Source organism: Eleutherodactylus coqui, chromosome 5 (genome assembly GCF_035609145.1).
Source record: "Eleutherodactylus coqui strain aEleCoq1 chromosome 5, aEleCoq1.hap1, whole genome shotgun sequence".
NCBI lineage: Eukaryota > Metazoa > Chordata > Amphibia > Anura > Eleutherodactylidae > Eleutherodactylus > Eleutherodactylus coqui.
This window is the reverse complement of record NC_089841.1, coordinates 242,475,109-242,547,197: the sequence shown is the minus strand read 5'-3', so window position 1 is coordinate 242,547,197 and position 72,089 is coordinate 242,475,109. Positions and strand designations below refer to the sequence as shown.

At 44.1% G+C, this 72,089-nt stretch overlaps 2 protein-coding genes across 2 annotated transcripts; one reads left to right on the top strand and one right to left on the bottom strand.

Annotated features, from left to right (window-relative positions):
- The first annotated feature begins 14,953 nt into the window (after positions 1-14,953).
- On the top strand, positions 14,954-21,437 carry ALDH1B1 (aldehyde dehydrogenase 1 family member B1). Its single transcript, XM_066602019.1, has 2 exons — positions 14,954-15,013; positions 19,853-21,437. The coding sequence occupies exon 2, from the start codon at positions 19,860-19,862 to the stop codon at positions 21,405-21,407; it is 1,548 nt and encodes a 515-aa protein (XP_066458116.1). The 5' UTR covers positions 14,954-15,013; positions 19,853-19,859; the 3' UTR covers positions 21,408-21,437.
- Positions 21,438-25,495: 4,058 nt separating this feature from the next.
- IGFBPL1 (insulin like growth factor binding protein like 1) lies at positions 25,496-71,510 on the bottom strand. The gene is made up of 5 exons (XM_066602018.1): positions 70,952-71,510; positions 30,616-30,725; positions 29,244-29,360; positions 28,952-29,120; positions 25,496-25,551 (listed from the first exon to the last, which is right to left on the bottom strand). The coding sequence occupies exons 1-4, from the start codon at positions 71,388-71,390 to the stop codon at positions 28,965-28,967; spliced, it is 822 nt and encodes a 273-aa protein (XP_066458115.1). The 5' UTR covers positions 71,391-71,510; the 3' UTR covers positions 25,496-25,551; positions 28,952-28,964.
- Between the last annotated feature and the right edge of the window lie 579 nt (positions 71,511-72,089).

Below are 72,089 nucleotides of genomic sequence, written 5' to 3'. Positions count from 1 at the left end.
GCTCTTGTGGCTGGAGAATACACCCAAAAGCGCTGGTGTTACCAGAAGGCACTACGAGCTGACCAGGGAACACCGGGAGAAGTGGTATATTTACAATGGCGGTGGTGGTTACGTGAGTTGTTTACCGGAGTGACTGCTACAGCCAATGGGAGGCAGAGACCTCATCAGTGACGTCCCATAAACCTGCTTAGAGTCTTCTACATAAGAAGCCCTGTCAGATGCAGTGGTGACTGACCACCGAAACAGTGGTCCAGCGTGCCATAGTGAGTATATTACTTTTATATAGTTTACACAGGGAGCCCAAAATTATATAACAGTAATAACTCTGATGTTTTCTAATTATAAGTTGTAGTTAACACATTTTTACCTCTCCTACCCTCAAGGCTATCTTATTCTTCCAGACATGCACATCTTGAATAGTGTTGTCCCAATTTTCGCAAAATCAAATCAGTTTACTCCTTCCTGATTTTTGGTGAAAATTGCATGAAAATAGAATTTTTCCATAATGCCTGTTGCAGAGGTCAGCATGCAGTGAATCAGCAGCCAGGGCACCTTGCTGATGTCACCAAATGTGTCCCAAATCGTGCATATGAGCAGCAGTTTCATTCGATGCCTGCATCACATGACCTAGCCATATATTACATAGGTACAGTGTAACCATTGGCCATTTTACAGCTGAGCACATGATAGAGAAGCTGCATCATATTTATATGCCCATATAACACGTGGTCTGTTGTTAGGGACAGATATTCCACAGAGGATATATTGCTGCTGGTGTGAACTTAAATGGGATTCTAATACAGGGAGCAGAGAAAGAAGATGCGTCACATTTATATGCCTATATGACACATGGTCTGTACATTGAGAGAGTTTTCCAGGGCCAAAGCGGAACAGAGGTGTGGTAAGGGGGCGGGGCTTATCATGACATGATTTTCCCTCCATCTTTATAAAAAGGACAGGGCCATTTCAAAAAAGACATTCTGTAGAAGCTCAGCAGCGGCACGTCTGCCTCAATACCCACACCATTTAGAGCGTGTTTTATCACGTTTTTTGTGTGGTATTCACCCCCTTATTGAGAAGAGGTGGATTCCGCAGTTGAAAAGGTGTAAAATTGACATGCTGCGGAAATAAAATCCGCACTGCATGTCAATTTCTGCACGGCTATTGTGCAGATTTTTTCCGCAGTGTGTGGGTAAGATTTTCAAAATCTTTGCAGCTACAGCTACTGGAAAATTCTGCTGTAAATCCGGCCCATGTAGTAATAGCATCCCCAATATTGACCCCGGCAGTAGTGTCCCCCATATTGGTCTTCAAAGCGCTGCTGTTTCTCTGCTCGGCGCTGCTATGGGAGTAAGCATGTGCACCCAGACTCCTCCTCCCTTCTCCTCTCCTACTGTAGAACCAAAAAAGGAGAGGTCAGGGGAGGAGGATCCCGGGTGCATACACTACTGTCAGTGTGTGCATCCTGCAACAGAGTGATTACCAGCTGGGGAGTCGCGGCACCCCGGGTGGTAATTACCGTCATGGTGACCAGATGTCCCCAGAGTGGGACAAAAGCGGGACAGACGTCCTGAAAGCCGGACAAAGGCTGCTACACTTAGGGACACTGGGGAAAGCAGGACACGGTCCAAATGCAGGACTGTCCCGCCTAAATCCGGACATCTAGTCACCTTGAAAGCAGACTGACAAAATACACTTTGGCATGGGGAACACTAACATATGTTTGGACAGCATTTTGGCGTTTACCACGTCCACTGCTGTATAAAGGTCAAATTTTGTCAATCTGGATATCTATGCTGATATGTAAGGTGGTATGAATAGGTGGAGGAGGAGGGATGTGAGGTAGACATAGACAAGGATAAATGTCCCACAACTCTTGAGGACCACTATTTTTGGCTTCATGCCCCACCTGCAAGACATTCACCCAGTGTGCTGTTAGAGATATGTAATGCCCCTGACCATACTTGCTGGATCACATATCTATGGTCAGGAGTACCCTTGTCACTGACAGCATTCTTCAATGCCAGGGACACATTATCACTGACATGGCCTCACAGGGCAAATAAATGGCGGCTGCGTTAGCACGGAGCATTACATTGTGCAGATGTCTGTGTCCACTAACTCGAAGGGCAGCATTTCAGTTGCAAGCAGCTGTGTAATGCTTGTGTTTAGATGCTGTTCTCATGGATGGTTGGGGTGGTATTCTTTTTTTACATTCCCATAGCTGGGGGATGGAGGGCTAACTGCTGATCTGGGACACTCTGGAATATGGGGTAGATGTCAATGTCGGTGAAGGTGGTGGTGATGGTGGTGGCTCAACTTCTCTCTATTTTACACTCCTGTCTCTGAAGCCTGCACCCGATCATCAATTGTGGAGGAGAGGCCTACTTCTTTCTCTGTTCTCTCCAGTATATCCCCGGTATACAAGCTTTCACACCAGTAACATATCCTCTGTAGAATATCTGTCCCTAACAACAGACCACGTGTTACATCAGCATATAAACATGATTCAGCTTACAATGTGCCTATGTCATATATGACTGGGTAATGTGATTCAGGCGTCCAATGAAACTGCTGCCCATATGCACAAAGGGAGACACATTTGGCTTTCTAGCTGTTGATTGGCTGCATGCTGACCTCTGCAGCAGGTATTATGGGAAATTTGATTTTCAGGAAATTTTCATCAAAAATCAATCTGGACTAATCCGATTCAATTTTGCAAAAATCGAGACAACTTTATTGTCCAGTTGATCAAGCTGGTCGAGCAACACCAGTAATAAGGAAACAGATTCTTTTGTTTGATATCAATGTTTTCCTAATTTGTCCTGGAGGGCTTCTGGCGGCTTCACTTAAGCTTAGAATGAATACCGGCTTTCTCTGCCATTATCTTGGCAGTGCCTTTCACTCTCGGCCCTCTGAATGTGTAATTAGGATTCCCAGGCATGTCAAATTAAGAAAACACTACAGTCACTGTTTTATCTCTGGCACTTGGAATGGATGTAGCTGGAGAGTTGAACTTGTCACAAACTTTGCGCAGTCTTTCCTTTCTTCTTACTAATATTTGCTGGCTTTTGTCACCATTAGATATCTTCAGAATGAATGTCCTGCACAGACGTTGCTATTTTTAATGTGTGATATTGATTATCTATTAATTGTAGCACTTGTCTTGGCCTACCGAGGAGGCAATGTTAAGGCTTGCCTTTAAAGATTTGATTATTTTGCAAGAATTTCTAATCATGCAAAATCACATTTATTTTAACATGCATTGCACAGACCCCACAACCATGGGCGTAACTATAGAGGATGCATTGGATGCGGGTGCACCCGGGCCCAGAAGCCTTAGGGGGCCCATAAGGCCTAGCTTCTCCATATAGTAAGCCTAGTAGTATGAATAAAGCTTTATAGTTGGGGGCCCTGTTATAGCTTTTGCATTGGGGCCCAGAAGCTTCAAGTTACGCCTCTGCCCCCAACCATCCCTAAAACGAGTAAGTCATAAATAAATTGTGAAGATGCCCGTTTTGCATTATTGAAAGAGTTTATGTTTTTATAAATAACTGTGTTTTTAAAAATGAAAACCAGATAGAGAAGCATTTTCCATTTTTGTAATCTCTTTTTGTTTTCTGATTGTAGAATTTTTCTATTCTGCTGTCTACAAATGACTATGGGGGCGGCCATCTTTCCTAAGCTACATTTACCAACAATTAGACCATTCAAAAGATATGCTCATGAGCCATGTAAAAAAATCAAGGAGCTAGAAGGAGTTGCTGCTTTTCTGAAAAACTCAGCATGCCGCTATATTTCTAGCAGATATGCAAATGTTGAAGTTGTGGCATGATTAGATGAATGGTCTTGACACCTAAGGCCCTAAAAGTGATTCCACCTTTGTCTTACAAAAGGTTTCTCAGAGGCTCCTTGTATGTAGTGGACCACCTTTTCCACATTTGTTGACCACTAGATGCCTCTATGATGCAATCAAAGAGAATTTAGCCTGTTAGAGTTTGAGAGGGGGCACACTATTGGAATGCAAGAAGCTGGATAGTCATATTGACTTATTGCCTGCCACCTGGGCCATTCTTACCTAACTGTTAGAAGATGTTAAGACTAGTGGATGCGGACTTTCAGTTATGAATGTCTTTCCCCCCTTTACACTTAACCCACAACTTCTCAAGAAGATCAAGATGTGAGATCCAGATTGGCCCCACCATGGCCCCACCACACATGGTACGTGGATCTTCTTAACCTGCTCGTCAACTCTCTGTGGCACATTCCTCTGAGAAGATCTTCTCTTACAAGGATCCTTCTTCCATCTGAGTCCACGCTTTGTTTAATGGCAAGGTGGTTAAAGATACAGGCTTGAGATTCTGTGGATTTGAAGAACCTATGAATCAAACCATAATAATGACTAGAAAACCCTCCTCTTCTCGGGTTTATCATCGCGTTTTTGAAAATTTCCTTTCTGCGGTACAAACAGTGCAACCTTGGTGGTGTCGGCATTCCATCTCAATGAGGATATTATCTTGCCTTCATTTTGCTCCTCCGGAATCTAGGGCGAGCCTTGCGCACCTTTCTCTCTCAGACAGCTTCTCTCAGGCGCTCTGACTATCTTTTCATGAACACTGATGGCCCAAGGTGGTCCCCTCTCTCTGGATCCGATCAGTTGTGGAAAAGGCCTACTGTGCAAAGGCAGAGTGCCTCCCTTCTGTGTTGCAGTGCATTCTATTCAGATAATGGGTGCCTTGTGGTTGGTAAGCAATGGTGTTTCTGCTATTGACGTGTGTAAACCGGATACATGGACCTCTTTGCACACCTTTTCAAAGTTTTACTGAGTCCAAACTTTTGCATCCGCGGATGTCCTCCTTTAGTCAAAACATTTTACAGACGACCATAGACTGACCACATTCATCCTTCTATTCTTTCCCCACCCCCAAGAGACTGTTCTGGAGCATCCCATGGTCTTTAGCTGTGTCCCCCAATGGTAAGGACAAGAAAACAGGATAAAATCTCTTTCTCGGCTCATTCATTGTGGGACACAGCACCCTCCCAGTCTGATCTTAGAACGCTCACATATCTTCCTCCTTGTTGGGGTGTCCTCTTTAGAGTGCTACGTGGCGTTACAGCTTTTATAGTTTTCAGGTTTTTATATTGACAGTTTTTTTCATACCCTTCTCTTGCATACAAACTTGTTAGCTTTGTGCCTCCAAGAGTGGTATAGCTAGTAGAAGGAGCTAACACTTTTTCTGCTTAGTGTCCACCTCCTAGTAGTAGTAGCTATATCATCAGCTGTGTCCCCCCAATGAAGGAGGCGTCAAAGAGATTTTACGATAAGTACAAAAATCTTGTTATTAGAGTCCTGTAATTTAGGGTAAATGGCATCCACCTAATGGAGATTTTTGCAAGTATGTACGGTAACACTGTGGCCTCTGATAGGCTGCAGCAGACACCTGAATTCTGCCGGGTCATCTATCTGGAAGTCACCGGCGTTCCCAGTGGCTGCTCTCAACTGCATCCCGGGGCTCCAGAATGGTAAGTATGCCCTCTTTTTGTTTTACGTTGGGCCCAACGGGTAGTCGGGGTTTTGTTGTAAGGACAAACCCCCTTTAACTCTGCAGGATTATAGATTGGACTAGATAGACCTGTGACTGCTTTCAGCCTTATAAATTACTAGCTGATATACCCGCTTCGCCCGAGTTAACTTGGTACAGGTGTTTACTAGAGATGAGCGAGCACCAAAATGCTCGAGTACTCGTTACTCGAGTCGAACTTCCCGCGATGCTCGAGGGTTCGTTTCGAGTAACGAACCCCATTAAAGTCAATGGGCGACTCGAGCATTTTTGTATATCGCCGATGCTCGCTAAGGTTTTCATTTGTGAAAATCTGGGAAATTCACGAAAGTGATGGGAACGACACAGAAACAGATAGGGCAGGCGAGGGGCTACATGTTGGGCTGCATCTCAAGTTCCCAGGTCCCACTATTAAGCCACAATAGCGGCAAGAGTGCCCCCCCCACCGCACTGTCAGCATAAAGATCGTTCTCCTCTGCCACAGCTGTAACAGCTGTGGCAGAGAAGAACGATGTTAGCCCATTGAATTCAATGGAGCCGGCAATACAGCCGGCTCCATTGAAAGCAATGGGCTGCCGGTGAGCGCGGGATGAATTTTCGGGAAGGGCTTAAAAATATAAGCCCTTACCTGAAAATCATCCTAAAATGTGTAAAAAAAAATAATGTATACTCACCTTTCCGCTGAAGCCAGAGTTCAGCCGCGTCTGGCTGGCAGTTCTCCTGAACTGCTCTCTGTAGTATTGGTAGGATTGGTCACAGCCTCACCAATCAGAGACAGCTCTCACTCACACCCATTCATGAATTCATGAATGGGTGTGAGTGAGAGCTGCCCTTGATTGGTCCCTGCGCTGAGCCAATCAGAGGCAGCACTCACCCATTCATGAATTCATGAATGGGTGTGAGTGAGAGCTGCCTCTGATTGGTGAGGCTGTGACCAATCAGAGGCAGCTCATTCAGCAGGCGGGGATTTTAAATCCCCAGCTGCTGATAGATCAGCAGTTCAGCACCACAGTGCAGGGGACAGCAGGAGAAGAAGCGGCTGTGCCCCGGCAGCTGAAGGGAGGAGTGTATCTATTTTTTTTACTATTTTAAAAGGCTTTTCAGGGAAGGGCTTATGAAGCCCTTCCCTGCAAAGCCACTAACAGCTGCCGGGGCTCAGCGGGGATTTCTGCCGCTGTCCCGGCTCTGTAGCACTGCTGAGCTATCAGCAGCTGGGGATTTAAAATCCCCTTCTGCTGGTAGCTCTGATTGTGATTGGCTGAAGCAATTCAGCCAACCACAATCTTGCTACCAGCAGGTGGGGATTTTAAATCCCCAGCTGCTGATAGCTCAGAACTACAGAGCCTGGGACAGCGCTAGAAGTCGCGGCTGAGCCCCGGCAGCTGAAGGGAGGTGAGAATTTTTTTTTTTGCACTATTTTAAATGGTTTTTCAGGGAAGGGCTTGTGAAGCCCTTCCCTGAAAAGCCATTGACAGGATGCCGGCAGCAGGATTCTCTACCGCAGGTGTCATGTGAATTGAAGAATTCCTTTTGCTGCATCTGCCATAGATGTGTTTGATGTAGCAGCAGGGAATTCTTTTAACTAGCGGGGGTGAGGGATACATCTGCCGCATGCGGCAGATGTGTTCTTCATGCCCGCGGGGGTCACAGAAGCGGCGGAGAGGTAAGTTTTTTTAAATTCTTTTTTTGTTTTGCACTAAAATGTTTCTTTTTCAGGGAAGGGCTTATATGTAAAGCCCTTCCCTGGAAAAGAATGCAGGGGACCGGCAGAGCATTGTTTTCAATGGAGCCGCCGGCAGCAGCCGTGGCTCCATTGACAACAAGCACGCAGTGCGAGGGGGGGGGGTCTCACTCCCGCGCTCTCCGGCAGCCCATTGCTTTCAATGGGGCTGGCTGTATTGCCGGCTCAATTGAATTCAATGGGCTAACATCGTTCCTCTCTGCCACAGCTGTTACAGCTATGGCAGAGGAGAGTGATCTTTATACTGACATATTTTAATTTTTTTATTTTTACACATTTTAGGATGATTTTCAGGTAAGGGCTTATATTTTTAAGCCCTTCCCGAAAATTCATCCTGAGATCGCCGGCAACCCATTGCTTTCAATGGAGCCGGCTGTATTGCCGGCTCCATTGAATTCAATGGTCAGTGCTCGTTTAATCGAGACGAGTACCGCGTGGTGCTCGTCTCGATTAATGAGCATCTCGAGCACCCTAATACTCGAACGAGCATCAAGCTCGGACGAGTATGCTCGCTCATCTCTAGTGTTTACGTGTTGTTTTCTTGGAAACTTTTTATGAAGTTGTGGCTACTTCAGAGGAACCGAGGAATAAACGATGATCACAATTTTGCATAGTTCTTCGCGTTACCCAGGAAACACCACGTGGAGGTGACCATGCGAGGGCATGATACAGATTTTTATACACTTCAATGTACAAAGGGAATATTTCTCCTGCGGCCACCAACTCACAAGCACAACCATATGTCGTAGGTTTTAACATTTCCTCTCTGTAACTTTGTTCTGTTAACTAATTCTCACCTCTCCCATCATCAGTCCAGACTCTTAATCTCTGCCAACAGCTCGGTACCTGGCTGACAATCATACAGCGGATGGAGTGGCTTCTAGTTACGAACTTTGCAAGACATGAACAATCTGTCCTGCACAGTATGATGTAGTCAGAACCACTGGCTCGCGGATCCTCCATGCCCTCACCGCCGGCCCTGACACGCAAGCGGCTGCCGTGCAGCACAGGGGAGCCCCAGTCCTGGTTACCTCCCCTGGCCAGGGCGCTCCTCCTCGCTGCCGGGTTGTTAGAAACACTACTGGCGCCGGGCAGCGCTGTGTTCTGGATGCCATGGCAACCAGGCTCACATCCTGAGCCCTGGCTGTTCCCCAGCTCCGCCTGTGTGATATTCTGTTGCTGTGAGACTCCCGCCCCAATCAGCTGCTGGGGCAGGAGCACTGACAGCATTTAAACCTGTCTGTGTGTGCTGATCCTTGCCAGTGTTAGTTTGGTCTTCCAGCTGCACCTGCAATTTATTTGCTAAACTTCTGTTTGACTCCTGGTTTTGACTCTCTGTTTTCTGGACCCGACTTTGCCTACAGCCTGACCCTTTTGTACTGCGTATCCTCCTGTTGCCGACCCGGATCGTCTGACTTGCTTTAGTGTTTGTTTGTCCCTGTGTTTGTTGTCGTCTGTCCCCGCTTCCCTAGTAAGTGCAGGGACTGTCACCCATTTGTCGGCCTAGGGGTTAGCCCAGGGGGGCAAGTAGGTAGGGACAGGGGTTGTGGCCAGTTTTAGGGATTTCCAGTATCCCAGACCCCAGTCCTGACAGTAACGCTGGCCAAAAGGAAGTCAGATCCCTGCATCTGACCAGCAACCTTGATCCCCTCAATGGAGGACGTGGCAGCCTTAGCCAACCAGGTCCAAGTTTTGACGAACCTGGTTCAGGACTTGACATTCCGCCTGCAGCATCAGGAGCAGTGGGTGGCTACTGATTCAGTGCAGCCCCCTCCCGTTCCTGGTGCAGTATCTGAACCATGGGCTACTCTTCCCGATTTCTTTTCCGGGGGAAGAAGCCATTTTTTTGTGTTCAAGGAAGGCTGCAAGCTCTATTTTGAACTCCGACCGCACACCTCCGGCACGGAATACCAGAAAGTAAGTATCATGATTACTCGTCTGAGGGGAGAACCCCAAAATTGGGCCTTCTCCTTACTAGCTGACTCTCCTACCTGACAGTCTCTTGACACTTTTTTTTTACGGCCTTGGGCCAACTATATGATGAACCAGACCATGCTGCTTTCGCGGTTTCAAAACTCCTAGCCTTCCGCCAGGGGCTGAGGTTGGCTGAGGACTATTGTTCTCAATTTCGCCAACACTGCATGGAGTCCGAATGGAATGACACCACCCTGAAGGATTTATTTTTGGCCGGCCTGTCGGAGGGTCTCAAGGACCTCTTGGTGGTGCACCCTGAACCTAAGACCTTGGAGCATGCCATGTTACTGGCTATCCGGGCCGACTGACGCTTGAGGGCCAGATGCTCCATTTGGACCAGTCCTGTCCGTACATCCACATCCTCGGTAGTTCTGACCTATTCACCTCCCTCCCTAGAACCAATGGAGTTGGGAACCATGACCCCCAAGCAACGACGGGAATATCACCTAAGGCGGAACCTCTGCCTCTACTGTGGGGAGCCGGGCCATCGCATCGTGACCTGCAGGAAGAAGCTGCTGCAGGAAAACTTCTGCTCCTAGGCAGTTGTCGGGAGGACTGTCTAGGAGCGAAGGTAGTCCCTGTAAGGTCAAAAATGTTGTTACCTCGCACTTTAGAATTCCGGTCTTTCTACCGTGCAGGGCGAGTATTTGTTGATTTTTGCTCTGCTGCTAATTTTGTTAACTTTGACTTTGTGGCTCAACTGTCTGGGTTATTTCTCTATTTAGACCCTGCAATTCAGGTCTCAGGTGTTGACTCCACTCCCTTGCAGACTGGCCTAGTAAGTCTTGTTACCCCGGAGTTACGGTTTACGGTAGGAGCCTTACATACTGAGTCCTGTGTCTTTCTGGTTATGAAAGACTTGTCTGTGGACACTCATGTTGGGGCTACCCTAGTTAAGGGAACACAATCCCATAGTTAACTAGGACACATTGGAACTGGTCAAGTGGGGTTTACGCTGTGCCAATCACGTATGCCCGGTGGAGGTGGATATCTCCCCCTGTGAGGGGGTTGAGCTACCTGACTACCTCTCTGAGTTTTCGGACATCTTTTCTAAACAGTTATCGGAAGCCTTGCCTCCCCATAGAGAATGGGATTGCAAGATTGAGTTAGTTCCTGGGGCCAAACTTCCAAAAGGGCGCATCTACAATGTTACGGTTCCAGAGAGGGAATCCATGAAGGAGTATATCCAGGATAGTTTGGCCAGGGGGCTCATCTGACCCTCTGAGTCTCCAGTAGGTGCTGACTTTTTCTTTGTGGAGAAGAAGGATGGAGGCCTCAGACCCTGTATAGACTACAGGGAGCTAAACAAGATCACAGTAAGAAACCAATACGCCCTTCTGCTTATCCGTGACCTCCTCAACCAGGTTACTGGTGCCCGGTGGTTCTCTAAGCTCGACCTAAGGGGAGCTTACAATCTCATTCGCATTCGGGAGGGGGATGAGTGGAAGGCGGCATTTAATACGCCTCTCGGCCACTTCAAGTACCTTGTCATGCCCTTTGGCCTGTGTAATGCTCCTGCCGTTTTTCAAGGATACATGAATTCCATCTTTCAAGATATCATGGGTGTGTTTGTCGTAGTGTACCTAGACAATATTCAGATTTTTTCCCCCGACTGGGAGACACACCAGGCACATGTTCAAACAGTCGTGACTCGACTCCAGGTGAACAGGTTGTTTGCTAAGATAGAGAATTGTGTTTTTGGGGTGCAGAAAATCTCATTTTTAGGGTATGTCATTACTCCATGGGATATGCAGATGGATCTGGGGAAGATGAAAGCCATCACAGAGTGGGCCCAACCAGTAACTCTGAAGGCCCTGCAACACTTCCTGGGGTTCACGAATTACTATCGCAAGTTCATTAAGAACTTCTCTGTGGTGGCTAAACCTTTAACGGATCTCACCAGGAAAGGGACAGATGTGAGTACTTAGTCCCCTGCTACACTGGCAGCCTTCGCTACTCTGAAGGCTGCCTTCTCACCCGCCCATCCTCATCCAACCTGACCTGTCCTGCCCGCTTGTGGTGGAGGTGGACGTCTCTGAGTTTGTAATAGGGGCAGTGCTTTCTCAGGGGCCTTCTACACACACTAATCTTGGACCGTGTGCTTATTTTTCTAGAAAGTTTTCCTCTACAGAACGGAACTATGATATAGGCTATCTGGAGTTACTTGCTATTAAATGGGCTTTTAAAGAGTGGAGGCATTTTTTGGAAGGGGCACGTCATCAGATCTTGGTAATCACAAACCATAAGAACCTGATTTATTTAGATTCAGCTAAGAGGTTGAATGCTCGACAAGCCCGGTGGGCTCTATTCTTTTCAGGCTTTAACTTTCTGGTTACCTACAGGCCCGGTTCGAAGAACATTAAAGGGGTTGTCTCGCGGCAAACCTCAAAATTTTACCTTACCCCATTCCCCCTGTCACCCCCCTGGCATAAAATAGCAAAGTAAAGCGGTTTTTAAGCCGCTTGCTACTTACCGATCCGACGAAATAAGGACTTTAAAAAATCTTCTCCCAAGATGGCCGCCAGTCCTTTCCCAGGGATGCACTGCGGTTTTCTCCCATGGTGCACCGCGGGTTTTCTCCCATGGTGCACTATGGGCTCTGTGCGTTCCATTGCTGATTCCAGCCTCCTGATTGGCTGGAATCGGCACACGTGATGGGGCGGAGCTACGTGATGACGCGTAGAAGGGGGCAGAGCCAGAACGCAGCTCGTGCCTGGACCAAGCAGAAGGGGAGAATAGTACACAGAGCAAGCGCGTCTAAAAAAGCAAGAAGACATCAGAATTAGACGGATCCATGGCGACGGGGACGCTAGCAACGGAGCAGGTAAGTGAATAACTCCTGTATGGCTCATATTTAATGCACGATGTACATTACAAAGTGCATTAATATGGCCATACAGAAGTGTATAACCCCACTTGCTGCCGCGAGACAACGCCTTTAAGGCTTATGCCTTGTCTAGGAGTTTTTGTTCTCCTGAACCTTCTGAGCCTGGCCTGAGACTATCCTCTCCCTTGGGGTGGTTCTAACAGGGCTTTTCCCCTCAAACCCGCTCTGGGTTGTGGGGGTCCAGTGTCCCCCCATAGAAAGGGGGGTACTGTCAGGACCTGCGGCTCGCGGGTCCTCCGTGCCCTCACCGTCGGTACTGTCACGCAAGCGGCTGCTGTGCGGCACAGGGGACCCCCGGTCCTGGTGTTCTTCCCCTGGTCCCCATGCTCCTCCTCGCCGCTGGGTTGTTAGGGATGCTAGTTAGTTTGGTCTTCCAGCTGCACGCATGTTTTCTTTGCTTGACTCCCATTTGACTCCTGGTTTTAACTCTCTGCTTTCTGGACCTGACTTTGCCTACAGCCTGACCCTATTGTTACGCGTACCCTCCCGTTGCCAACCTGGATCGTCTGACTTGCTTTAGTGTTTGTTTATCCCTGTGTTTGTTGTCGTATGTCCCTGTGTCCCGCTTTCCTAGTGAGTGCAGGGACCGTCACCCAGTTGTCGCCCTGGGAGTTAGCCCAGGGGGGGCAGGTAGTTAGGGACAGAGGTTGTGGGCAGTTTTAGGGACTTCCAGTATCCCGGACCCCAGTCCTGACAGATGTAATGCTATGGCATTACATAACTCTGTGCAGGGACCGGACAGGCTTCTATTAAGCCTATCCGATCAGATCGCGGGACACTGTGCGGTTGCTAGGCAGCCGGAGGCCTTCTAAAAAGCCCTAGGGCTGCCTATGCAGAACGCCTATCAAGCCATGCACTTGACAGGCACTCTGCATAGGCAGCCCTGGGGCCTTTCAGAAGGCCCCCGGCTGCCCAACAACTGCACAGCGTCCCGCGATCTTATCTCAGGACACTGTAGAGGATCCCCAAAAGTCAGGTGCCGGCTGTTTCTTACAGCGGACATTTGGCAGCAGCAGTTCCGGCAAGCCACGCAGCTCGTCGGAACTGTTAACCCTTTAAATACCGCTCATCAGAATTGGTGCCGCTGGGTGCCGGCTGTAATAACAGCCGGCACCTGACCTTGTATGGAGTGGGATCCACCCGCGATCCCCTCCATACAACTGTTCCTATTTAGGACCTAAAGAATGCTCCTACCAAATTTCATGCTTGTGCAACATCGTGAAGTTAGAGAATTAGATTTGGTGCATTACACAGGGGTGCTAATACTTTTGCATTTAGCACTGAATTTTTGAATTGTGACCACTTTACTTTTCTGATTTAGGACCTAAAGAATGCTCCTGCCAAATTTCATGTTTGTGTGACACCAGGAATATTGAGAATACAATTTGGTACATTACACAGGGGTGCTAATACTTTTGCACATAGCAGTGAATTTTCGAGTTATGTCCCCTTTACTTTTCTTATTTAGGACCAAAAGGATTGTTGTGCCAAATTTCATAATTGTACGACACTGGGAAGTTACATTACATAGGGGTGCCAATACTTTTGCACTTAACATTAAATAATCAAATTGTGACCCATTTACTTTTCTTATTTAGGACCTTAAGGATGGTTGTGCCAAATTTCATAATTGTACGACATCAGAAAGTTACATTTCATAGGGGTGCCAATACTTTTGCACTTAGCATTGAATAATCAAACTGTGACCCCTTTACTTTTCCTATTTAGGACCTAAAGAATGCTCCTAGCAAATTTTATTTTTGTACGACGTCAAGACGTTAGAGAACTAGATTTGGTACATTACGTAGGGGTGCTAATACTTTTGCACTTAGCAGTGAATGCTCAATTTGTGACCTCTTTACTTTTCCTCTTTAGGACCTAAAGAATGCTCCTGCCAAATTTCATGTTTGTGCAACACCAGGAAGTTAGAAAATTAGATTTGGTACATTACACATGGGTGCCAATACTTTTGCACTTAACATTGAATTTTCGAGTTGTGACCGCTTTACTTTTCCTATTTATGACCTAAAGAATGCTCCTGCCAAATCTAATGTTTGTTTGTCATCGGGAAGTTAGAAAATTTGATTTGGTACATTACACCGGGGCGCCAATACTTTTGCACTTAGCATTGGATAATCGAGTTGTGACCCCTTCACTTTTTCTATTTAGGACCAAAAGATTGCTCTTGCCAAATCTCCTGTTTGCACGACATTGGGAAGTTAGAGAATTAGATTTGGTGCATTACACAGGGGTGCTAATACTTTTGCACTTAGCGTTAAATTTTCGATTTGTGACCCCCTCACTTTTCCTATTTAGGACCTAAAGAATGCCCCTGCCAAATTTTATGTTTGTATGACATCGGGAAGTTAGATAATTAGTGGCGAGTCAGTCAATCAGTCAGTCAGTCAGTCAGTCAGTGAGTGAGTCAGTCAGTTAGTCAGTGAGGGCTTTCGTCTTTATATATATATATATATATATATATATATAGTAGATGTAACTATTCCATAGGGATATGATAAAAGTGTTCTTCAGTGGGAGATACAGAAGCCAGAGATCCGTATACAAACAAATACCATCTGCCCGTGTAGGAAGGCATTGTATGCACACATTCCACATCCCATTCTTCATCATTGAATTTCAGGCTGTTTTTTCTCTTTCTGTGCTGCAAACTGAGATCAGTGTTAAAGGATAAACTCCAGTCCCTTTTGTTTCCTACTGGCTTACAGACATAAAGAGGAGGAGGAGAATGAATGGGATCTCCTCCCTTGTATAATATTTACTAGAAGGACCGGTGACATGAGACGAGCGCTAGAAGGGCTGATTGAAAGCGTTCATCTGTGACGGGGCTTGGTGAGTATTCGCTTGTATTACTGCAGGATCTTTCTATCCGCCGTCTTCATATTTCAGAGTCATAGAAGCGATGTAGCAGCACATTTCCCGAGTCGTAGCAAGCAGCATTCTTCATTCTCCTTGCAGTGATGCACGCCGCGATTATGTACGCAGTGTGATGAAGCAGGGAGTTATATCGTGTTCAGTGTGACAAGTCACCATTTGTATCCCAGCTGCAGTCAGAGCATCATGGGCGGCACAATATTATTTAGGAATCACACAAGGCAAGATAGATTCCTCTCCGAGCGTGACAGAGAAAACTGCAATGAATTACCACCTTCTGAATCTACAGTATAATGGTTTATAGAGATACTATGTAGGTCACCAGGCGTCTCCGATGGGCAGATAGGTTACAATGTATCAGTTCTGGTGAGATGTTTACCAGGATGTGGTTGACTTTCCTCCTTCCACGTACAAACGTCTGGTGAACCATACACAAGGTCATATACGTTTTTTTTCTTACTAAGAAAACTTTCCTGTTTCTATACTTTTAGGGTGGCTTCAACGTATTTAACGCTCTGAAGAAGTCTTTTTCTGCACATGTATTGGCATGGTCTACTGTATTTTTGGTGTCCGTTTCTCTTTTTAATCCGCTCTCCTATTTAAAGGGGTTGTCTCGCGAAAGCAAGTGGGGTTCAGCACTTCTGTATGGCCATATTAATGCACTTTGTAATATACATCGTGCATTAAATATTGGCCATACAGAAGTTATTCACTTACCTTCCCTGCGCTGGCATCCACGTCTCCATGGCTCCGTCTAACTTCAGCGGCTAATCGCCCGATTAGACGCGCTTGCGCAGAAGGGTCTTCTGCCTTCGGCTCGGTCTGGCACGAGCGGCGTTCTGGCTCCGCCCCCTTCTACGCGTCATCTCGTAGCTCCGCCCCATCACGTGTGCCGATTCCAGCCTCCTGATTGGCTGGAATCGGCACACGTGACGGGGCGGAGCTACGGAGCTTGTTGACCACTAGACACCTCTACGACGCAGAGAAGAGATTTTACCCCGTTACCAGAGTCTTAGAGGGGCGCATTATTGGAATATGAGGTGGTTGTATCAAGGAATTTCCCAGCACCATTTTGACAAGACTGTTAGGATGTGTTGGGACCATTGGATGGGCCACACAAGGTGACCGGGCTCAGGATGCCCTCTACAGACCACTAGTAGAGAGGAGCGTCTGACCAGACTGTTAGGAGGTGTTGAGACCAGTGGATGTGTGAAGTCACACAAGGTGACCAGGCTCAGGACGCCCCCTACAGACCACCAGTAGAGGGAGCATCTGACCAGACTGTTAGGAGGTGTTGAGACCAGTGGATGTGTGAAGTCACACAAGGTGACCAGGCTCAGGAACCCCCCCTACAGACCACCAGTAGAGAGGATCGTATGATCATCCTACAAACACGAGCAGCTCCAACTGATTCATTGTCCACCATCCACAGACAGGTGGCACCATCATTACAGGTGTTTCAGATGCTTGTCTGAAGGACATTTGGTCTCATTTGGCACCCAATACGTGTATTACCTTTGACATCCATCCCCCATTGCTGATTTGCAGTGGTGTCATGAGCAATGAAACTGCGCTGCTTTGGAGTGGAACTAGGTTGTCTTCAGTGATGAATCCAGGTTTAGTTTGGGCGAAGGCTATGCTCGTATCTGGAAACCTAGAGGTGAGTGCCTCAATCCTGCCTTTACTGTGAGATGCATACTGCCCCCCCTGCTGTTGTGATGGTCAGCAGGGCCATCGCACACAAGAGTCGTTCCCCCCTAGTAGTGGTACGAGGGGCAATAATAGCTCAGCAATATGTTCAGGACATCCTGCTTCAAGGGCAGGGCTTCCGAAAACCATTTTCCAGGAGTAAAATGATCAGCTGTGCGCTGCTAGGGTGTCACAGGAATGTCGCTGCAACATTACCACACTTACGTGCCCTGCCCTGGTTGCCAGATTTATTGCCAATAGAACATGTATGGGGCTATCTGAGATGCCAACTTTAACTTCCTATGAGTTTGCATGATCTAGAGTCTCAGTTACAACAAATGTGGACCGATATAGCAGGAGGATACCATACTGAACCTGTAAACAGGGCACTAGAGTCTCGATGCTCCCTGTATCACATCTTGTATCCAAGCTAGAGGCGGTACAACAGGGTACTAGAACCTCCATGCCCCCCATATCACATCTTGTATCCAAGCTAGAGGTGGTACAACAGGGTACTAAAGCCTCCATGCCCCCCATATCACATCTTGTATCCAAGCTAGAGGCGGTACAACAGGGCACTAGAGCCTCCATGCTCGCCTGTATCACATCTTGTATTCAAGCTAGAGGCGGTACAACAGGGTACTAGAGCCTCCATGCCCCCGTATCACATCTTGTATCCAAGCCAGAGGCAGTACACCAGGGTAATAAAGCCTCCATGCCCCCCGTATCACATCTTGTATCCAAGCTAGAGGCAGTACAACAGGGTACTAGAGCCACCATGCCCCTGTATCACATCTTGTATCCAAGCCAAAGGCAGTACAACAGGGTAATAAAGCCTTCATGCCCCCCCCCCCGTATCACATCTTGTATCCAAGCTAGAGGCAGTACAACAGGGTTATAGAGCCTCCATGCCCACCCGTATCACATCTTGTATCCAAGCCAGAGGCAGTACACCAGGGTAATAAAGCCTCTATGCACACCCGTATCACATCTTATATCCAACTTACAACAGGTACTCGAGCCTCCCTACAAGGTCAGTTCTCCACAATACATGATCCTTTTGCTCTGATACTGTAATCACTTATATCAATGTTACAACCACATATAGAGAGTTTCATTCTCTTCCGACAACTCCTTCCAGGGGGAGGGATTTTTTTTGACAATGAGCGTACATTACTCACCATCTTTAGCACTTAGGTTTTTTTTTTGGTTTGTCTGTAAATTTTGGTTGTTCTTGCACTAAACTGTCCAGAAAAATTAAGGATCGGTAACGCTGAACACAATCCAATTTGCATCATTTGCACTAAGATAAATCTTCACCTACATAAGGCTAGAGAGATTAAATGCATTGTATTATTGATATTGCTGAATGTAAAATACTATAAATTACCATTTAGAGGGATGTAGAGTCTGTGCCATAGGGAGAGGGCTTGTTGGCACACTCTTCAATCTTAGCTTCTTGTTCTCTGGAATGAAGAAGTTACGAATAAACAGTAACTGCAGTGATATGAAATAATGTGACTGATTCTGCAGTCATATTCCATAGTTTGACCTTAGTGCACCACCTAGTGGCAGCAAAGATCTAAATATTGTACTTCTCATATAACAAGAGATGTTGTTCCCCTAGTAGTACCTACGTCTGACCATTGAAGAATAGCTCATGAAAGCAAAGCTTTTCCTTAAAAGTGGTTGTCCGGCGGGATATTACAAAGAACAGACACAGAGGATGCTTCATAGAAAATAATGAAGCAAGGTATACTCACCTATTGCATGCCCCGCTGCTCCAGTCCCCCAGTTCTCTGCTCACTGCTGGATGGAGTGTTCACATGCCCATCTAAATGTATGACCGCTCCAGCCAATCACTGGCCTCAGTGGTCCCACACATTTTTTATGGCATATGGGCAATTAATATTGATACCTAATAAATCACGACCAGCTCCAACTTTGCATCACAAATAACCACAAATGTCCAATATATGAGGTAAGTAAATATGTAAATACTTTAAACCTGCCTAAACATGTAAAGTAGAAAATCAGAAACCTCTCACTAGTCTAAAGATGAATTCCAAGATCTCACGGTAGATCTTGACGATCCCAATCCTGAAGCCTTATTTGTATCAATCAGTATTCTAACAGCACATGAACATTTTTTGAGGACCTGTCATCCAGCAGGGACATTATTTGGATCTCTGTAATAGGGACTCTTTACAGGGTCTCTCTTGTCAGGGCAGCTACCCCGTCATTGTATGGCATAATAGTCTATAGGGAACAATAGGGTTAGATTTTGTACCCCCATTTTGTTCCTTTCACTGTACTGATGGAATACAGCTTGATTCAAATCAGGGCTCCAGAATTGGGATCCTCAAGTGCCACCATTTGATCTTGGGATTCATATATAGTCTGTTAGGCCAAAAATATATATATGTCCATCCGGTTTAGCATATTTCCCTCCCTTACCGTAAAATAAATTCCTTCTTGACTGCATCTTCGAAATGATGGGATTGTTCTGATTTTATACTTTACACATGTCTAGGGAGGTGGGGGGAAGTATTGACATTTGTACTTACCTTATACATTGGACACGTGGTTATTTGTGAGGTGGGGTATAATAATACTTTATTTATCATCCATGGTAATATATACCCAATAAATGTTAGGTGGTAATGTCATAGGCGGTTCACCAATTTTGGTAAGTAATCTATTGCTGGTGATTAATTGGACACTGTTATTTAAGGTCCCATTCTTTTTGGGCAAAACCACCCATGGCACCTGGGTAGAGCAGCATTGTGTCTAGTAAACAGCTGAAGGGACCATGACATGCTTTGTGCTAGCAATTGGATTGGGGGGCTCCATTAGTTCTAATGATATTATATCATTTGTATTGTTTAGAAAACCCATATGTTATTATCGAACATGTATATTGGGTAAAAAGGATCCATGCTTATTCCAAAAAGGAAGGGTGGCCTCTGCAACGAGTACTAGGCACGAAAAGTAGCTCATATTGCAGTAGACAGAATTTTCTGACGATGTTCACATTCACCTTTGTCATTAACAACTAATCTTTTCGACTAATAATAAGCTGTAATCAATGATGTATTTCTTTTCTAGTAAAGCCATGCTCCGTTTCCAGGCTCGCTGCCATGTTCCAACTTTCCGCAATTTCGTAGCTCATTATTCTGTAACACAAGTAGAGAAGCCTTTGGATAAAGTGCATTACACAAAACTGTTCATAAACAATGAATGGCATAACGCAGTCAGTGGGAAGACGTTTCCAACGGTGGACCCATCTACTGGAGCAATCATTACTCAGGTTGCAGAAGCGGACAAGGCTGATGTGGATCTCGCAGTTGAGGCTGCAAAGCAAGCCTTTAAGCTGGGGTCCCCCTGGCGCTGCATGGATGCGTCACAGAGAGGTCAGCTTTTGAATCGTCTTGCAGATCTTATAGAAAGAGATCGGGTGTACTTGGCCTCCTTGGAAACCCTAGACAATGGTAAACCCGTCTTGATGTCTTATAATATGGATGTTGGTGAAACAATCAAGATTTATAGGTATTTTGCAGGATTTGCAGACAAATGGCATGGAAAGACTATCCCAATGGATGGAAATTACTTTTGCTATACCAGGCATGAACCGGTTGGCGTTTGTGGTCAAATCATTCCATGGAACTTTCCATTGGTAATGCAGAGCTGGAAACTTGCACCGGCACTAGCCACTGGGAACACAGTTGTCATGAAAGTTGCTGAGCAGACACCACTTTCTGCTCTATACATAGCATCCTTAATAAAGGAAGCAGGATTCCCTCCTGGTGTGGTGAACATCTTAACCGGCTATGGGCCTACCGCAGGAGCAGCAATAGCAAGACACATGGATGTTGATAAAATTGCTTTTACAGGTTCCACCAAAGTTGGCTGCTTAATTCAACAAGCCGCTGGGGAATCCAACCTAAAAAGAGTAACACTGGAACTTGGTGGGAAAAGCCCATGTATAGTCCTGGCAGATGCAGACTTGGACCAAGCAGTGAATCACTGTCACGAAGCTCTGTTTTTTAATATGGGTCAGTGCTGCTCCGCGGGCTCCAGAACCTATGTTGAAGAATGTATTTATGATGAATTTTTAGAACGAACCATTGAAAAGGCAAAAGCAAGAAAAATCGGAGATCCCTTTCAATTAGAAACAGAACATGGGCCGCAAATAGATAGGAAACAATTTGACAAAATTTTTGACTATATTGAAAGTGGAAAAAAAGAAGGAGCTAAACTAATGTGTGGTGGGGAGCGCCACGGCAATGAAGGCTTTTATATAAAGCCAACAGTCTTTGCTGATGTCCAGGATGACATGAGGATTGCAAAGGAAGAAATATTTGGCCCGGTACAACCAGTACTTAAATTTCGAAAGATGGGAGAAGCTATTGAAAGAGCAAATAACTCCAGATATGGATTGGCAGCCGGTATATTCACTAAAGACTTAGACAAGGCAATGCACTTCATTCAAGCATTACAAGCCGGTACAGTGTGGGTCAATACGTATAATATGGTGGGCTGTCAAACACCATTTGGTGGCTATAAAATGTCAGGAAATGGAAGAGAACTTGGAGAAGATGGACTTAAAGCTTATACAGAAGTGAAATGCGTGACAATAAAAGTCCCGCAAAAGAATTCTTAGCTATTTCAAAGTCTAGAAAGAGTATAAAGAAAGGTGAAAAAATGTGTGTAAAAACCTAAAAGTCATAAAAATAATTGAGACTAAATGAAAGATGTAAAAACTATAATTGTATGGGCTTCTATACTTTACCTCAGTGTGCTTCTGGGTTTATACACAGGCAGGCAATGGATTTTCTTCTTATGGATTTATAAAGAATTTGTAGAATAAATAGTGATACATTCCAACATGTATCATATTGTAGAGTTAAAAGGAATAAAGCTTAGGGCACCTTTTCGCATTGTGTCTTTCCTCTGTAAGGGTGGTTTCACATCTGCACTCGGCATTCTGATTTCTTTCTCCGAAATGGGAATCCCAATGGCCGAACGGACAAAACCGAACAGTGCCGGGTGGCCCCCTTGACTATAATGGGGTCAGACCGCTTTTCGCCCATCTGTCCAGCTTTTGAACAGAAGAAAAAGTGCTGTATCGGAGGTTCTGACGCAGATGTGAAGCCGCCCTAAACTATTTTGCATGCTTATAATAAAAGATCCTTTATATACAGTACATGTAGACTTTTATAAATCCTACATATGTACAATCACTGTAACATTCAGATTGTTGTAAGGAAATAAAATCATTTGGAAAAGATTAAGGGACCTTCCACACAGGAAGGAATTACGCCGCAGGACACAGCCAAAGCTGCTGTTGTGGAATTCCACATGAAATTCCGCAAGTCGAACTGTGGATTTTGATACAGAATTGCAGGCAGGTTTTAAGCCCTTTTCAATTACGCATCAAAATCCGGAGGTAGCCTGCAGATTTTGGTGAGAAATTTACTGCCGCAAATTATGAGTTGTGGTGATTAGATGGACGGTCTTGTCACCGGAGGCCCTAAAAGTGGTTCCCCCCTTGGCCTATAAAAGGCTCTCGGAGGCTCCTTGTGTGTAGTGACCTCCTCTTCTACTTGTGTAGAGCTTGTTGACCACTAGATGCCTCTCCGACACAGAGAAGAGATTTCACCCCGTTACCAGAGTCTGAGAGGGGCGCATTATTGGGATGTGAGGAACTGTATGGTCGTATCAACGAATTGTCCCCCACCGGGCGTTCTGACCAGACTGTTAGAAGGTGTTGGGGCCAGTGGATGTGTGAGGGCACACAAGGTGACCGGGTTCAGGACGCCCCCGACAGACCACCAGTAGACAGGAGCGTCTGACCCAGACTGTTATGGGGTGTTGGGACCAGTGGATGTGTGAGGGCACACAAGGTGACCAGGCTCTGGACCCCCAACAGACCACCAGAAGAGAGGAGCGTCTGACCAGACTGTTATGGGGTGTTGGGACCAGTGGATGTGTGAGAGCATACAAGGTGACCGGGCTCAGGATGCCCCCTACAGACCACCAGAAGAGAGGAGCGTCTGACCAGACTGTTATGGGGTGTTGGGACCAGTGGATGTGTGAGAGCATACAAGGTGACCGGGCTCAGGATGCCCCCTACAGACCACCAGAAGAGAGGAGCGTCTGACCAGACTGTTATGGGGTGTTGGGACCAGTGGATGTGTGAGAGCATACAAGGTGACCGGGCTCAGGATGCCCCCTACAGACCACCAGAAGAGAGGAGCGTCTGACCAGACTGTTATGGGGTGTTGGGACCAGTGGATGTGTGAGGGCACACAAGGTGACTGGGCTCAGGATGCCCCCAACAGACCACCAGTAGACAGGAGCGTCTGACCAGACTGTTAGGAGGTGATGGGACTAGTGGATGTACAAGGGCACACAAGGTGACCAGGCTCAGGACGCCCCCTACAGACCACCAGTAGAGAGGAGTGCCTGACCAGACTGTTAGGAGGTGTTAGGATCAGTGGATGGGGGCACACAAGGTGACCGGGCTCAGGACCCCCCCTACAGACCACCAGTAGAGAGGACCATCTGATAAGCACAAGCAAGTCCAACTATTTTGTTGTCCACTATCCAGATGGCACCATTCTGACAACTCCTTCTAGGTGCTTGATTTTGTGACAATGAGTGTAGAAACAATTTAAGGGAATCTAATTACATCACATTGCTCTTCTGTACATTCTGCCTACTATTTCTGAACACATAAGAAATGTATATTCTAAACCTTTTTCTTATCATAGCAATATTCAAATATTTTACCAATAGGTCACACTGGCATGATGTAAAACAACTACTGACAATTGCTGGTTACTAATAGGTGTGTTCAAATGATAAACACATGATGAATGTCTTTTCATATATATTGTAGATGCATTGTAGTCAAAGATGGTTTATGTACAGATGTTTTAGAATGTTTCCTTAAATACTGGGTGCCCCCCCCCCCTTTCAAATAAACAAAACACTCCTAATTCCATTACACCACCATAGGCTATAAGGGGCTTTTCAGTTGGGTCACTTCGATAGCACATATAAGATGTTCTGATGTATGTATGGCGGCTACCCACTGATTATGTTTGTAAGAACAAAGATGTATGTAATAAGAGGAGAGGTAGGATGATTCGAGAGGGGCTACTCCAAAATGATATGTAATCAAAGCAGAAGGGACTCATAGTTGTGCTCCGAAACCACAACCAGACTACCCAACAGATCTCAGAATTACTTAATGTCATACTTTCGAACTCATATTCCTGGCAGATACAATTAGTACAGACAGAAGGCAGAATGCTTTAGGGGTTATTGCACATATTAAATGAAAGACTGTTACAATTAATTTAGCAGAAGTGGAGATTTAAAGGGAACCTGTCACCAGCTTAAAGCATCATAGACTAACTGATTGAGTTTCTCTGACCAGTATCACACTCACCTGCGTATATACGGCCTAACACACACACAGAGGATCTGGATAAATCATGGGCTTGGGCAGAAAAGTGGCAAATGAGGGGTAACACTGATAAATGTAAGTTTATGCACATGGGCAGCGGAAATACCGTGTTTCCCCGAAATTGAATCCTGTCTTATATTAATTTTTGCCCCATAGCATAGGGTCATATTTTTTTGGAACATCTCTTATTAATACTTACCTAGCAGGCGCTGTCTGGGTCCCTCCTGCTGGTCTGCGAAGTTCCGTAGCTCTCCCGGGCTTCCAGCACTCCTCAGCCACCAACAGAACATCACTTTCTAGTTGGGGCGCTCATAAATCCCAGCCGTCATGTTGGTTCAGCGAGCGCTGCATTGATTGGCTGAGAGTAGCGCTTGCTGGCCAATCAGAGCCGTAATTTCCCGGAGGCCGGATTTATGAAGGCAGCCGATGAGTGCAGGAAGCCCGGCAGAGCTACGGAACTTCGCAGACCAGTGGGAGGGATCCGGATCGTGCATTCTAGGTAATGTATTAAAAAAATTTTTCAATGTAATGTAGCCAGAGCTTATTTTCGGGTAGGGCTTACATTTCAAGCCTCCCTAAAAGTAGCCACAAATCAGGGTAGGTCTTATTTTTGGGGAAACCGCTGGGGACCATGGAAAAGGACTTAGCGGTTTTAGTTAACTGTAAACTTAACTGGAGCAATCTATTGAAAGGGGTGAGTTCTCCCTTAATGGAAGTGTTCAAACAAAGCCTGGACAAATATCTGCCTGGGATGACTTAGTGATCCTGCACTGAGCAGGGGGTCGGACCCGATGACCCTGGAGGTCCCTTCCAACTATACCATTCTATAATTCTATGAATTTTTTTTTTTGTGTGTGTGTGGGGGAGAACTAATACCTTATGGGTGCACAAAGGTGGCAATATTACCTTAAGGGGCACTACTACCTCCTAGGGCACAAAGAAGGCATAATTATCTTGTGGCGGCACTATCACCTTATGTTGGTCAGCACTATAACCACAGGGCACTATGGGAACATTCTAACCTGGGGGGGGGGGGGTACAATGGAGTATTACTACCGCATAAAGAAAGGAAATACAACTGTTGACCACTAAGCAGACATTATCACTAGGTGTGACTTCACCTTGAGGTTGGTCCTTGTTAGATGCAATTAACCCAATATTGTGTCTCATTAAGACCAATGTTTTTTAGTTATGAAACTTTATTAAACTAGTTTTTGATCTATTTGAAAGATTGTACAAAAACATCATAAGAATGATAGAAAACTATTTCTACAAGTGATACATAATTAAACAATCAAAAAACGCAGTAAAAACCCGGAGCTTTTCAATCCTGTAGAAAAAGAAGAGAAGAAGAAATTAATGATGGGCAGAAAATATTGGCTGGGTCACAATACTGAAGCACATTTCTAACAGTTTCTATACAGATGAGGGAACCAAGTGCAGCCATCAATTGTCTTTAACATTGTCAACTGGTCTTAGAGCATAACGGTGGGGTGTCTTGTGCTATGCTGTATCATGGCTTCTGCAATATGAGCTCGCGCATATAGACCTATCAATCAGCATAATGTGGGCGGGGAAAGCGGGACTCACGGGCTTCCTATATGAGTCCCGACAGCATTTAAACTGCATTTTACAAACTACTGAATCAAACAATAGAAAACTAAATTTCCTCTTCTTCCCTAATATTTGCTACCCTCAGATAGCATAGTATAGGAGACCTGCCAGATCTGCTTTAAAGGGTTACTGGACAACATCCCTTCAATGCCGCTCACTGCAGTGAAATAACAAACTGATCAGGACTTACTGCTCCTCCGCTATGGGATCCACCTCCGCAGCCCCGCCGTGGTCCCAGAGTCTGTTGTGACTGCTGATGTCACCGGAAGTTGGGTGACCACTGCAACCAGAAGCTGCAGCATCACCATCCGGCTCTCCTGGCATCATGGCGCTGATGCCAGGTGAATAAGTGAGGACTCTGGAGCCTCTAATGGGCTGCCTCGGTCATCTTCCAGTGACGTGAGCTGTCATAACGGACCATGGTGGGACTGCAGTGCTGTATGCCAGCTGTGGAGGAGGGGTTGTTTTACTACAGTGAGCGCTATTGAAGGGATGTTGTCCGGTAACAAGACAACCCCTTTTAAAGTATGCAAAAATAACAGCATAGGTGTCACTGTAAATAGGGAACAAGTTGAGGCACAGATGTTGTAATCGTGGAGATGCTAGATAATATGTATCAAATAGGGATCTCCTAACTCGCCACATGAGTTTAATAAGTTAATTCCAACAGCAGCATACAATCAATCGTAAGTGAGGTTAGCCCTCCTGCTGCATTGAGTGTGGAGCTCTTTATTTGATATATAGATTAAATTTGGACTAAGGTACCCTCCGATGGTCGCTATACAGACATTTCTGTAATGTGGCTTTCAATGTAAAATAGATTTTGCCTCTTTTATCCAAAAGGAGAAAATGTTTTTCAAATGAGGATATAAAAGTTAGCGGTAGCAGCTCTGATAACTTCATGTACACTACTCTTCAGTATGTAATCCCTGCAAACAGCACCATAGATTTCATTGTCCTGGATCCCTGTAGCTGTAGTGTGGAGGAAAGTTAGATATTGGTGTTACAATGTGACAGTCGTCACGCCTGAATTTTCAGGGTTTGAGTAGACTTGTCTTCATTCATCGTGTGTAGGTCCTACTGAAACTTGCATTTGCATTTCTGAAGAGTGGTTGCCTCCATATCTGTCCTGTACCTTATTTCCCCGTCTTTCCAAGGTCTTTTAATTAGAGCATGTAGCTTGGATTCTGCTCTTCCCTGACTGTATTGGAGGTATAGGCCCTAAGAGTCTGTCTAAATTAGGCCCCATCTGAATGGAGGTCCCCAGGACATGGCAGATTAACCCTCATGTTTTGATCAAAATATGCGCTAAGAACCTTGAACTTTTATACACTTAGTCCATATAATCGGTGCGTCCCTTAACTATATTCATATTCAGCAAGAATAATGTTGTACTATGTTAGCTGGAAAAAATGGATATGATGTTTGATACTTTAATATGTACTCAAGGTCAGGCTCACAGGATTCTGTGCATATGGCACTAATCTGAATTGCGTATGGCCACCTAGGCTTGCAGGCAGTCATGCGCAATACAGGGTTGTTTTGTTGGTATTTACCGCGCCATCGCTTAGCGATGATGCGGGTACCTCTAGTCCATACACAATGTTGATTGCATATGGGCTGCGGGTCAGACGCCTACATTGACTTCAATAGAGGTTGTCTGCGGCAAAATGGAGCATGCTTCGATTTTTCCTCTGCTCGCAGAATATGCAATTTGTATCCACAAGTGTGATGGAAAAATCGAAACTGCATGCCTTTCAATGCCTGTGTTTTACCGTAGGTCCATGGGAACGGCGTTTGTGGATTCCGCAATTAAAATCCTGTCATGTGAGACATCCCCCCTTAGTCAGTATTGGATAGGGCACCTTGGACTGACAAAACAAATTAATCCAAAGGGCCCACCCTACAGTTTAGCTGTAATGTGTTGTTGCTTCTAGGTCTACAAGATCTTCTGGTTGGCCAGTCAGCCCATTTTATTGGCTAACCAAAAATAAATCATAATATCAAGCTTTTAGAGCATATAGAACCCTTCATCAGCCAGGTTTATTAATAGGTGATATCAACACATCATAAACCAAAAGGATGTGCTGAGATGGAACACACTTGGAACCACACACAAAGTGTGAGCCTCGAACGTGTGAGCTACTAGATGGTTACCACTGTTCAGCCAGCGGTGGGTAGAATGAAGAACCTTTCATCATTTGAAGAACACATTCTTACAGTAAGTAACACCCCACAGCATATTGATGTAAGTATACAAGCTACATGCATTGCAGTAAGCAGCCTCTTGGAACATTAAGAAGGTTCTAACAGAAGGGACCCCATAGTGGATACAATTAGTCACAATATAAACAACTTAAAATAAAATGCTAGCATACTCTAACTCAAGACATCAGTATATATCAGTATTAAATATACTCCTTCATATAAGCAACCAGCGGCAAACATTAAACCATATGAGCAACCAGTTGACCATTGGGGAATGCTAGTTTTCAAAACTGAAGATGTGGGACTTCCAGAAATATCATCACATACAACATTATAACAATGACCATCATATTGTATGTGTTGTACATGATATTACGCACACAATGCTCTAATAGAGGGACCTCAACAGCTGCCACAAGCTAGGATGAATCTATTATACAGAGATACAGTAATAACGAATTAGGATATGACCAATAGGGGGTGGGGAGGACCTGGAGATGCAAGGACCACAAGAGACATGCATTTTCCATCCTTTGCCCCTGCTCATCCTGTTTTGTTTAAAGACTGAAGAGTAGCCCAAATGACTTCTTCCCATCTAAGTCAGATCTTGCTATGTATATAATTTAAGCTGTCGTGCTAATAATACCCCTTTATTGGCTCAAAAGTACCTCCTCCCCCAACAACCGCCAGTGGCATAAAGTTGAATCACATATTTCAACCTAAAGTTGGTTATCCAGTAAGTACAATATGGCAACCTTAGATAACACACAACCCCCCTCTGATAGACTCCTGAAGGTTAGATTTGGTGGTAACCGTTTGTACTCGTCTAGCAAATGTTATTTTCCTAGCTGTTTATAGACATAACTCCTTATAAGTACTATTTTTTGCATAAAATAGTTTGCTATTACCTGTATTGTGCTATTAAACAACAACCTCAGAACTGGAATGATGGTTCTTCTTCATCCTGCGCATGCCATGTTCTGAAACCTTGATTGACCCTTCAGCATAGGCGTCACCCACCATATTAGTTGCATGACATTGGTAAGTTCCTTCATCTTCTTTAGTCAATGGCTTTATCTAAAGAAAACACCAGATTACGTCTTTGGAAATAACATATTGCCACAATATATTAATCACATGATTATATTACTCTGGGCTCTAGCAGCTCTGTCTGTATATATTATATTGCTCTGAACTCACCATAACCCAGCTAGAGCTCTCATGACGGGAGGGGCCGCCACGAACTTGCACAGCCACGTTGACTCTGTCTCCAGGAAGTTCTTCGAACAGTCTTACTCCCTGAGTAGACTCCGTAACCTTCAAAAAGAAGAAATTTGAACCAACATCTGCACTCATGAAATCAAAAAGTTGAAAAGTGGTACAAACTATAGATTCATAGATTATATCACAGGTTAATAAAGGAAAATTTGGGGAAGACAAAAGTCTTCACATTTTTGTTGGAGAATTCCTTTGATTTCAGGGTGTAGCATCGGCAACCTCATATCTGAGCCTGGTAAACGCTTATCCCTATCCCTATTGAAATAACCAGGCATGTTTGGCCAATCCAAGCTTGCATGTGTATGAAGGTGTATGGCAGAATTGTCAAATGCCAAGCAGGCAACCAACGGGTATCATGACTTTAACCACTTTAAGGCATGTTCAGATGTGGTGGGTAAAGCTCTGTTCACATCACATCTGAGCCTTCCATCAGGTGTATACACTAGCAGTGTTGCCCAATCTCAATGTAAAAATGCGGTATGTGTCTCCTTACATGATGTCCCTGCATAGAGCAGCATAGCCTTATGTGGAAAGAAAAGGTATACTAAAGTATACCAGCCTGATGAAGACCAAAATGACACTGTTTTGGTCTCCATCAGTTGAAATGGAACTACGAACTCGTTTAACTTTTATGACTAGAGCTGACAAGAAACTATTGGCTAGAATGGCTTTCATTTGGTCTCCGTCATGGTTTCATAATTTTACCAGAAAAAAATGTTGCAGCATGTCACACAATTTTTTACAGCATTTATGACAGAATGACTGGACCGAAGCCCCAAACATAAATCTGATAAGAGCCTAACATGTTATTTAGTGATCTGCCCTATTCACATCTGCACAAGGACTAGAACCAAAGGGATGAAACTGAAAGGGAGGAGACACAGATCAGATATTAGACAGTGAGGGTGATCAGTGAGTGGAACAGGTTACCACAGGAGGTGGTGAGTTCTCCTTCAATGGAAGTCTTCAAACAAAGGCTGGACAAATATCTGTCTGGGATGATTTAGTGATCCTGCATTAAGTAGGCAGCTGAACCCGATAACCCTGGAGGTCCCTTCCAACTCTACCATTCTATGATCTAACCTGCACAGTGAGCACCATAAAAAAGAAAGCCAAAAATAACAAAATTTCTATTTTTCATCCCATTTCCCAAAAAACAGAATAGAAACTGATAAAAAAAAAACTGCTGTACCCTAACATGGTGCTAATAGGAACTTCAGCTCATCCAACAAAAACACAAGTCGTCACACAGATCCGTCAGCAAAAGGAAAAGCGCGGTCCAGGATCTTCTTACCTTCCTCCAGGAGATGCTGGGAGTTGGAACGGCCTTTACTTCACAAGATAAGTAAACCTGAGCTCCAGTTACATTGTGAATCTTTTTTGGTGCCACAGTAATCACAGGAGCTAGAGGGAAAGAGAAAATGATGGAGGCGACATTTTGACAGATTTACAGCGTTCTAATCTAATTCACAGAATTACACATCCGCAGACTGGAGACGTTTTTATAGTGTCACATGACGCCTTCAGGACAGGACTTCAGAAATGTTGGCAAAAAACACACAAAAAAGTCTCATTAAGGGCTTCTACCCACTAGGGTTTTTTTAATGCTGCGATATCGCTGCATTTGTTAATGGGACTTAACAAAGTTTGCGCTCTTGCGATTTTTGTGCGATGCGATTTTAACATTAGAAAGTCCCATTGACATTTGCATTAAAAAAAACACAGCGATATCGCAGCGTTAAAAAAAAACGCTAGTGGGTAGAAGCCCTTAATGACACCCCTAGCCTGGCTGCACACGGGGCGGATTTGCTGCAGTTTGCCGTTGCATATCCGCACTGCAGCAAAATCGCTGTGTTTGCAGTGCAATGCAGTGCAAATGTGTTTGGGCAAAAAGCTGTTTTCACAGGACGGATTTTTTCCGCACTGCCGCAGTGCAGAAATGCAGCGGCAGTGCGGTTTTTCAAGACGCAGCATGTCAATTCTTTTAACTTTTCCACAGCGTTTATTGTCCATAGACCTCTATGGACGCAGCAAAATCCGCCCAAAAACAGGTTGCAAAGGTAAAATCCACCCAAAAACAGGTTGCAAAGGTTAAAAACGCTTGCGGAAAATACGCAAGAGAATACGCCAGACGAATATAACCTTTGAAGCGGCCTTGCCGCATAAAATTGCAATTCTGGATGCAAGCACGATGCGATTTTATTTAAAAAACGCATTCATCTACATACTTGCAATTTTCAAAAGTTTTCCAAAAGTTTTTAATGGTAAAAACTGCATCACACTCAGATGCAATTCGCATGGCATACGAGTGTAATGTGATGTTTTTAACATGAAAAAGTTCCATCCATAGCGCTATCGATGGAGCTCGCATGTAAAACCCACCTGTGTAAATATATCCTCACCCTGTTGGCAACAAAGACAGAGGGGTTGATAAAAGGGGACATCAGTGGTGACAGGCGGAACCTGTTGTCAGTTGCCAAAGGGTTTTCATGCTCTTCGTACAGCGGAAATAATCAGGTTTTATATGGTTTTAAGATCCGAAATCCCTCTTGAAGTGCGACACGCTGTGTACACAACTCCGCAGCTGTGTATATACAGCGCACTAACAAGACATTCCTTCTTCCCTCCGCTGGTAGAATACAAAATCATCACTCATCACAAGTGGATGGCGGGTTTCGCTAAGCAGAATAGCTGCTCTTACGCAGTAAATAGAACTCATTGATTTCAATGGGTCCGTACACAGTCGCGTCTTTTGGGTGCGCAATTCCATTGCACAAAAAAAATATGCGGCATGTGCAGAGAAATAGAGCATATGAAATTAATTAGGCAATTATACGATTATTACTATTAGGCAATTATATGAAATTAATTAGACAAATTAGACATTATAATAAATGGGACCGCGGCTGTGGATTTTTCTGCACTCACAATTGCGCACAATTTGCACGTGTAAAAAGTACAGTTTAAAAGCAGTTGCGCGTGCAATAGGGTTATAACATTTTTTACAACCTTATATTCCTCTATCCAAATTTGATGCACTTTTGCCTAAAAACAAATAATTTAATTGTTATTTCAATATTTTTTTAGGAAAGATCGCCCCGAAATCATTCCATTGGATATATGGATGCATTTTCTGGGCGCAGCACAATATCCAACACTCCAGATGGTTATTGGGCTACAACAGAAACTCTGGCATCCTGGACTTTGGTTGATATATTCTTTTTTGTGTATAAAAAATCTGCAGTCTTTACAGTACAAGCATTGTGGGAGGGATTTTAAGAAATCCCATGTACACTTTGCGAAAAGAAACCACAGCAAACATTTACCTGTGCTGAGGATTTCAAATCCACAGCATGTCAATATATGCGGCATAATTACATCATGGATTTCCCTCCCACAATCCACATCAAATCTACAGAAGCTCTTCAATATGTATACATATCTTTAGGGTGGGTTCATATGCGCAGGATGCGCAGGTGTGAAAAATCCACACCTAATGGTTAATTTCAAGGAGTGAAATCCACAGCAAACTTTTGACATGTTGTGGATTGAGGATCTCAATCACCTGTCTTCTATAATAAATGCAGCAGTTTTCCATGTGGAAATTCCATGGTATTTGTGCCTTGTGTGAACATACTCTGAAAGTCCCATCCTAAATACACCCATCTAGGTGTTTATATATGTAATCCCAATATCCCTCTTTCCCACTGTAGTGGCCAGAAGGTCCTCCAGGGTAGTCACACAATCATCAGTCCTGTAACACCTAGCTATGTACTCCTAGGGGACATAGAAGGTGCCATATGTCGGAAAGACCCTATCTTTCCTCTTTCTTCACAAGCTTAAGATAACTACTTGGCAACAGCTGGCTGCTGATTGGCTGCTTGTCCTGCTATTCCTGATTGGTGGAGGGGAAAGGATGAGAGGAGGTGCCCCTCAGTGTGGAGAGCATTAACTTTGTCCAGAGAAGGAAGCAAGCATTTTACAAGCTTACCAATTCAAGCACAGTGTGGAGGAGAAGGTTTGGGACCCATCTACACATCAGTGAGTTACACAAGCCCCTGTTAAAAGTTGAATCAGGGAAAGTGAAAGAGGCCCATCTTTAATCTAACTTCATAAACTGCATAATCGTATGCTAAAAGTTAACCCTGAGTACTGTCGGAATTCTACTATGTAACCTTTCAATACCAAAGAGAGAGAGAGAGAGATGAAGTTTAACTTGTTGTTGTACTAAACTGGAACTTGGAGCAATGTTGTGCAAATGCAAAGCAATATCTCTGCATATTGATGAACTGTATATATTGTCTTCTGAACATTTTACTAGAAGCTGAAGTAAACTGAGTACCTCCAGTTTGCAAATCAAAGCTACCAGGACTTGTGTCAATTATTTCTCCATTAACCATTTGAGTCCCTAAGGGCGCATTCAGACGACCGTATATCAGCCGGATATACGGCGTCTCTCTCTGCAGGGGGTGGAGGCTGGAAGAGCCGGGAGCAGTGCTCTGAGCTCCCGCCCCCTCTCTGCCTCCTCTCCACCCCCTGCACTATTTTCAATGAGGAGAGGCGGAACGAGGGTGGGGCTAATTCCCGAAGCTTAGCCCTGCCCCGTTCCACCTCCTCTCATTGCAAATAGTGCAGAGGGGCAGAGAGGAGGCAGAGAAGGGGCGGGAGCTCAGAGCACTGCTCCTGGCTCTTCCAGCCTCCTCCCCCTGCAGAGACAGACAACGTATATCGGCTGGGTGTGAAAACCGAGCCGATATACGGTTGTCTGAATCCAGGAAAAGGTACTGGCGTCACGTGACAAACCACCGTTGATAATTTTTGTGACATCCATCTTGTTTCCCGGTGGTCTCCCCCACTTTGGCACGCCCTGCTCGGATGCTGCACCAGTGTCACACCAACATACAGCATTAGGTCCTGTGTAGGCCATCAATTTTTTTAGACACCCTCTAATTAATCTACAAGCTCCTGTTTCACCCTCAAGTATCTTCTGGATCCCAAACTCGGGATCTCCTGTATGGGAGGCAGGAACATCACGAGTGAGCCACAAGGTACTTTGCTTCCAAGGATATTCGGCCTAAATGCCTCAGTATTACAATTTTTTTCAGCCATTGTGTATGCAGATATATACCAGTACAGATAAAAAAAGGATAAGTAGAAGGTGCCTAATGGGACAAAAAAAATTGTTAATTCTTCTTTGGTGAAATTCACATTTCTAAAAAATAATAGCACCAAAAAAGATAACAGTGCGCTTTATTACGTAAACACCACAAAACAAATAGACCTATTTGGTGTCTTTGATATTCTTCTTAGAGCTTCTTCAGGTGAGCTTGATTTAGTCCCATTATGTGACCCTTATAATAACAGCCGCATAACGGGCCGAAACTAAGCCACTGATTTCAGTGGTTTCTTTTTCACTAGCGATATTCTTGCCCGTTCATACTATGTGCGAGAAAGATCGGGCACAACCAGTCTTCCCACTGTTTGTCCCAAACTCTCATGCCATGGCGGGGAGTTTGAATGGCCTGATAAAAAAATAAAACAGGGTCATGTGCAACTACGCTCCGCAGTGGCATGCTGCAGTAAGTGTATGACAGGGTAAAAAGTTATATGTGATTCTACTTGGGCTTTTTTTAGGTTCCCAAGTATATTGTAAAGGCAAATTGTTAATTTTTCAAATATTTAGTCTAATCATTAAGCTACAGAACACGTTTTACCGTGTTTCCCCGAAAATAAGACAGGGTCTTATATTAATTTTTGCTCCAAAATATTTCTTTTTTACATGTATATCTGCCTGGATACCATTTAAAAATCATGCTAAGGCTTATTTTCAGGATAGGTCTTATTTTCGGGGAAACTGGGTAAGTAAGCTGCTAAAAACTGTGGCTCCAAGACATGTCAATTTTACATTTTGGCCCCTCCCTACTGCCAATTGTGCAGGCCTGTCCTATAGCTTGTTTGTTAATATTATTATTTAATATATTATCATTAATCTCAATGATTTTATGTATTTAAAAATGTATTTTCAGCCAAAATATCACCTGCACCCTTACGCAAGATCAGATCATATCTAAAAATAAAAAGACAAAAGGAGAAAAATAATACATAACAATAAAACCGTTGCGTGATTTACCATTTCTGCGCATAATCTAACTACAATACATCCATTAAATGGTTAGGACATCATAATAAGACAGTACATCCAAATAGTAAAGGCAGCCATTATTGGTCGCCCCCTGGTGCTTATCTATTATACCAGTGAATGACAGAGGCACAGTATGGCACAATCTGCTGGTCTACTGTATGCACATGGAATAATGAGTAATCCGCAGAGCAGCCAGGACTCCCACAGATACTTTGGCAGCTGCGAGAGGTCACATCATTTTTCCAAAATAGATGTGAAGAAAAGAAGGACCATCTGTTAAAAGACATGCCTTTTGCAAATTTACCATTGAAACAAGTATATCTGCATCTGTAAGTGCCTAATTGACTGTGCTGGAAGATGATACAGCTCACACAAAATCCCCAAATTATTCCCCCTGAGACTAAGCTTTAATACCTGCCAAGTGCCTGCTGGCCTCCTTTGTTGTCTGTGTGACAGTTCGAAATCTACATACATCTAAGATGTCATCTTGAAGTGGATATAGCAGATAGATATGAGATAGATAGATATGAGATGAGATAGATAGACATGAGATAGATAGACATGAGATAGATAGATATGAGAAAGATAGATAGATAGATAGATAGATAGATAGATAGATAGATAGATAGATAGGAGATAGATAGATATGAGATAGATAGATAGATATGAGATCGATAGATAGATGTGAGATAGATAGATATGAGATAGATATGAGAAAGATAGATAGATATGAGATAGATAGATAGATATGAGATAGATAGATAGATATGAGATAGATATGAGAAAGATAGATAGATATGAGATAGATAGATAGATATGAGATAGATAGATAGATAGATAGATATTAGATAGATGGATAGATATTAGATAGATAGATAGATATGAGATAGATAGATAGATATGAGATAGATAGATAGATATGAGATAGATAGATAGATATGAGATAGATATGAGATAGATAGATAGATAGATAGATAGATAGATATGAGATAGATAGATAGATATGAGATAGATAGATATGAGATAGATAGATAGATATGAGATAGATAGATAGATATGAGATAGATAGATAGATAGATAGATAGATAGATAGATAGATAGATAGATAGGAGATAGATAGATATGAGATAGATAGATAGATAGGAGATAGATAGATATGAGATAGATAGATATGAGATAGATAGATAGATAGATAGATAGATAGATAGATATGAGATAGATAGATAGATAGATAAATAGATAGATATGAGATAGATAGATAGATAGATAGATAATGAGCTAGATTACATATAGTGATGGCTTTCTTGATTTGTTTCCTATTCAATCTAAATATCCAACATACTTTTAAAACGCACATGAACATATTAGTCTACTGTAACGTGCAGAACGGTATCTTCCCTTGTGAGGTTCCTCTTTAAGAAAGAAATAATCCCAGACCAAATAAAATCCAGAAGTGAACTTTACTAAACACAATTGCAAATCTAATGACATGCTATGCATTCTGGTTACATCTCTTTAAAAGGCACACTAGTCTCACTGGTTTCAGTACACACAAGGTGGCACAATTTATTTAAATATTACAGTCAAATAGAATTGTGAACAGTAGTATAATTAACTCTGTGAGGCCTTTCTTTGTCTCACACAGACCACGCTCAGACTTTGTTACTTCACATAGTCTCACACCAAGCTTTCAATAGACTCACCTTCTACCCAGCACCACTCTATTAGCTCCCAGACACCATTGGTTATTTGTTAGTTCACCATCCACTCAGTGGACTTCATTTTAGACCTTGCTTAGCAAAGCCTCTACCAGCCTCCAGGCTCTCCTACCTAACCCCAGAAGAACAAGCCACTTATATACCTGTTTGACTTAAATTTTGGGTTCTGAGGCAAAATCCACATTGAAAAACCCAGCGTGGATTCTTCCCATGTGAACATACCCTAAGGGATGGGTCACACCCTTAGGGTACGCACAAAAACACGCTTGCAACATTGCATTCCCTATGGAGAGAAAGACTTCCTGAGGAGGATTGGTTGGAGGTTCCTTCCCCTTATCTCATCAGTAAACCCCAGAAAGCATACTACAACCTCAGTGAGCAGGAGGTACAGGACTATGCTAGGCTAAAAGCTGAGTACGTCTGCACGTACTTGCTTGGCTGGGGGTTACCACAGCGGTCCGTGCTCAACACATGCACAATTGGAAATATCAGAGCGACCTGCCCACCCGATCCCAGATGTTCAACCTCTTTCACCTGGTGCAGAAGTGGCTGTTGCCAAAGGACTGCACTCCAGCGCAAATCGTGGAGAAAGTAGTTGCTGACCTCTTCATCAGGACCCTGCTGGTAGAGATACAGCACTGGGTCAGATATGGGGGCCCCAAAGATGCCAACCAGTTAGTGGACCTTGTCAAAAGGTACATCTACACGGAAGATTACTTACATGACATCCCAGCTGTATAGACCTCTATAAACCCTGAGAAATGCGCAGTAGGCTTGGAGGAAGCCAAGTACCACAGTTACATAATTGGCAGAGGTGTAGTCAAGTCCCAAATAAATAAGATAGAGGCCATATAGGGTTGGCCTAGACAAATAACCAAGAAGCAGGTAAGGGCTATTTTGGGTATCGCAGGCTATTACTACAGGTTTGTACCAAACTTTGCCTCCATAGTGGCACCGTTAACCAACTTGACCAAAGGGCGGAAGTCGGTAATGGTGACATGGACCTCGGACGAAAAAGTGGCATTTTTTAATCTAAAAGCGGCACTGTGCCAACAACTGGTGTTGGTCACCGCAGACTTCACCAAAGAATTTGTGGTGCAGACGGATGATTCTGATGCAGGGTTAGGTGCAGTCTTGTCCCAAACAGTAAATCATCCAGTTTTATATCTGAGTCGATGGTTGTCTCCCGTGGAAAGAAATTATGCTATTGTGAAACGAGAGTGTTTAGCGGTGAAATGGACTCTGGAAGCCTTGAAATACTATCTGCTAGGTAGACAGTGTAAGTTGGTGACAGATCATGCTCCCTTGATGTGGATGAGACAGAACAAGGAGAAAAACGCTAGAGTGACCAGATGGTTCTTGTCACTACAAAACTTTAGCTTTACCCTGGACTAGAGACTGGGTAGGGTGCATTGTCTGGCGACAAATTTTGTCCCGCCCTCCGGTTTGGAGAAGAGGAAGGGGGGGGGGATATGTGGATAGGTGAAGGGAAAAGTTCTGGATGGAGTATATATCTCGCCCAGACACTTGGACTGGCTGAGGTAGAATCCAGTCCAGGTCTTCCTGATAGGTTTCCAATTGCTCACCTGTGAGTAAATAGACTCGTTACTGGGGCATAAAAGGCTGCCAGGTTAGGCAGTGTGTGTCTTTGAGTTGAGGAGTGAGGACATCAGAGGAAGAGCTCCTGACCTGGTGGGAACAAAGGTTACCCTTCTGCCCAGCTGCACCATATTGGGCAGGTATTTAAACATATTCCTGGTGTTTTGATCTAAAGACTGTTTTATCGTGTTTCTGCTACAACCCGCTGTTACACCTGTTGTCAGAATAAGCTGACTTATTCTTGGAGAATGTTTCTAGCCTTTGTGTCATTTTCGCCCCCTCCCCTCCCAGAGCTGAGTCACTATATATATATATATATATATATATATATATAATTACACACTCATACATATTACACATCTTAGGTAGGAAAGGGTCTCACAAAATTACACATTTATGGATGGTGCAGGCTCAGGAGCTATAACTGACAGCTTGCCACCAGCTGCATCGGCGGGCATCAGCAAGAACACTGATGCCCACCACTAACCTTTTACATGCCGCAATTCAATGTTGATCGTGCCATGTATCGCGTTAACAAAAGGAGGGGGCACCCTCTGTGACATAATCGCCCTCCACCATGAAATCACAGAGGGATGATGAATTCCAATGGCAATTGCAGGCCCCACAGTGGCCTCTGACTCTGCCATGACTTCTAATGTAAAAGAGTAGTGATAATACATTGCAGTACAGAAGTACTGCAGTGTATTATCTGAGCAACCATGAGGTTGCAGCTTCAGGAACCATAAAGGGACATAAAAAAGGTGGAAGAAATAAGAATAGTAAAAATAAATCACTTGAGAAAAAAAATCTTTTAGGCACATTTCCTTTTTGTTTGTTTAAACAAAAAATGTTAAAAGTCATGTGTTTGGTATTTCCACATCCGTAACGACCCTTACAATACATTGAAAACACTTTTTATTCCATGTGGTGCATGCAAAAAAAGGGAGCCCAAATGCTTTTTTGTTCCTTTTTGCTTCACAAAAAATGCAATAAAAGTGATTAAAAGTCATATGTACCCCAAAATGGTATTAATAAAAACTACAGTTTGTCAAGCAAAAAACAAGACTCACAGCTCCATTGATGGATAAATAAAAAAGCAATGCAAACAAATATTAGTATCTAAAAATAAAGGATATTTTATTGTGAAAAATCTAGAAAAATACTGTATATTCTGGCGGATAAGGCGACTGGGCATATAAGACAACCCCCCAACTGTCGCCTTATACGCTGGGAATACATTGTAGAAAAACCAGTACTCACCTCCCGCGGCGTTCTGCGGCGCTGTTGCAGGCTGTCGCTCCCTCCTTGTCGCCAACAGAGCATTGCCTTCTGGATGCAGGACTTCAATGCCCTGCCTCCACAAGGCTAATGCTGTGATTGGCTAACTCAAGCAGCGTCAGCCTATGAAAGCTGGTGCTGCGTCAGCCAATCATAGCCATTCAATGACATCATTGAATGGCTGTGATTGGCTAACTCAGGCAGCGTCAGCCAATCACAGCCATTCAATGATGTCATTGAATGGCTGTGATTGGCTGACACCGCGTGAGTTAGCCAATCACAGCATTAGCTTTCTAGAGGCGGGGATTTCAAGCCCGGCATCCAGAAAGCAATGCTCTGTCGGCAACAAGGAGGGAGCGACAGCCTGCAGCAGCACCGCAGAACGCCAGGGGAGGTAAGTACTGCTTTTTATTTTATTTTTTTGGACATGTTTTTTTTTTGTATTTAACGGCGTATGACGACCCCCGACTGCAGAGCTGATTTTTCGGGGTTAAAAGGTCGTCTTATACGCCAGAATATACGGTATATAATTTTGGTATCGTTGTAGTTGTACCAACCAACAGAAAAAAGTTATCATGTCTTTTCTACTGCACAGTAAATAAAAAAAAAAAAAACAACAATGGCAACAACTAATGTGTTTCTTCACCCTACCCTCCAAAAAAATGAATAAAGCTTATGCAATAAATTATATGTACCCCAAAGTGGTACCAATAAAAACTACATGCAATGAATAAGCCCTTATATGGCTTAAAAATCGCTGTGTCCTTACAAATTGTTGGATACAAAATAGGCCATGTCCTTAAGGGGTTAAAAGAAATGCAGGCTTTTATTATCGTATTTATTATTATTCTTGTCCTGGTCTAACACTACTGTGAGCATTTCAAGAAGTTTTCATAGAAAGAAGCTCACAAAGACCTTTGTGTTGAGGGAGAGCCTTTACTCGTACATCTTCTTGCCAAGGCCTTGTGAATCTGCTCCTTCCATACACTTCTTTCTTTTGAATAATCACAATGCACAAACTAAAATATTGTATTTTAAGTCTACACCCTCTACCCAAATAGGTTGGATGTTACCATTACCCTCAATCCCCTTGGGGAATCTCATATAACCAAATTTATAATTCACAATAGAACATAGAACACATTTCAGAAGATGAATGTGAGGCATTTTTCCATTTCATTTTAAAAAATGAATTGATGGCTGAAACACAACTCACAAACATTGGGACAGGGGTAACCTAAGCCTGGGAAAGTAAGTAGTACTAATGAAAAACAACTTGAGGGTAAATGTTCTACTAAATCACATGACTGTGTAAAAAAGAGTATGTTAGAGAGGCAGAGTCTCTCAAAAGACAAGAGGGTTCACCAATCTGCAAAGAAATGTGTCTAAAAATTGTGAACAATTAAAAAAAAAAAATGTTCCTCAACGAAGGCTTTTAATATCCCTCCATCTGCAGTACATAATACCATCTAAAGATTCAGAGAGTCAATATTGGATGCTGGAGATTGACGGGCTCTCAGGCATCACTGCATTAAAAACAGGCATGATTCTGTAATGCACATCCCTGCATGGGCTCAGGAATACTTCCAGAAATCGTTGTCTGTGAACACAGTTTATACAAAGAAGCCATATATCAACACAATCCAGAAACGCTGAGGTCTTCTTTGGGCCAAAAATCATTTAAAATAGACCGAGGCAAAACTGAAAACTGTGTTGCGGTCAGATGAATCAAAATTGAAATTCTTTTTGGAAACCACGGATGCCGTGTCCTGCAGACTCAAGAGGAGAGGGACCATCCAGCTTGTTATCAGCAAACTGTTCAAAATCCTCCATCTCAGATGGTATGGGGTTGCATCAGTGCCTATGGCATGGGCAGCTTACACATCCTGAAGGCACAGTCAATGCTGAGCAGTATATAGAGGATTTAGAACAACATATGCTAGATCCCTGTATATATTCTTATGCAGTTTGTAGTTGTTACTTGGGAGCAGACTCTGGACCCTTGTAAATAAATCTACAGCTTGCTCATGAGCTGGTATATAAACTGCTGGAAATTTGAAGTTTCATTCTCTGCTCTACTTTGAGATTTCTTCTCTTGGTAAGGAAAGCATAAAAGACGCTTTTCTCTGTACTCCATGTATATCATATCCTGGGCTATGAATTGTTTATGTTCATGATATGGTCACTTACTTCACTTGAAGGGAGTTTTATCCCCCTTCAAGGGCCCATTCACAAGGATGTTTTTTTATCCTAGTTCTGTTCAAGTTTGTAACCGAGCAAGCTAGGACACAACTTGAATCCATTAAAATGAATGAGGTTGTGCAAAAATGTCACAGAATATCCTATTCTGGTCTATTTCATGGAAGAGACTAGTACACATGCAATGTCCACTATCCCACACACCTATGGGGTGTCCATGTGCTATCCAAGGTGTGTTGCATCCAGAGTCTCAGTCACAACTTGCATATACCCATGTAAATGGGCCCTAGAAGGGACAGTAATTCATTATAAGTAATAGATAGCATGAACAATATGTCTAATTGAGAACACCATTATATACGTTTTACTTTACAGCAATATATGCATATGATGAGGATTTATCCATTCATTCGTTGCCAACTTTGGGTCACCTTGTGGATCAGCATACGTCATGCTTCCCTGTCTTTGGCCGCTTCCTTCAGATTTTCCACAGTCATGTTCGTGTCAACCTTGATTGCGCCTATCCACCAGCACCACAGCTCAAAGGCTTCAATCCTTGTTCTGTCTACCTTCATGAGTGTCCAGCTCTTGCATGTGCATATATAGTTATTGGGAAAATGATTGCATTGATTATTCGGATCTTTGTTGTAATGCTGATGTCTTTGCTCTTCCATATCTTCACCATTCTTTGCATTGCACTATGGCCAATGCTGATTCTTCGTTTGATTTCAGGCTCCGATTCGCCACTGCGGTCGATCTTGGATCCAAAGAAAGTGAAATCTTGGACTGATTTAGTTTCTCCATTGCTGATTGTTATGTGTGGCACAACATTGCTTGCTGTTGTCAGCAGCTTTGTTTTCTTAATATTGAGATACTGTCCCATGTGTTCACTTTCTTCTTTGACTCTTCGAATTAGTATTCAAGGTCCTTTTTATTTTCTACAAGTAGAGTTGTGTCGTCATCCTATCGGAGATTGTTTGTTTGTTTCTTCCACCAATTTTCACTCCAATGGGGGATTCATCTGGATTGCATCACCTTTATGATCATTTTGACTGGGGATAGAATGCAGCCTCGTCAGATGCCTTTCCTGGTTTCACACCAGTCAGTGTTACTGAAGGCAGTTGTGACTGTGGCTTCTTGGTTTTCATAGAGTCATCTTATCAATTCTTCCAGATGCTCTGATATTCCCATTTGCTTAAGCCATTTCCACAGCTTGTCATGCTCCACAAAGTCAAAAGCTTTGCGCACGTATATGTCCTTTTAGTGTTCACGCGTCTTCGCCATGACCCAGCACAGGTTTGTTATGCATATACATGACTGCCAACTGATGAACAGAAGAGGTGCTTCCTACAGATAGGCCTCCACCCTGCCTGCACCCAAACTCTATTTCTTTTATGTTTTTTTGTAGCCAGTTGGATACATTTTTAGCAAATACTTTACATTGTATATTAGTCATTCCCAAAAAGCAATTATGTGTTGTTAAGTCAACATGCCTCTCTATACAATCCCATCACCAGCTACATTACCAGCATATCATCTAATAACCCAATGAAGAAAAAGACCTAAGTAAACCTTTCAGCCTTTGTCCCATTAGCCTATTCAACTAAGCGGTGACAATTATGTCCCTATGATAAATAATGGCGGTATATTATATTAGGATTTCATATTATGGGCTGAAGCATACAAATATACCGTGTCAGTCAATGTCATCAATAATTATCGGAATATATCCCATAGAACGTTTGTATGCAGAGAAAGGAGACGTTACACATTCATTTGAAACAGTCAGATTTCCGCATGACAATGTAAGAGCCCATTAGGCGGTGTGCATTCTTTATAGTGCGTCCTTCCCTTTGCTATGAGCCCAGTGAAAAATGAAAATCCGGGATGTTTCAATCCTCTGCCACATTTTAATGATCTCCAATTACTTGTGGCTTTTCCTCACCCTTAGATAATTGGAATTCAACTAGCATTTCATAAAGCTAATTTCTTGTTCATCTAATCCTCAGTAGTGCTGAGGCTTAATTACTAGTAAACAGTCAGGGGTCACCCATTTTCTTGGCAGGAAAGCCTCGCTCATTGTTCTGTCACTAGTCTAGTGAAACTAAGCTCTCCTTAATAAGTTCCATTCAATATCTGAGAACGGCAGTAAAAATCTGTTTCAGTCTCTTATTAATAGCCTCCAGTTATGAGAGAAGCGAATATATAGTGTAGGGAGTAGGGGGAAATGATTGATACTGAGTGAAGGCTGTCTTTTTATTTTTTAAGAAAACAAGACCTTTGTGTAATAGGGGTCATTTATGGATTTTTTTTTTTTTTTTTTTTTTTTTAAGATTCTAATCTAGATTTTCATGATGGTGTTAAGATTTCAGCTGAATTACGTTATATGGATAAGAACAATTAGCACATTTAGTAATGTTAAATGAACTCTTCAAAGTTCAAACCTGAAGAACATTGAACTCCTCAGCTATCCAAGTGGAACACAATGCTACTGTGTTATAAAGCAGGTGTAATGGGATCTAAAAGGATTAGTTATTTATGAGAGTGCCATAGCAGATCATAGACTGGTAGAGTTGGAAGAGATCTCCAGGGTCATCGGGTCCAACCCCCTGCTCAATGCAGGATTCACTAAATCACCCCAGACAGATATTTGTCCAGCCTTTGTTTGAACACTTCCATTGAAGGAGAACTCCCCACCTCCCGTGGCAACCTGTTCCACTCATTGATCACCCTCACTGTCAAAGTGTTTTCTAATATCTAATATCTGTCTCCTCCTTATCAGTTTCATCCCATTGCTTCTAGTATATGTCATCAATGCAGAAAATATGCAGTACTTGTACATCCATTTCGACATAAGATTGTAAATCAATCCATGCAATCAGTCTCAGTAGTTTAATATAGGTTATAATGAATAACTTCTATGATTTAAAGAGGATATTTCATGTCCTCATGTCAGCAGAACTGGATAAATATCTTTGCAACTGGTACCCTGCTGACTGCAATGTTACCTTTCTTTTGTTCCCACTTCCTTCCATTCCCCCATAGGGCTCTTTTTGATTTGGCTCTTGATACTGTGGATGTGTCATGTGGGTGGTCCCACTGATACAATAGGTGACATCAGATTTGAATGATAGTGAGTGGTGTGGACTGCCTACTTGATACATTCACAGCACTTGGGCCAAATCTAAGAAGAGCCCATGTGCGGGAATGGCAACAAGTACAAACAAAAGAGAGACTTTGCTACAATTAGAGGGTCCATGGCTGCAGAGCTATCCAGATGACATGAAGACAGGGCCTCTATAATTGAGCATAATATACATGAAGTAGTGACAATTCCAGAAATGACCATGCTTAGATTTGTTGTAACATTCACTGCCAAACACAAGAATGGTTGTTGGAAGGGACGTCCAGGTTCATTAGATCCAACTTCACCATTAGACTACCATGAATGAAGCATCATTCATCTAAGCTCAATGCAAGCCTTTAAACCAATACAGATCTGTGAAGTGATATTGCATCTATTAATGTATATCTGGTGTGGATTTTCTTTATTTATGGTATACCCAGTTCTGTTTAGCAGTCTGACTATACCCAATATGAGGGCTCTGTAACCAAATTATTGGGAAGGATGAGTAATTCCTATATTTTTCTTTTGTAACTTCTTGTGAACTCACATCTAATCTAATATAAATAAGCCTGCTTGTTTTTTCTTGCCCCACGCTTTGACCCCTTTGCTGTAACTTTGGTGTATGATGTTGGTGTCATTAGATGACACACATGCTCACCGGTGCCGTAAAATCATCACATGTGAGTTTAATACATTCAGGGACTGTCAGACGGGATGAAGGTTATAATGTTACGTCTATGGGCGGTGCTGCTATGCTTCAGGCATGCACTGGAATTAGTGAAGCGTTGCTAAGCAACACTGCATACACTGCTAAGCTGCACCGTACACTGCCCAACCAAGAGTGAGAGAGCGATTGAGAGAGCGATAGAGAGCGATTGAGAGAGCGATAGAGAGACAGTGAGAGAGCGATAGACAGTGAGAGAGCGATAGACAGTGAGAGAGCGATAGACAGTGAGAGAGCGATAGACAGTGAGAGAGCGATAGACAGTGAGAGAGCGATAGACAGTGAGAGAGCGATAGACAGTGAGAGCGATAGAGTGAGAGAGCGATAGAGTGAGAGAGCGATAGAGTGAGAGAGCGATAGAGTGAGAGAGCGATAGAGTGAGAGAGCGATAGAGTGAGAGAGCGATAGAGATAGAGAGAGTGAAAGAGCAATAGGAACACAGAGAGAAAGTGATAGACTGAGAGAGCGCGATAGACAAGAAGAGAGAGCAATGGAAAGACAGAGTGATAGAGAGACAGATACAGAGAGTGGCAGAGAGACAGACAGAGTGATAGAGAGACAGAGCAATAGAGAAACAGTCAGAGAGAGCGATAGAGACAGAGGGAGAGTGATAGAGAGACAGAACAATAGAGAGACAAAGCAATAGAGAGACAGAGTGAAAGAGACAGAAAGAGCGCTAGAAAGACAGAGCAATAGACAGAACGAGAGAGCAATAAAGAGACCCAGAGAAAGTGATAGAGAGACAGAGAGAGAGCGAGAGACAGACAGAGAACAAAAGAGACAGAAAGAGACAGAGCAATACCGAAACAGAAAGAGAGACAGACAGAGAAAGACTAACAGAGAGAGCCTTTGTTATATTAGATATCCGCTCCATTTACAAAGTGACGCTCTAAATAAATCCCCTAACCCAGCAGATTTAGAAGTTCACAACCACAACTTCTAAAACATTTTATGTTCACGTAGCAAAGATCGGGTCAGTCTAGTATGACTAAATAGCCTTACAAAAAGATTGATACTATACATAGTTACATTTCATATAGTTATCCCTATGGACTTTATTGTCTAGAAAAAACAAATCCTGTCACACATTCAACCATATCAGATTCCTTAAAACAAGAGCTAACCATGCTGTGGACAGAAGGTACCGATACTTCTGCTCTAGCACCAATACTTGGTCAAGGACTGGCCGAAGCCCTTCACTCCTCTAGATTAGAAGCGTAGAGTGAAACACAGTAACATTTAGGTGGGGGAAGCCCAGGATCAAGTCTTTGGGCAACTAATATGTTATCTGATGCATACAAATATTAGGTGCAGCCAATATAGGTATTATGTCATCACTCTATTTAATTTGGTTACCATACACCTTAGGCTTATATGACCTGTATCTGAGACTGTGATATTCAATATCGCTGCCCGGTGCCTTCTGCACATCAGCTTAATGTCTAAATACATTTGGCATGACTAAGTTCCTGTAATGAAGATCAGCAAGTTGTTGTATCTTTTAATAGAAGTTACATTCTAGATGTGATAATGATATTGCCTAGGATGGAATGAGGATAGTGGAATAGACGTGTTGGTTCCAACAACATTAAAGTCATAAAACAGTCACCAAGTCACTGTAAGGGTGCGTTCACACGAGCGTAGGCGTATTTACGTTCGCACGAGCGCAGCGTATAATCGCCGGAAAGAACGTTTTTCGCCGATCACGACCAGAGCTAGAAAGCGTATTTTCGTTTGTTCCTACTTTTCAAATGGTCTTTTCGGCCATCGAATATGCGTTGGCGCGTATTTCGGTCGCATATGTTCCGTTTTTTTTTCGGGTTGCCGTTTTTACGCGCCGTAAAATCGCCTGTGCGAACAAATACATTGGAAACCAATGCCTCAGATGGTCATGTTTATACGATTGGGCGCAAAAACGCGCCGTTTATGCGCTCGTGTGAACGCACCCTAAAGGTGATGTTTCCAATCAGTGAAGCAAATAGAAATTTAAATCAAAACCTCAAAGAATGAAAAACAATTCAAAAAAAGTTTTAAAAAGTTTCACACTTGAAGTGAATGTACAGCCATTGGGGACAAAAATGATATGTAAAGCCCCATTTACACGCAACAATTATCGCTCAAAATTCGTTCAAATGATGGCTTTTGAGCGATAATCGTTACGTGTAAACGCTGCCATCTTTTACTCTTCAGCTGAACGATTATTTTTAGGTGAGCATAAAATCCATCGTTCAGCCGGAGAGAGATAACAGGGATCGCACACTGTATTCTGCATGGGAGACAGTTATTTTCCTCACTACTTACTGTTTGGCTGCTTTTTATCTTCTCTCCAATAGGGCAGAGCTGTGATCTGTGACTATAGTTTATATAGTGTATACATGGTTTATGGAGACCTTCCACCCCACCCCAGCCCATCATTGCTTTGGAAAGATACACCCCATCTCATTATTGGTATGGGAGACACATTCCCAGTCTCCTCATTAGTTCAGGGAGACACACCCCTTGTGTCATTACTGATTCGGAGAGACAGACCCCATCTGAACCTTGGTATGGGGAAACACACCACCAGTCCCATCATTAGTTGGGGAGACACACTCTCAGCCTCATCATTAGTTGGGGAGACACTTGGTCTCATCATTACTTGGGGAGACACACTTCGTCTCTTCATTAGTTTGGGAGACACACTCCCAGCCTCATCAGTAGTTGGGGAGACACACTTGGTCTCATCATTAGTTGGGGAGGCACATCCCCTGTCTCATTACCAATTCAGGCTCTTGCTCTGCCTCCTCTGAATGTCTGCTAAGTATAAACATAAATCTAGGACAGGCTTACCAGAGGATCAGGGCATGGAAAGAAAGCTGACTGATATTACAGCAAGGGATGTAAGAAGTAAAAAGATGATCTTCAAGTAATTGGCTGACATCTAATGAAGGCGATGAGCCTTAATGAGATGGAGCCTAGAGAGTCACTTTGATCTCCTTTGACACTGAGACAGTGCGGTAATGATGCCCTCCCAATAACATATTCATTGGATAGCAAACAAAGAAGCAGTTGCAAGCAGCACAACAGAATACACCCAATACAGAGGAAAAAAGCTATATTTCTGGATACAGAGGACCCAAAGTTATCCAAAAATGAAAAAAGGAAGTGACGGTATCCATGCAGGCAGATGATAATGTTTATGACACCTTGAACATCTGTGCCACTTTTAGACTTACACAGGGGTCTTTGTCATGGTTGACAAGGCTGGCCCTGCATGGGTTGAAACATTGTATGCAAGTCCTACCATCTGCCTGCATCTTTGCATATATATTGGATAGAGAAGCAGGGAAACAGCGGTCAGAACATTTAATGCCAAAACAGATCCAACTGATTAAATTATATCAGACCAATTTAGAGTGAAGAGGCCTCAGACGTGAAGATTATAGTTAAAGGGGTTCTGTCATTAAAAAAAAAAACAACTCTAAACTTACCTACTCCTCCCCAGGCAGCCTTCTTACCAGATCTTCGCCTCTTCTATCTTCTCCTCTAGTCACCTGGGTCACCTAACCTCCAGCCGGCCGGATCCTCTTCTTCTGGTGACATTCTTCCATACATTGCCAGCAGTCTCCTTCCTGCAAGTCAATGTACCGGTCACTAGTGACAAAGCGTTCACTGCCTAGAAGAGAATGCCGAATGCTCGGCAGTCTGCTTTAACGCGACCGCGTATTCGCGATGTCTCCCTGCTAGTGTTTCATATACTATACTATATGAAACCCTACCGGCGAGGTATCGCTCATGCGCGCTTAAGCAGGCCGATGATGTTTTGGCATTCCCTGCTAGGCAGTAAAACCTACATCACTCATAGCATTCACTGCCCTGCAGGATGTGAACTGCAGCTAATGGATGCTCCAAAGCAGGAAGAAGAGGATCCGGCCGGCTGAAGGTGACGTGACCCAGGGAAATGGAGTAGACAGGAGATCAGTGAGTAGAAGGTGCGGTACGAAGACTGATGGAAAGGAATAGGTAAGTATTGATTTTATTTTTTTTTTTCTAATGACAGAACCCCTTTATTCTAATCTTCTTCATTTATTTCTATACTGTAAAAACGAATGGCTGCCACTGTTGAAAATCTTCTCCACTGGTCAAAACACACATAGTGCATTCTTAAGGCCAACTTTACATGAGCGTATGCATATTTTCATGCACATGAGCACCGTGTTTTCGCATAACATATTTAACTTTATTTTTTGCATGCGCAGTTGAAACGGCTAATTAGTGTAAAGAGTTCAAGATGTGTTCTTTTCCCTGTGCAATGACGCAGTGTTTCATGCATCTCTTAGCGTATTGCATACACATCTGCATTGACTTCTATGGGTCTTTTGGTGTACACATGCACAGGCAAATAGAGCATACTGTGGGGGGGGGGGGGGTAGCGCGTCCATGATGCGCAGGTAAAATATGCTTCTGTTAATAAACCTATTGAAATCAATGGGTTCCATTCACTGTGTATTCCAAAAGCAAATTTTGTGGCGCAAATACACCCTTGTGAAGTTAGCCTAAATGGCCACTCCAGCAAAAATACATTTTTCCATTCCTGCACCCCTCTTCTGATTACCTGTCACACTCTGGATGTACCCTGTATATATTCTACTCACTTCCATGTAATGAAGCCTCCTCTCTGATATTAGCCTAGTAATCCCTTGCATCACATGACCAGCTAGAGCCACTACCATCTATGCCTGTTGAGAGGACAGTGTAATTATCATTAACCTCTATATTCTCCAAAATAAGCTAAAGACAATAAATATACAGTCAGAAGTATGAGCTGTCATTCCCTTCGTTATTACTGTGTGACAGGAGCCTCTAATCATCATCCGTAACTGTGATAAGAGTTTCTAGCCCCAAAATACAGGAGGTCCTGATGATAGAAATATTGACTCCTGGACAATACTAGTAATTCCGAAGAGGTCACTATGAGATCACATGACCCACTTTCACATAGAAAAGAATAACTAACCAAGGTAATACTAGCGTGTATATACTGAGACTGTTGTTTAATGAATAAAAAAAGAAAATCACCGGAGTGGCCCTTTAAAATGTTTTGTCAGTCAATATTGATAAATGCTATGATTGTAGTATTTACTATTATCTGAAAATGTGAGATAGTATTTCCTACCTTATTTCCCATAGCAGTCAATGAGCCCCTTACTATCCATAGTATAAAGGCCTAGAACAATCTCCCATATAAGTTAATGGGCCCCTTCATTTCCATAGTATGAATGACTAGAAGAGTCTCCCATAGAAGTCGATAGGTCCCCTCTTGTCCATAGTACATAGTAGGCTACTCTCTAATCGTTGACAACTGCAGCTCAGGCAAGATGCCGGTTCCCGTAGTAATGTACAAACAGTAGAATAAAAAAATCTACAATCAGATATAGGGAGATTAGAAACATGTTGCTTGTTTCTTTATGTGGTTTTAATTGGTAGAAGAAAATATAGGTGGTACATTCCCTTTAAGAACAATGGTCACTTGTAAAGAATCTTTTGTATCATGGGGACTATGTGCCTTGTGTATATCTCTCTCCCAGTGAGGGTCAATAACCGTGGACAGCCGAGGGCCAAATTGTTCCATATATGAGAAGTTTTACTCAACAGACTTTTTGGTTTTCCCACTAGATACAAAATAAAAATGCCTTATAACACTTTTTGATTGCATCTCTATGCCGTAGTCAGTTAACAAGAAAGGGATCTGCCTTTTCTAACTGTAAGATCTAGGAATCTATTATATACCCACAATATAGAGGGAAAGGTCATGTTAAACGATTACACAGAAAAAGGGGAGCCGCATAGCGAAGATCAAAAGGGTACAACCCATCTGGTTCAGGTCACTAAATACTTTCTTCCAAGACATAGGTTAACTTTCCTACACTTCCCATTTCTTGCACTTCGCTCTTCCTTTCTTTTGTCATCATATTGCCTTTGGTAAAGGGATGGAAGACACACAGGTTAAAGCCACTTTCACATCTGTGGTGGAATTTTTGAGGGTCTGTCGTAGATCCGGCACAAAATACCAATAGAAAAAGAGCTGAATGCAGCGCTTTTTTCTGATAAAGTGAAAAAAGGGGGGTTGGTACTGTGTTAGCCAGTAGAGCAAAGTGTGATTGTTCTCAGCAGGAGAAACCAAGTAATCTTGTAGATGTGATACCTTTTGATGGCTAACAAAAATACATGATGTTACAGCAAGCTTTCGGGTCTTCTATCGACCCTTCATCAGGTTGAGTTGATAGAAGACATGAATGCTTGCTATAACATCATGTATTTTTGTTAGCCATTAAAAGGTATCATATCTCCAAGATGACTTGGTTTCTCTTACTGAGAGCAATCACACTTGTCTTCCGGTAAAATGCTTTGCAGCTGAGTGGAAACCAAACTGACCCCATTATAATCAATGGGGTCTGTTTGGTTCCGTAATAAGATGGATCCGTTCGGCCCGGGGATTCTGCTTTCCTGCTCCCGTAACGGAGCAGGAAAACTGAACTCCCAAGCACAGATGTGAAAGCAGCCTAACATGCCCAATGAAAAAGCCAACCTTCATAAAACACCTAACTGGCCATATACCCTGCTACTAGAATTCTTGATTCGCCTCGTACTTGTACAGCAGTGCCATTCAATTCAAGCTAAAGTTACTCCTAACTAATAACATTTATAAACTGATCCCTAAAATTGGTAATAAATGTTAGATCACTGGCCCCCATGATCATTGTACCTCAGTACCCTATTCCTGCCACCATCATGCTCACGGCGAGGAGTTGTATGTTGTGGCGTTATACAACTCTATGGGAAATGCCAAAACAGCCTAGATAGAGAGCATTTGGCTCTTTCAACATCTCCCACATAGGATGAAGCAGAACGCTTCATTCTTGATTCAAGCTTGGACTGGCCCATAGGGCAACAGGTGGCACCGCCGCAGGTCCCTGACCAGGAGTGGACCCCCATGAGCGGCATATTACAGAATACATCAACTGTAGTATATACACAGCATCTCAGACAGCCTAAACTATTGTATCCATGTAATAAATTGGGCAGTTTACCTGTTTGTATAGATGCTGGCTAAGATGACATGTAGGTGCAGGTGTGCTTTGCAGCGTATCCTTTCTCACTGGGATCAATCTTCTCAAACATACTCTGGGGGCCCCACATCATCATAGTGAACTATAACTCCCAGCATGACCTGATAGCTACAGACCTTCAGGTTCCTGCAGGGCGCTGTAGTTTTCTCCCCAAGGTGCGTTGTAAAGGGTCTGTTACATAAAAGTCATGTTGAGAAGCGGTCATGCAAGTCAAAACAGTCTTCCAAATTGGCTGTTCAGGACATTGTAGCTACAACTGCTGTTCACCAAAACTGTGTAAACCTTAAAAATCACTTTAAAAACTGTTCTGTTTTGTGATAAAATTGCGCACCAGTGCACTTTTCGCCCATGTGTTGTGGCCACTGCAGTATACGCCATAAATGCCACTTCTCGGATCTGCCCCTATCCCAGTTTCCACCTGAAAACCTCAACGCTGGCAAAATGCATGCCAGGGCTGCCGAAACCGCATGAAACGCAGCTTTGAAAAACTCAGCATTTTTGCGGCCGTGGACTGCTGAATGCTGGCGGAAAATAATTTAGCTGTTTTTACGATCACGACAGTATCGATATTGATGAGTATTTTATATATTTGTCTAAATGTCAATTTTGCTTAAGTGCATTCTTTTATATAAGGGGCAAAAATATAAAAAAAAAAGGATAAAGAACAAACAAAACAAGACCCAGGTGCAAAGTGTAACCGGCGTATGTGCGAACTGCTGTGCTCGCCGCTGTCAGATTTTATTGCACTTCAAAGGCGCAGGCACTTGCTATTCAACAGCGGATCAGCCGCTGAATAATAGACCCGAATGAAGCACCGGCCACAGACCAGACCAAAGCTTTTCTTAATCCCCCCTGATCTGTGCGAGCTTTAGGAATAAAATGACTATGAAAACCTTTGGTGCGGATGGCAGGAAATAAATATTCAAGAGGAGTAATGCAATATGAAGGCACGGGCTTTGTCTATTAACAGAGAGGATCAGTTGCATTGAAGCTCTCTGGAGGTGAATATTACAAGAGGCTCTATTCCCCGTGTGCAGAGGTTAATCAAATCATACATCCTGGCGGTACGGCACAACGGAGCCAACCTGCCAAATATATATGCAGAAGACACTAAATTGAATAATCCAATAGTGCATTCAGCTTCCCATATTACAATTATTTTTCTATTGGAGTGATCTTTGTAGGATTTGTTCGGCACATTGATCATACATACTCTTCTAATCTCTACACTGATTTGGACTCACTAGGCAAACACATCCCTCAATAAATGGCTTTTTAAGTAACATTATGGTAGGCACATACATAGGGGACCCAGGGAGATTCAGCCCCAAACTGCAATGCCACGGGCAATTACATCACAAGATAGATAGATATGAGATCAGTAGATGGATAGACAAACAGATATGAGATGGATCGACAGGCAGATATGAGATGGATGGATAGACAGACAGACATAGGATGGATGGATAGACAGACAGACAGTAGAGATGAGCGAGCGTATTCGGTTTGGGTGTTTTTGCACTCGAGCACTGCTTTTTCCGAGTAACTGACTACTCGGACGAAAAGATTTGGGGGGCGCTGGGGGTGAGCGCGGGGTTGCAGAGGGGAGTGGGGGGAGGGAAGAGAGAGCTCCCCGCTGTTCCCCACTGCTACCGCCCACTCCACCACGCCGCCCCCCGGCGCCCCTGAATCTTTTCATCCGAGTAGTCAATTACTCGGAAAAAGCGGTGCTCGAGTGCAAAAACACCCGAACCGAGTACGCTCGCTCATCTCTAACAGACAGACATAAGATAGATGGATAGACAGACAAGTGGACGGAACGACAGACAGGCGGATGGGCAGACAGACAGGCGGATGGGCAGACAGACAGGCGGATGGGCAGACAGACAGGCGGATGGGCAGACAGACAGGCGGATGGGCAGACAGACAGACAAATGCATGGATAGATAAAACTAAGCTGAATGGACAGATCTACTCAAGCACACTGGGACAGATCTTAATGTATACCTGCACTTTCAGATAACTTTTCAGAATGAGTCCGTGTGTGTATGAGGAATAACACTACTTCTGGCCATTATATGAGTTGTAGCCTACATTTTTCTCCAGTTTTCCCCTCTGCAGGTTGCACCTCTAATTCTCACATCTCTCTGAGCTTGGTGGGAGGAATCTAGCTGCTGTGATGTATTCATTACCATGTTTGTGTTCTTAATAGAGGAATAACATCTCCCTCCTCTCTCCATAGATGTTTATGGGCAGCATCAAGCCCCATTTAGATGGGATGAATGCCGGGCAAACAATCCCCGACACTCGTCTCCGTACATACAAGGAACTGCACTTTAAGGAAGGTCAGGGGTAGAAGAGGGTGAGGAGTTCTAGGAGCTTCTGTATCTAACGATCGCCACACAGGAAGCCGGATACAGAAGACAAACCTAACTATGCTGTACTATTCCCTCATCTCTATCTATTCTATCAGTGTGACCGGACCTCTGCCTATGGGCCATCGCTCACCTATCCTGACATTGTTCCTAAACTGAACACCGGTCCGTCTCTCTAACTCAATCTAGTATAAAGATCACACAGTGACAATTATATATCCACATATGATCAACCAGAGCTGCTTAGGAATTAGTAATCACCAAACAACAATGCATAAAGCCTAGAGGAACCAAGCCGTAACAGTGATGAAGCAGAATTGGTATCACCAGCTCTGCACAGGGAGACTGAGAGTAATTAAACAGGACAGTAGCTGTTTCTTCACTATAGAAGATTAAGATTCAGCCCAACTATATAGCTAGTGTGCTGATACTGTTACCTACGTGATCATACCTAAGGTGAAGCAGCTCTCTGCAATGTAGAGGGAATATCCGACTAGCTGCCCACAGCAGCTCCCCTCTAGATTCCCATGTGCTGTGAAACTCAATGTCTCAACAACCCACCCCTACTTTTATAACAACCTCCATTTACATGTAAGGAGTTTCCTCATCACTCTCCAGGGGCTCAGGGCAGAACCAACTTATCCAGATCTGGTGGGGATTGGTGTTGGGCATATCCACTACATATGCTTTCCAACCAATATAACAGCGATTTCCTACAAAATAATGCCTCTGCAGCGCCACCTCTAGGAAGGCAACATTCAATGTCAAACCTTTAAGCATGCCTTGTAACATGGAAATCATAAGCCAAAGCCAGAACCTTCTCCAGAAGAAAAAGATAACAATGCATAGACAGGTTATTTTGGGGTGATTGACCCTCTTCAGTGTTCAGCAGGTTTCTGGCTTTAGAGGCCTATAGATGTGGGTCAAGAAGGGTATTGTTTCTCCTTAGGGAGAGAACCTAGAAGGAGACTAATAAGGCCATACATGCTCCTCTGGGAATATGCAAATAGGAAGATGGATCAGTACCTCTACAGCGTCATATAGTTGTGACTGCCTGAGGGTGCCTACCCACTAGCGATATTTTTTCTAGTAATGAGAGAGCAAGTACCTTGCAGTGCAGAGAAAACTCTGTAATATCGCTCATTGTTTGCAATGGAGCCAGCGGCAGCAGCGCCAGCCCCATTGAAAACATGGAATATATTGCGGACTTCTGCCACAGTTGTGACAGCTGTGACAGCTATGGCAGAGGATTCCTTTGATGAAGGAATCATCTGCCACAGCTATCACAGCTGTGGCAGAAGTCCGTGATGCCATCCATTGCTTTCAATGGGGTTTGGCACTGCAGCGGCCTCATTAAAAGCAGTGGGTTGCAGGCAACCCCCGCAGCGATAATTTTCGGGGAAATGTAAGCCCTTCCCTAAAAATCATTCCTAGCTGTAAAAAAAATATATATACGCACCTAAAACAGCCTTCCGGCTCTTCTCTGTGGCACGGCAGTCTTCTACTGTGTTCTGGAGGCCAGGGATTGAAAAATCCCCGCCCTCAGAAAGCGCTGGTCTCATTGGCTGAGTGCTCAGCCAATCACAGGCAGCACTCAGCCATTGAATGACAGCTGAGCGCTGCCTGTGATTGGTGGCAGCGCTCAGCCATTCATGAATTCAATGAATGGCTGAGCACTCTTTTTAGTAATCTATGTCAGTGTTTTCTAACCTTTTCAGCCTTGGGGCACTGCTGGGAAAATAGTTACTGAAAAAGGGGGTGTGGTCAGGGGGTGTGTCTTATCGTAATGTATGATTTTACCGCTGATATTCTGGGCACTCAACGGCCTCTAGTGGGTGCAGCACCACTGGCCACTTCCGCAACACCTGACTAGTGAGGCCGCCAGGTGCCCGATGAAGGAGAAGCCAAGAGCGCAAAGACTTTGAAGGTGAGAGGGAGAGCGGTATCTTCTGCAATCAGTTGTGGAAGCGCAGCTGATTTTAAGCCAAAATCCATACTATGTGTCTTTTGTGGAAATGTTGCAGATTTTGCCGAGGAATTTTCCACTGCGGAGAATCCACAGCATTTCCACTACGAGTAGGCATACTCCAAGGCTCTAAGGAGGATTTGATGCGGAATGTCCGCAGCAGACATCCTCCAGCAGATCAGTAGCGGAAAGTTTGCCCCAAAACTGCACCATTTGGTGCAGATCGTATTGCGTATTCTTGTGCAGTATTCAACTACTCATTGAGAAGAGGTGAATTCCGAAGTGGAAATGGCAATATAATCAACATACTGTGGGATTAAAATCCGCACTACATGTCAATTTCCACACTGGTTTTGTGCTGACTTCTTCCGCAGCTTATTTTTCAAAATCTCATCCACTTTGCGGCTACTGTGAATGCTGTGGAATTTTGCGCAGATTCTGCACAGAAGGTCTGGCGGCAAATCCGCCCTATGTGGATCCAGTCTGGTGTCAGCTGAGTGATTCCCAGCCTGGAAGCCGCTGCGCCCCGATTGGAAATCACTGGTCGATATGGCTCTATTTGTAGAAAGCATCTACGCGCTACCATGTCGTACACAAGGTTTTATCCTATTGCCATTTTTCCCAATTGATCTCTATAAAGATTAAACATCAAAAAGATATCCAAGCAACTAGATTCATTGACCGTTTTTGAACAATCCACGACGGATCCAATTTTAAGAGATCCAAACAAAAGTGTAACAAATCATACGAGTCTTCTCACCGGGTGGAATATTGTAGCAGACAATGCTATTCTACCCCTATAAAACCAATGGAAAGCTGAAGGAATGGAGGCCAACTATAACTAACCGATGGCATGGGCCATTAGAGAAATGGAGGTGAAACCAATGAGAATATCACTGGGAAGATCTCTCCCTGTTTTATGTAAATATGGCAGAACAGCCAAGAACTCCCGGGGTGACCGAATCAGCTGTTGTGCAAAAGATGCAAATGTGGATTAGCATTTCTTATTCTCCACAATGTAGTGAAACAAGTATCAGAGCTTCACAGCTCGACTCCCATCCGCCAGTGATTGATATCGTGCCTCCATATGTTCCTGGGTTTACAGAAATTAATATACTCACAAAAACTGGATTTTTCATTAAAAAAGAAAAAAACATCCAACATCACCTAAATAAGAGCCGTCTTGCAGCCAGATGTTCCCCTGAGCTTACAATGTGTGTCCAATATTTCTATGGAAGCCATTCATTGTTTGGACGGTTACCCCACACAAGAATCTATTGGACATTTGCCGTACACCAGTGTCCTCTACACATCTATGTTAAGTTTATTACGCGATTAACAGCAAAAAAAATCATAAAAGTACCCATGGGTCCACAATTAGCAAAATGATAATTATATCAGCTCATTAGGGCCCTCTTAGATGGAACAATTATCGTTCAAAGAAACATGGAAACGAGCGAAAGTGAACAAGAGTCGAATCGTTCAGTCTAAACGCAGCCAACGGCGAGTGATAATTAGAGATGAGCGAGCATACTCGGTAAGGTGATATACTCGAGAGAGCATCACCTTTTTCGAGTACCTGCTGGCTCGTTCCTGAAGATTCAGGGAGGCTGCGGGGGGGTGGAGCGGGGCAGCGAGGGGGAGCGGGGAGGAGAGATCTCTCGAGTATATCGCCTTACCGAGCATGCTCGCTCATCTCTAGTGATAATCAATCACTTTTTGTTTTGTCATTCATTTTTGTCATTCATTTGTCATCACCGTTGGCTCATTCACTTACGGTTCCATTTAAATACCGATCGTTCCGTCGTTCTCATTCACAACTGAACGATTTCTCGTTTGACGAGCCAACGATGTATCTGCGGTATAAACAGGCTGCCCAAGCAAAGTCTGACACTGTTACCCCGTTCAAACGATAAATCGACTCATTTCAATGGACCTTTAGTCTCTTTTTTTTCACGTTGCGTTAATGGCGTCCAGTAGATGTACGTGGTGCCAAAAGCTCCTAACATATGCGGATGTAGCAATCGTTAACATGACTGGTGCATCACGATGGCGACAATGTACCACAGTGCTATAAATCAAACTATCATAATGCATTCAAGTTAACATTTGATACATTTGTAGGATTAAGGGAGGCTGTAATAGATATCTAACAAAAGGGATTGGGCACCCATATGTTATAATGGCATCCTGTAAAAAAAAATGTCCGTTAAATGGATGGCACTATAGCCTATGGGTGATGGCATGTTTTTGCAGCAAAGGTGGTGAATGTGAACAGAACCACAATGGTGGAGTTTCTTATTTTGTGTGCTACATGAGAATCGCACTTTAGACTATTTAGAGTGAGTCTCCTCCGCAAAAGAAGCTTTGCCGATGGAGCTGACAAGTGATCGGGGTTATCCACAAATAATATTATGTTTACTGATATAAAGCACCTACTCCTGAATATGTTTTGTACTGTATTAATGCTCCCTCGTACAGTACATTTACCTTGCTAAGTAATCGGAGATGAACCCATATGCGCCATTACTGAGCAAGCTGTTCCATAATCTGCTGAGTCTTCCTTGTGTGCCACAGTAGATGCTGAGTAGAGATCAGTGAGCATGCTCGCTAAGGCAAATTAATCGAGAGAGTATTGCCTTTTGCGAGTACCTGCTCGCTCATCTCAAAAGATTCGGGTGCCGGCGGTGAGTTGCGGGAGTGAGCAGGGGGAAGAGGGGGAGAGAGAGAGAGATCCCCGCCCCCCCGCCGCCACCCGAATCTTTTGAGACGGGCGGGCTGGTACTCGCAAAAGGCAATACTCTCTCGAGTAATTTGCCTTAGCGTGTATACTCGCTCATCTCTAATACTGAGTATACACAATGGCGTTCCCTTCTTGTAACAAGCAGAGAAGATGGGAAGATTGTGGGACAGCTTGGTCAGCATTATGAATCCCTCCACACCAACGAAGATGAGGAACCAAGCTAGGAATGTAAAGGTCTTCAGGCTGCACAACTCAAATCCAAATATATCAATACTACTGGTGAATAAACTCTCAAATTTGTACGCTTATGCAACATTTCAAGGACTAATACCCAGGGGCTGGCGGACAAATCTTATCCTGGGGGCAAGCACATAGGAATGGCCAATGAATGGAGACCCACTCTAAGGCTCAAGATTCACAGGGGGCAACTCGCATCAGACAGCACACAGACACCCATCTGCTATTCTCATCCGTAAAAATGGACAATAGGACGTGCTGCGATTTATTTCACACGGATCATCGGTCCATGTGAAAGATTGCTTGACTACAAAACCTAATCGACTATAATGTGTCCATGTGCCATTGGGTGGAATATACACCCGTGTGAATGGGCCCTAAGAGTGGAAACAAATGGTGCAGCTGGACACACAAAATACTGGCAAAATAGTGTGGCCGTTGGCTTCCCCATGTGAGCCTGGTCTGGCTGTGTGTGATGAGCCACACCGTATCATTGCATCCTTAACTATATAAAATAACGAGTATTAGAACTACCTTAGAACATACATGCAGCACCAAAACCAAGCTCTTACCATAAATACAGTACCAGAACGTAGCTCTTACCATAAATACAGCACCAGAGCCAAGCTCTTACCATAAATACTGCACCTGAACCAACACCATAACATAAATACAGAACCAGAAGCAAGCTCAGTACATACATACAGAACAAGGAACTATATTTCTTACTTATATGTTTAGTTTCAGACGAATGAACCTAAGACGTGTTTTACAGATGAGCGTCTCAGTTTAGGTCTTTGGACCTAAACTCACAGCAATGACAGTTGAAGTGAGTTGGCTGAGAGTAGAAACAAGGGTATGGAAAGAACTCTGTGGGTCCTATAGCAAAACTGAGAATCCCCCCGCACCCCACCCCGGGAAATAATATATATCTTACAACTTTTATAATGCAGCAAGCATAGACACGGTGGTTCAGCTCTAGTCTACTTCTTAATAATTCTGTTATCATATAATGTACTCAGATATGGGCTATACCGTGATAGTGATTACAGTACAGGGATCACATCACTAGTGATGACGACTCTGTTTGAAGTTGGCTGTATTCAATTTTTTCTTCTCTGGGTCTGGACCACCACAGAGATTTCTTTCAGCCATGGCTCGCTTCTGGCGCTACCGCTAATGAATTACTCAGTCCCCTTTATAGTAATGATGCACCATGGTGATCCCACTAAATAAGTGACCCCCCCACCCCCGTGGTTTCACTATATAAGAGTGCTCATGCTATGGTCTCACTAGTGCCCCCGCTGTGGCCCCAATTAGTAATATAACCCTCATTATGGCTCCAATTAATATGAATTCTTTTGTGGCCAAATAAGTAATGTGACCCCCCCTGTAAGCTCAACTATTAATTCCCCCCCCCCCCCCCCCCCATGGCCTCAATGAGTAATGTGACCTCCTCTGTGGCCCCTTGTGATTAACATGTAGCACCTTCTGAGGCCCCAGAACTCTAGCCACCGGTAGAGCTAATAGAGTCTTCTTTAGACATACAATTAGGACTGCTGTCTCCTCTTTGCCGTTGCATATTAACTCATTCCCCTCAGCCCCAACATTCACTATATGAGTGACAGACCTGGGTGGAGGAGTGAGGTTATACTGTGTGAGATGGCAGTCCTGTCTATGCGTCTGAAGCTGCTGCACTTCTAGGAGTGGGGGCAAGCCAGACAGTCTTAAATATTTGCCCCTTTGTCCAGTCAACCCGATGATACCCTTCCTTAGGTCTTGCTGAAGAAATTACTGTGCATGGCCCCAGCTGAAGGCCACACGTGGATGAAGGAAAGGGGAAAGAGAAATCTTAGATCCCCCTACTGATCCAAAAGAAAATTAAAAGCTCATAAGACCTGAGCATTATGACCTAACCCATAAATGATTGTCGATATGCCTTTTATGGAAATCGCTCATGGGCCTTCTTTCAATGCACGCACCTTTTTACAGCACAGAATCAGAAACCTGGCACAGGACAGAGCCAGGTTCCTTCTCTAATTGCCAGGATTGAGGCTAGCTCCGATCCTGACCATGTAACACCTTAGATGCTGGTGTCAATGATGTGGCATCTAAATGTAGAAAAAAAGTCTTACCAGCAGCACATCATTAAACCCAAATCGGGTAGGACTAGAAATAATGCAACAGATACTTAAGAACTTGGACCACCATTCTCAGAGCACATCCAAAGGAAGAGAAGTGGCAGCATAGTTGGGTGCAAAAGTAGTAAAACACCTACATTTCAACCCTGTGGGTCTTTGTCAAGTTTATCAAAATGTAGGTGTTTGACTTTGGCATGGAAGAATAAAGTATTCTACTACCTTTGCACCCAACTATGCTGCCACTTCTCTTCTTTTTGATGTGGCATCTAAGTGATTGACAGATGGGAGCTTTGTCACCCATCAACCCCTCGCGATGTCTTTGTGGGCTGACGATGACTTGCTATGGCTCTCGGAAGTCGGTGGTGGTGGTTCTGGTGGTGGTGGTTCTGGTGGTTGTGGTGGTTCTGGTTGTGGTGGTGGTGGTTCTGGTGGTGGTGGTGGTTCTCTAATGTATATAGGGCCTGCTTAAGTTTCCATCAACAGATGATGTTGGGGGACAGAATAGGTCAGCGATAAATGTTTATGTGTATGGGGGAACGATTGTTCAGCTGCCAGCTATTGAAGCTGTATGGGAACTTTAAACCTAAAAAATGTTAAGGCTGGTTCCCAAGGGACGGAATCCCAGCGGAAATCTCGCGGTTTTGCCGCACCAAAAAAAACGTGAGATTTCTGCGGGACAAGGGCTGCTTCAAAACCCGTGGGTTTTGAAGCGGTTTGTCCGCCGGCATTCCGCTGCGGCTTTCTCTCCCCATAGAGATGAGAGAGGCTGCAATGGAAAAAAAAAAAAGAATTAACATGCTGCGACTGTCAATTCCGCGCCGGATTGGCTAATGCCGGGATTAGGAGCCGTCGGCATGGAATTTTCGCGGCCAATCCGTCCTGTGTGAACCCAGCCTAAAAGATGTAACTAAAGATAAAAATCTCAACCCTGCACCTGCTTGTAATGTAAAAAAACCCCAAAAAACATTAGTGTTGCCATGTTCCTAACAATCCAAATAAACAAATGTAGCTATTTAACCCACACAGTAAACATCATGACAAAAAGCATGGCCCAAATGACTACCCCCCCCCCCCACCCCACCCACACCACGATTGGATCAACATTCAAGGAACATTTACAAACATTCACAATCTATTCTCAATATTTACAAACCTTCACATACGTCTTTTATTAACCCCGTCTACAGTCTCAGAGCAATAGTTTGTAATGACATACAAAGTGTAGTAGTTTCAGCAGCCCAGTCCCTCTTAGGGGCGTCTGCCGGTGTGACGTAGGGATTTACCGGCTGCGCATCACTGTGTTCTCCCAACAATCCTGAACTCAAAACGGCATCAAAATGAAGCCCTCAAATTCATGTTGAACAACAGAAGTGAAGCAAGTGCAACATTAAGTCTCCTCTCTCGGGACGCGGAGTCATTTATTAACCATAAATCAAATAGGAGTGCCAGGGGAGAGGGTCATTGTTACTGCGGGCACTAATAGGTTGGCAGATGGCATGTTACATAACCCCGTGTTCGCTGTGTTCTGACCACATCTCCCAAGCGGTGCTTTCAAAATTAGTACACTCATTAAATTAGCATACATAAGCTCTGCTTTGTCTCTGCCCGCGGACAGTCGTACTGATGAAAGCGCTGCGTCCTCTATTTAAAGTGGTATCAACTAAATTTAGACCTAAATTTGCAAGTATTAAGGAAAAAGAACAAAGATGAAAAGTCCTGCATCTGCACTATATGAATTAGTCGTCTTGTGGTCTAGGGAATTGTAGCCTGCAACATTAAGGCAGGAGGATGAGTGAGCCAAGGCTTGTATATAAGAATGACACCTCTCATTAGACTATATCCCAGACATACAGTCACAAGGCTCTGACAAAGGACCCCGTCCACAATGCATTCCTGATGTGGTGGTGAAGGCTTATTGTGTTGTCAGTGATGACAAAAGCAGTTTCTTCCAGCAGCAGCAGCCGGCATTGTGCTCTGCATGCATTCAGCTTCATTGTATCGCATTGCTCTCCGTGGAATTCAGGACGGACGCTCATTCCATGATGGTGTCAGACTATACTTTGCATGTCAACCAGTAAATGAGAGCAGCATGAGGGGCATAGGATAGACACTGACACCAAATAGAAGTTTTATGTTCTACAGGCCAGTTAAAGGGGTTTTCTGAGTTGGGTACAAAATTGCAGAACTCAGAATACCCAGTTAACTGGCTTACGTAAAACAATAAAACAGGCATTATTTTCACATTAAGGCCCAATGTCCACTTGCTAGCACTGATTCTATCTGCTGAATCCCGCAGCGGAATCCGGCCATGCCTGCGGACATGGACAGAAAAAGACATTTTCTTACCTGTCCAGATCCAGCGTGGGTCTTCTTTCTTCAGCACGGTGGATGCATCCAGAAGTCGGTGGATGCGCCTGCCGGCGTGCCAGATGCATGCGCAGTGGCTTTTTATTTCCTGTGGATCCCGCGACACGTCCACAGTGGCAGCTTTTTATTTCCTGTGGATCCCGCGGAATCCACGGAAAAATGGAGCATGCTGCGATTTCTTCTTTGCGTGTGCGATACACACGCTGGGAAAATAAAATCGCATCTGCATGCTCTAAATTGTTTTGAGGATGCTAATGCAGCTCTATGGGTGCCTAGAGCTGCGGATCGGCCGTCTGGAAAAGACAGCACATATGGTGCGCATTCCAGCTGGCCGATTTTACGCATGCCAGGAAAAGATAGTCTTGACCTATCTTTTGCGGGAATAAGCCGTCTGGTCCCATAGACTACTATGGGATCCTATGAGAGCTGCCAGAAAAGGGGGATGGGAGGAAGTTTAGCTGTGGCTCGCATTGCTAAAGTCTTTCCCCCTCCCCCTGCTGGCAGCTCCCATAGGCTGGGGAGGGAGGAGGAGGGACTAGCTCTGATAAGCTCCCGCCCCCTGCCGGCAAGGGGCGGGGAGAGGGAGGGAGTTTAGCTCAAAAGCTCTTGCCCCCTCCCTTTGCCGGCAGGGGGAGGAAGCATGGGCGAGGAAACAGGAGATGCAGCTGTGACATGGTCATGGCTGCCTCTCGATCATGCGAATTTCGGGCGTGATTTGGGCAGCTGAAAATCGCAGCACCCTTAAGAGCCTTAAGCCTGGCTTCACACGAGTGTATGCGTATTTTTGCGCACATCACCGTATTTTACTGTACTTTTTATGCCTGCAAGGCATTTTTATTTGCACGAAGGAAGCAAAAATGCACTGATTGAAATGGCTAATTTAGTTCCAGATGTGTTCTCTTCCAGTGGAATTATGCAGTTTTTCACGCATCTCCTTGCGTGTTGCGCGCATATCTGTACATCTCCCATTGACTTCTATGGGTATCTTTGGTGCGCAAATATATGGAAAAATAGAGCACCTTCGATTTTATTTTTTTGTGCAACTGAAAAGTGTACCCAAAATACATAAATGTAATCAAATCCATTGAAATCAATGGATTCTATTCTCTGCGTATTGCACACGCAAATAAACCCGTGTGACGCCGGCCTAATGTCATGCAAACCAATTTCAGTTTCTATAAGCCTTTCTGTATGAAAGTGTACTAGGGAGGGAAAGATCCTGCAAAAGGAAAGGGTTAATAGCGGATCAGCCAGAAGACCACTGTGCTGCATGCAGGACTTCTTCGTCTGGTAAAATGTGGGTCAGCTAGACATAATCTGAACGGACCCCATTATAAGAAGCCAGGGGATTCCCCTTTCTTGCTTCCATAACGCCTGGAAGCTGCACCCGCTGTGGATACAGTCTGGAAGTCCCAATGTGGCAACATATAGATCAACATATTAAACCAGTTATTACCCCAAAGAATGGAACGTGACAAACCGCAGCTGCTGTGAGGCTTCCTACAGCCTCTACATCGTCATATGTAACACCACTGTTCCTACACAAACCTCAACATCCCTTAACTAATTGTCGCACATGGGTCTTGTTCACGTGGCCGCATCCCATCGCACTCAAGTGAAACACTGGGAGATGCAATGTGAGGGCATGCCCAAAGATGGGACGCGCTGCGAGATGGGATGTGGGAAAACCTCGCTCTTGTCTCTCGCAACGCTCAAATCTTGCACGATTTTCTTGCCAATGTGAAGCCGAACGACAAGAGTAAAGCTGACCATAAACATGGGATAAAAGCACTGAAACCCAACCGAGTAGTTGCTGATCTCATGCACATGGGTGTCTCCAGACTGCCCCAATAGCAGAGATTAAGGGTTCTGGAATGTTGTAGATCAACACAACAAAATCCTTTGTTTGCAAAGGCAGTAAATCACTGCAGGAGGCGCCTGCCATCAGCTTCTTCCCCTCTCCTTGGTAAAAACCCATTTCCGTAACGCAGTGAACGCATCCCATAGACTTAACTATGGAAAGCGCAGCCCGATGTCTTCGCGGGATTCAAAATGCGGCATGCTGCAATTTGCCACGATTTTCCATGGTGAGCCTATCTGTCAGATCGGCTCAGCGCTGAGACCTGACAGCTCTCCCCCCTGTTCCCCCGGGGTGGAATATCGCTAGCGATATTCCATTATGGCCTTGGACAGGCAGCCTTAGTTGTCATCAATCAAACTACTAACGATGACCTGTCCGTCCGTGTGTGAGTGGTTTTGTCAGTGACTTACATGCTCCACCCCTGATCACATGACAGTGATGTCATGAAAGGGCCTCCATTCCCAGTAAGGGAGTTACATGCCCCGCCCCTGATCACATGACGGTGACATCATCCCAGGTCCTGTACGCACACAGCTGCTGTCCGGCTAGGTGTTCGTTAATATTCCATAGCAACTGAGGCCACAGGGGGTATGTAGTCCGCCCGTAATCTGCACAAGAATGCAGGACCTTTGCTAACATCACCAACATATGACCAGAGGCGGAGCATGTAAGTCATTCACTTGGGATAAGTGTCACCATCATGTGATCAGGGGCGGAGCATGACAGTTCCTCCATCTCCAGTGCTGTGCTGCTTCTGATCCCCATTGTATGGGATGAACAACGTATGTAGCAGATCTCTCTCTCCCTCTCTCCCCCCCGCTCCCTCCTGCTGACAGCCGCTACTCACTGCTCCCCCGTGCCGGCACCCGAACCTGCAGTCTAGAGCGGGGGAGATACTCGCTAAAGGCAATGCTCGCTCGAGCAATTGCCTTTAGCGAGTATACTCGCTGATCTCTAGCCATTATGGGACACTTCCTTCTATATATAAGAAGTTTCGTGCATTCATTTTTGATAAATTGTCACAAACTGCGCGTTGCAATATTCACACGGGACGGACTATTCTGCAATAGCCTTGCGGTATTTGTCCTTCTGCAGAATATTCAGCACCAAAATCTGAACTGCTAACATACAGATTTTGATGCCGAATTGAAAATGGCAGAATTCTGCCGGTGATTCTGCATCAAAATCGACAGTTACATTGTTGCAGAATGTCCCGTGTGAAAGCACCCTACTACTGCAGAGAGCAGTGATCAGTGTTCAGAGCTTGGACATCTGGACTTTTTATGGTAGGCAATTGATCTCACCGTTGAAATGCTGCCACCATACCTTACATTGCACTTGTGCACTGAGCACTAGTGCTGCAGCAGATACAATGGCACCATTCAATGATACAATCATTAGCATGCAAGACCCAAAAGTGTCCGGGGCTCAAGGCTCTTGGCTTCAGCCTCATTTTCTGCTCCTAATTCAGAAACTTTTAAGCTACATGATACTTTAACTTTGGTACCTTTAAGTAGAACATTGTTGTCTTTGTCCCTCATACAATTTTAGGGTTCATGCGCACAACACAACCCTGTGTATGGAGTCTGGACGCCTCCCTACTATAAAGCCACGTGCCCTCCATGTACAGGCTCTACTGGGCGCCATACATGTGGACATATTCTCCCTTGCAGCAATAAAATCTGAGGCATACTGAGATCACTGGCCTAACTATAGGGGATGCGGTTGCACCCGGGCCCAGGAGCCTTAGGGGATCCATAAGGCCTCTCCTCTCCATATAGGGAGCACAGTACTATGACTAAAGCATTATAGTTGGAGGCCCTGTTACAGATTTTGCATTGGGGCCCAGGAGCTTCAAGTTATGCCTCTGCATTAAGGGGTTAAGAGAAGTTGGGAGGCCCCAAGATAATTTTTGCACCCGGGCCCATGAGCCTTTAGCTACATCCCTGAGATGTAATAGGGGCCCATACACCTGGTAACAAGACGCACCAGAGACAAGAACGAAAACAGGACCATGAAATATCCATATGATCATATGAATGTAAGGAATGCTAACTTGGCAATATCAATCCAACCAAACTAGAATCTGACCTAACTGGATACTGCAGTTGTTGACTGATCCCACCACGTCTGACCAGGGTTGTTGAAATCTAATGTAGCAGTTGCGACGGGGTTCCACTTTCCTGCATTCTGGAACCAGGAAAGGCGAATTCCCTGGCCGAATGTATTCATCTTATGATGGAACCAAACAGTGCCGAATGCGCCCCATTGACTATGAAGGGGTCTGTTCGGTTTCCGCGCAGCTGCCCTTCATTTTACCAGAATTAAAAGTCCTTTATGCAGCGGTATTTTTTCCAGTATTGTGTGGCGGATCTGCGCCAGAACCATCAAACGGAGGTTCCAGCGCAGATGTGAACCCGGCCTTACTTATAGGACTAATATTTACTGCTTTTATCATCATGCTGTCATTTTTTTGGATGAAAGAAAATGAAAAATAATGGAAAAAAAAACGGATCTGTTTTTTCTTCCTTGATTGTAATGGGACTTCACAAAATTGGAAAGCAAAGACAAAGGCTTCAGTTTGCTTCCGTTCCATCAGCCTGCGGACTGCGCTGTATTCCTGTCCAAAAAAAACGTAAACCTCGCAGAAAGGAAACAAACTGAAGCCTTTCTGTTTTCTTTCTATTTTTTGAAACCCCATTGAAATCAATGGGGGAAATAATCCCTTTTTTTTTTTGGTTTTATTTCAGTTTCTCTCCTCCAACATCGGAGCAGAGAAGGAAACCCTGAAGTGACCCTAATGCAGGTGTGAGAGCAGCGGAACAGCATGTCTCTGTGCGTATTTGACTTCTGAAGTATCCAAGCTGTTCACAGAACTTTCTGAGTGGGCGCCAGTACTAGTATCACTCAGGAACTTGTTCTGGCAAGCAGGGGGTTACCATTGCCTTATTCTTCTTTGCAGCCCACTTATATGATGTCAAAATTAAATAAATGAAATGATGTACGTATATTGTTACTTTTGTTATAAAACACAATGACCCATTCAGCTCCTCACGGAACAATCTGTTAAACTTTGAAAAAAACTAAAAAGTCCACAAAAAGGCTCAAACTACAGAAGAAAGAACACAAATCCGCTAAGCTGTCGTGTTTCTTACTGCAGGTACTTAAAAGTAAACTTTAAATTAAGAAACATTGTAGTTTAGTCTAGAAAGTTTGAGGATGCTCCCATTTGACGAAGCAGTTAGAGATGGATTGCGTGAGCACTGCTGAGTTCTGAGCATAGTATATATAAGTATACACTGCAGCCCCTGTAGCAGACATCCCTCAGATAGGTGGTCGGGAGTATAAATTGTAGGGGGGCTCCATTCTTCTTTATGGGAGCAGGAAAGTGGAATCCCCTTGCCGAATGGATCCAGCTTATAAGGGAACCGAACAGACCTGATTGACTTAGTCTACGTTTGGTCTCCATTCAACTGTCTGGGATTTTACCGGACGGAGATTCCTAACATAGATGTGAACATGGCCTAAAAGAACCCCTTTAAGTCATTTGTCTTGATAACAGTGGACCCGCACACGCAATACAGTTAAGGCCAGTTTCGCATCTGCATTATAACTTCTGGCTGGAGGTAGCTTCATAGATCCGGCTCAAGATACTGGAAGCAGATAGTGCTGCATACAATACTTTTTCTTCCGGCCAAATATTGGGCAGCTGGGCAGAAAATAGACAGACCCCATTATAGTCGATGGGGTCCGTCTGGTGCAGTTCGGTTCCGTCCAGAGACTAAGCCGTTCGACTGTGAGAATTTTCCTTTTCTGCTCCCCTTAACGAAGCAGGAAAGTGGAATCCCCAACGCAGGTGTGAAACCACCCTAAGTCTATTTAACAGATGAGGAAAGTTTTTTTTTTTTTTAATACTTCTCCCTTTTAGACCCACTCCAAATTTTGGCAAAAAAATAAATGAAACTGCACTGAACAATCTGTCTTACCTGAGTCGTACCTTGACCTGGTTTGCCAATCATACCAATAAATTCCTAAAAGTCTTACCAAAGGTGCATTCTCCATCGTGGACCTTGTGAACAGAGCCTTTGCCTTGGCTTTGTGTCTTCCAGCTGTGCAGACGTAGAGCGCACACACTTGAATGGGTCCTTCCATCAGAGCCGCACACGGCACCATCCTCTTCACACAAGCAGAATCCTGTTCCATCGGAAGAAGAGGACGATCCACTCCCATAGCTGGAGCGGCTGACACAGACCATGCCAGGAGCGCAACGGGCTCTGGTCTCATCTCGTCCGCCGCACTCCTCTCCTTCTATGCTGAGGCAGCGGTCGCAGCAGTCACAATCATCTTTGGTGAGCAGCTCAGGAGCCGCACAGGTGACGGGTCTGCAGGCATCCTTGACACAAAGGCCACAGCTATCTGCACCTATTTCATGGATCTGGTGCAAATATAAAGAAACCGGTAGCAAAAACAAGAGGCGCTGCATGTCTCTGGTACCCTACTAGTGACTTTGTGTTCAGTGACCGGCTGTGCCTGTTATCCCAAACAAACTGAGTGCTAATGGGCTCTGACAGTAAAACCATGGACAGCTGGGGCGTAGAAGCCACTCCCCGGGAGCACTGATGTGCCAAAGAAGTTTGGAAAAGAACAGTTCTCTCCGTCACTCATTCAGCCACCGAGTACAGATAAGCCCAGCAATTAGATACAGGGATGTTCTGGGAAGGGCTGCTCCGCTATCTGCCTTGCCCGCTAGCCAAGTGGCTATAATACCACTTTGACTAGAAGCTTCTCGTGAGAAAGAAAGCCCCTTCCAAGCTGACTGGTTTCATTGAAGAGCAGCAGAGAGAAGACAATGGAGCTTACAAAGGATGTGGAGCCACAGCGGAGCGCAGCTCTGGAGCACAGTTAGCAAACACCGTCCAATTAAGCACTTTCTAAATACAAACAGTATAAATCCTTCCTATCCAAAAAACGAGAAAACACTAAAAATATGCAAACGCTGAAAAGTGACACAGATGACAATGTAACTAATGGGAAGCTTTTGTTTTATTTGTGTTACTTCTAGAAGGGATAAAACACGAGTGTGTGAATAAAATGCTTGGGGGTCACACGGGGCGGGTTTGCTGCGGAATGGCCCAGCAGATCAGCAGCGGATAGTCTGCCTCCAAACCGCCACGATTTGGTA

Coding starts and splice junctions, on each gene's coding strand:
- ALDH1B1 (XM_066602019.1), top strand. CDS start 19,860: ATGCTCCGTTTCCAGGCTCGCTGCCATGTTCCAACTTTCCGCAATTTC.
- IGFBPL1 (XM_066602018.1), bottom strand. CDS start 71,390: ATGCAGCGCCTCTTGTTTTTGCTACCGGTTTCTTTATATTTGCACCAG. Junction 30,726..70,951: donor CGATGGAGAATGCACCTTTG/GTAAGACTTTTA, acceptor CTTTCCCTCTAG/CTCCTGTGATTACTGTGGCA. Junction 29,121..29,243: donor AGAGCTCTAGCTGGGTTATG/GTGAGTTCAGAG, acceptor TGTTTTCTTTAG/ATAAAGCCATTGACTAAAGA.